Source organism: Berghia stephanieae, chromosome 1 (genome assembly GCF_034508935.2).
Source record: "Berghia stephanieae isolate SIO BIC M18660-M18661 chromosome 1, UCSD_Bste_1.3, whole genome shotgun sequence".
NCBI lineage: Eukaryota > Metazoa > Mollusca > Gastropoda > Nudibranchia > Aeolidiidae > Berghia > Berghia stephanieae.
This window is the reverse complement of record NC_088360.1, coordinates 87420433-87492521: the sequence shown is the minus strand read 5'-3', so window position 1 is coordinate 87492521 and position 72089 is coordinate 87420433. Positions and strand designations below refer to the sequence as shown.

Sequence of the window (72089 nt, the reverse complement as noted above, 5' to 3'; positions counted from 1 at the left end):
CCATTATAACAATGTTAAATCAAGCCCATAAAGGCGTTTGGTTATCAGACCTGCAGTTTGCAAACGTCGGGCAGCAACTTAAAAAAATAAAATCTGTAAATTGACCTCCCTGAACCTTTGGGAAGGCTAAGGACCTCACCAAATCTCCAGTTTAAAATTTAAAAAGTAATTGGAAAAAAGGAAATAAGGAGAAAAAAAAAAGGAAATAAGAAGGAGAAAAAAAAAAAGGAAAGACAGGAGAAAAAATGGAAAAAGGGGAGAGAAAAAAGGAAAAAAGAAGGAGAAATGGGCTGGTAAAATTTTATCGAGAAAATTCATCAAAATTATATGACCACTTAAGCGGAACTCACTAGGGACACCTTAACTAAAAAAAAAACAAACAAAATAATGTTGGACGTCTTTCACGGACGAGATTGAACCGTTGGTGAATCCCAGCCAACATATATCCTTTCTTTAAAAAATATAGCCTTGTGGAGAACATTGTGCTTATTTGAGTCAATAAAAAAAAAATTGATACGGCGCACAACTCTACTGAAAGATTTGAAAAATAGAAATGTATTTTTTACAGATAGATAAACAGATAACTTGATTTCCTTTTATAATTTAAAGTCAGTTTGAAAGTTCGTTAAGTCAAACAGATATCATAAAAAAATTACCGAAGACAATAACACTCGCATGGTCACACCCTCAACTCTATCTGTCCAGTAGAGTCCTTACTTCCGTTGTGTTGATTTAGCGGTGATCAGTCTTGTTATGTTGTAGTGTGTTCTCATTGCGTGTATGTTTATGTGTGTGCGTGTGTGTGTGTGTTTTGGAATGTGGTTGCGTGGAAGAAAATAAAAAAAAAAGGGGGGGGGGGTGTCCATCAAGTAGAGAAATTCCTGAGCAAGGGGGGTGGGGGTGTCCATCAAGTAGAGAAATTCCTGAGCAAGGGGGGGGGGGGGGGGGGGGGGGGGGTGTGTTTGCTAGGAACTGTCAGATTGGCATTTTTCAGCAAATCGTGGCATTCATAGTGATATAATTCACTTGATCACATGACGGTATTCGGATTTACAGAAATTTTAAACAAGTTTCACCGATTAACAACATCAACTAATATTACTGCTGATATTACTGTCGTTTTTATGCCATCGATGTGATAATTATTGCCCTGGGAAATATTTAGTTAAACGTTTCGGCAAACTGTCAATTGGTTCTGTCTAGCTTCTAGCCCGAACAAACCAAAAGTAGACAGATTCGGGGACTTGATATTTTTCGCGTCAGCTTCAGATTTTCATTTGACCTCACATAAGTTAAGTAAATGGGAGACATTCCGAAAGCTCCTACATCCCCAGTATTCATTCAATTTGTATTTTCACCGTTGATCTTTTGTCAGGCGTTTATTTATTCAATTTGTCATCATATATAAGCGTTTTAAAACTCTAGAACAAACCTTGATAGATTTGTGAAAGTTTAAAATTTCCTAATTTGACCATTGTTTTGATTCTCGGCCGCCATTTTAATTTGTGAATTATTGAAGGTAGTGCAAAGCACTCCCAAGTAAAGCGTGGTAAAGACTTGCGACTTATTGATATTGATATCTACTGAGTGATAAACTAAAATCATGCCGAATTAATAAAGCATGGCAGCGACGACAAGCACATCGATTAAAATGTGCATCTAATCGTAATCAAGCTAATCAAGAAAATGATTCTGGCAATATCGAATGAAAATAGTTCTTTCCTCGTGAAATTGCGGGCTTTTAACTAGTTTATATATATATATATATATATATATATATATATATATATATATATATATATATATATATATATATATATATATATATAATGTGTGTGTGTGTATAAATACATTGAAAAAAAAGACAAAAGATAGATTACGGTAACGAACAATTGCAGGTTTGCATTTTGCCAAAGCAGTCGTGAAACATTACATGATAGTCCAACATGTAAAATGAGACTTTAATTATTATCAAATCGCTTAAAAAACAAACAAACAACCCCCCCCCCCCCCAAAACCCCCCCCCCAAAAAAAAACACAAAAAACCCCCCCCAAAAAAACAAACAAACAAAAACAAATGGAGTTGAGACAGAATAGGTGGTAATGGGTACACATTCTTTTTAACAAAATCTTTGCTAGCACCATTCTTCGTTCTTCGGTCAAAGGTGCCTAGGAAACTATAAGACAGATAAAGGATTTTATTTTATAAATAAAAAAATGGGTGGTCCTAGCAGCAATTTCAGCATTTGCTCTGCCCGAGACCATCCAAAGCTGCACACACATTAGCACGGGGCGGTTACTGTATTAGAAGTATTACCCATTGTTTCCTCTGGAAAAAAATAGAGCAATACAGGGAATAAAATATTTTATTAGAAAAAAAAAAACAAAAAAAAAAAAACAACAAAAAAAAACAACTCCGGTTCTCATTCTACTGTTTCCCATAATATGATCAGTCAGGATCTAGTCATAATCGTCCCATTTCAGAATATAAGGACGGTAGCTTTATTATGGGGATAGAAGACATACCAGAAAAAAGAAGAAGAGGGGGGGGGGGGGGTGAGAGGGAGAGGAAGGGAGAGGGAAAGAGGAGCAGGCGTATCTCAATATCTTCGTTGACCAGAGTGTCATGTCTACTGATAATTAACAAGGATTCAATTTGAATAGCCGGACGAAAGGACACCATACTGCCAGCTATCGATCGACTCCCATGAGAGTTGTCCGGTAAAGGAATCATTACAATAAGTGCATACCCGACATCATCAGCAGCACTCAGTCGATTACTTCGAGCTTTCAGTCTGATGTCGAGAAAAGATTTTTCTATATCTCATTCACGGTGGAAAATAAAATAAATAAATAATATGCACCAGGCATGTTCTCCACCTGAGTGGGTAGGTTCGCGTTTCATTAAGTACACATACCTTAAATTAAATTACGCCCTTTTGCAACGGCACCATAAGATCCCGTCGCCAAGGCATTCCATGAAAGAATATAGATAATCCATCAAACAGGGTGTCTGATGTCAAAAGAAGTCACCCATAATGTCCAGTGTGAGCAAATTGGGGGTTAATAATCTTGCCCGAGGCAAATAACGAAAGTGCCTGAAGCGGGGCTCGAACCCGGGACCTTCCGGTTCACAGTGCAATGCATTAACCCCCACATACCTAGGTTTGGTTAATAACCCTTCACGGAATATATTCAATTCAATTTCAATACTACAAAGAGACAGAGTGAAAGGGGACGACAGCTTATATTACCTGATACAAGACATAACGTCACAATTGACGAGAAAAGCACATACACGAAAACCGACCACCTTGACAACCCGGGAACAGACATCACAGCAACCTCGATCGAGACAAACACAAACACCGAACACAGGAATACATATCATTCCCTACACTGGGATAGGGAAGCATTGGGGCCAAACATTTTGCTCTCGGGGGAAGGACAAGGGGGGGGGGGGAGTTCCAACAGGGAACAGAAGAACATTCCGAGAGTCAGATATATATATATGTCTGTCTTGCTAGTTCCACTAAAAAGTCCCATCTACACAAGAGCCTTGGATATTGCCAAGAAGGTTGCACTCAGAGATCAGAAAAGGCATATTATAATAAGACTACAAATCGCTCAATTTCCATTAAAGTTAGAACGTCAATGCTCCATCTTCATTAGTTTCAACTTTTGCTTGAATGTATTAAAAATAGGGTGAAGAGAATAAAAAAGTACGTTATCCTTCAACATTTCAAAAGACGGCACAAAGGATCGTAAAATTTTTTTGTTTGTCTGATTTTAAGGGTTTTACGGCGCTTGCAACGCATTTAGGTCATATCACCGCCAGTAAAAAGAAGAAAATGGAATAGTCAAAACATTCCAGATTTACAATCAAAGTACCCCAAAAAATGTAAGACCAAGGGGAATTTGTTCAAATAGGGAACAGATGTGGATTCCAAGAGCATACCATCAATGTACTTAGTTTGAGATCAACTGAAAGTCTCATCCAGACACCAGCACAGGATCCCACTTAGAGGAGCACACTCAAATGTTTACAGAATGCATAATAAAGAGATGATTTACAACAAAAGGAAAAAAAAAAATTTCCCAAAACTATAACTATACATTTTAACTGTTTCCCTCCCAGTCAATGACACCAGTCAGAGCTGGGGAAAAATGAGTAATCCCATTCCAAGACAGACAGAAAGCAACTGGAAAACAGATATAAGGAGATAGAAGACACAGCGGGACCTCCTGCCCACCAACGTAAAATGAAGTATGGTCCTCTCTGACTGCAATCACTTGTAAAAGTAAAATTCTATTTCACCATCCTGGGGGTTTTAATAGTAAGCACAACAATCGGAGGGAATTAGTCTCATGGAAAGGAGAAAGCAAAATGCACGAAACCCACAAATGGAATTGAATAATTCAAAAGCTATAAAAATATATTTTTTAAAGGAATGATGTCAATAACAAATAATTTCAATTAAAGACGATATCATTTCCCACAGACGCATACAGTAAATCTGTCTATCTTTCAGAAAAGGTCCTAACCAAGACTTGAGAAAGTAGCCTTATTCCAGCAAAAATTACACTACATTGAAGAAGGGAAAAGAAAAAAAAAGAAAAAAGAAACAGCAAAAGTTGATCTCCATGTTTCAAAAGGCTATATTGAACATCCCCTCACAGGGCAATATTAATGTATAAATCATTGATTCGATATAAAAACAAGTGTTTATTGTTAAAAAAGTATAATGAGCAACATAAATCACATTTTAAGAATTCGATTTTTTATGAACAGCATGTAGCTTTTGACTAAAGCAAATAATGAACGGGATCATTGGTGATAACCAAATAATTGGATTTACAAATCAATTTTTTTTAAAGCAAGCAGAGTAAGTACATTCCTTTGAAAAACCTTAACCAAGTTTCTAAATCATGCTTATGGAATCCCTTATAGAAGCACATTGCCTCCTGTTAACCCTCTTCCTTATCACTAATACTAACAGGTAATCTGTCAATTGACCAGTGCCCAATCAACAGAACAGTTTCCGCTTCAGAATTGAAATTATTCCATAATTAAACAATTATGAAGGTTTTTTTTAAATTTTAAAAAGGATTTTATGGGGCTTGCGACACGTTTAGGTCATATCAGCACCAGTGAAAAGGAAGTAAATGGGATAGTAAAAAGTTCTAGAATTATAGGATATATGGAGGATTTCAATGTTTTAAATTCTGGATTTACAAAAAAAAAAGATCTAAAATGTTATTTGATCTTCGGTATGCTGGAAGGTTATGACATCACACCTTATACATAAATATATAAATGGATTAAAAATAGATGTAAAAAAAGCTTTCCATTCATCTTAAATTTATAAATATTAAATAGATTAGAAATAAATACAGTCAAGAACGGATATATTGACATCGTCTGGACTGCGGAAAAATGTATCAGTCATTCTAAACAACGAAAGAAAAACAAATGAGAAAATGCTAGAAAATAACAGGGGAAGTCAATCTTGATCTTTAAAAGGGCCGATTTAAATATCTATGGCGGTTCACTTTATATGACTTTATAAGTCTAATATTGTGGTCCGTCTCTGAAGGCCAAGAATAAGTTTATCGACCCTTTCCTGAGCACTGGCAAGGTCCTCAAAGAAGGACGTGCCCTGATGAAGTTGCTGTGAAAAACAGTGGAAGGTCTAGATAGCTACTATAGTGGCTGGAAACTGGTCCCAATGGTACTTATCCTCATCTGACTCCACATCGGCAATGCAGTCTTCAAAAAATTAACTATAGTCGAGTGGTATCGAGACTGAGTACCAGTAATAGAGGCATTGACAATTCCCATAATATCGAGACCGATAAGCTGAGCATCGGCACTGCATTTTAGATAAGTTGAGAAATAGTTTTCTCAATTTTTCAGAGGTCTGTCTCATTTACCAACACTCAGTCTCAGTTCCAGACCAGGCTTGGTCTGGCAGCTTGTGAAGCCAGGTAGACAGTCTCATGTGTAGTGGGTGATGTAGGGAGCGTTTCTTCAACTTGTTAGGCTATTTGTTGAAAGCCATGTAGTATTGATATCGGGAATTACCATTACTGGTATCAGTGGCAAGATATGAAAGCACGGCCAGGGACTAGGCTTGACAGCTGAAATCATGATTCTGATCAATGAAGATTCACAGGATGTTATTTGACAGTTATCTTGGTTTTTCTTTGACTCTCTGCATTTTCATTGACTGCTGTGTTTTACTGCAGGATTTCTTGACCATTAAAATTTTAAAAGACAAATTATTGCCGGTTTCAATGCATGTCAATATAATTGTCATGTGGTAAAATTATTGTCGTTATAGGCCATAAATATTTACTAATGCTATATAGTGAAGAAAAACGGGACTTTGATGTCATGTCGATACAACCGTTGTCAATATATCCGCTCTGCACTGCAAATAATTAAAGATTTTTTAAAAGGCTCTAAAATCATCTTACTTAACTCTCTTGTGTTTTGCATAAATAGGCAATTGAGGAAATTTGTTAGTCTTTCATTCATATCGAACTCATGAGAGGTAAGATACTATTGCCACGGCATTCCGAGAGCAAATAATATAATTTATCGAGCAATGTCAACAGGAATCACTCTAGATAGTCTCGTCATCAAATTGGGAGTTCAAAATCTCACCCATGGAAATAAAATAATAACGAAATGCCAAAACAAACTAAATCATTCATTTAAGAAATTAAAAAAAATAAATAAATAAATAAATAAATCAATTATAATAATTAATAATAATAATAATAATAATAATAATAATAATGATAATAATAGTAATAATAATTATCATCATCATCTGTCAAATTGTACTTAAACGACAAACACATAAACAATTGAATGAATATTAAGAAGTGATATCTCAAGCACCATAGTTATGAATTATGACTTAGTAACAAATAAAAAAGGCCTTACAAAATACCCCTCTCTACCACCCCCCCCCCCCCTCCCTCCCTTCCCCACCATAAAAAGGTCTTTACAAAAACGATACAAAAACATTTTTAATAAAAGGGAATGATGACAAAAACGACGCATTCCAGATTGATTAAAGATAGAAGAGGTCGTTATGATCTCTTTGCAAAGCACCACATTTCAACTGTGAAAATTATACATTTATAAAAATTGAAACGAAATAAGCATAATTTGATCTCTTTGTTTCTTTGAGAGTCCATACAATGTAAAATATTACAATGTGGGAAGTTTGAGGCCAGCCACTTTCCTCGTATATCAAAGTAGACCATTAGGCCCATGGAACCTAAGTTAAACCCATTTTCTATAACATGAAATGGACAATAACAATTGCTTGCTACTCTTTTGATAGGACGCTAATCTATCGCAAAGTACTTTCTGCCAGATCTAATAGACCCAGCTATCCAATCATTGTTGGGTGGACAGGGGGGATCAGAAAAAATCTTGTCTCCACCCGGGATTGAACACTGTCCTTTGTTTGTAAAGCGAGTGCTTAAGCAACTGAGATATCGAGACCCCTGACTTATGTATAACGTAAATCATTTATCTTTGGTTGATTGTCTCCTTGCCATTTGTTGATCTCAAATACTAATTTTGATTAAGTAGCATGAATCCAACCAGGGATTAAGTGATAACCAGAGGCTTTCACTCTGCGTGCAGTCCAAGCCAGGTCATAAACGGACTGCTGTGTGGAAGGAGTTCGGGGAAAAAAATGAATTGGCATTGAACTCAAGAGCGTTCTTCACAAGGGTTCCCTAGCCAAAAGCAACATTTAATATGTAGGAATTGACACCTATTAGGCGATATTACAATTTTTCCAGACAGTGACAATGCTCGTTAATGGCCAGGTACTCATTTTACACCTGAGAACGGTGGAAGAATGTGAGCAAAGAGCCTTTTCCAAAGACTCAACTATGCACCACTCGGAGTGGGACTCGAATCTTGGACCTTCCTATTCAAAGGGGAGTGTCATACCACAAGACCATATTACCGCACACATGGAGACACAACAAGGTCCTTGAAGAACTTGCTTTAAAACTTACTGCAGCTCAAGGCAGTACTCCCACACCAAAAGCAGCAGCTCCATTCGTTAGAACTGCAGGAGGTACAAAGAAATGTTGGGTAAGGTAATGATACCAGTTGTGAAAAGAGGACTACTCAACGAATTCAGCTGCCGGGTGGTATCTATTGAATTAGCCTCACGGGAAGACCGCCCAAAAGTTATCAATAAAAAAAAATAGAATGAGACCAGTAATCATGTAAACAAGTTACAATAATCCAACTGACAGTGCCATATGAAAACAGAATGGATGGAGTTTACGTCTATAAAACATAGAAATATGCAGACCTGGCACAATATCTTAGATGGAACGGTTATAAAGTCAAAGTGTTTGCAGTTGAAGTTGGAGCATGAAAGTTTCTGGGAACATTGATTTATGAGCTCTTACACCAACTCAATATCACTGGCAGACGAAGAACAAAAGCAATTCCAACCCTTATAGAAACTGCATATAGGAGCTCTCACTGAATATGGGTAGGAAGTTATGAAAACAAACTCTATCAACAACATAAGGAATAAGTGATTTCATTACATCACCTACACCGATGACGTAGTGGATAAGAACACACACAAAATACACCAGAATAAGATCCAGATTCGAAGGGTGTGGATCAAGGCCCCGTGCTGACACTTTAATAAACGAAGAAAGGCACCTAAGCATCATAACCAAGTTGTGGTCCAGCCCCTTTAGAGTGTAAGAAGTTAAGGATTGAAACACTGGGGGTTTCTTCTCTGATGACTCTCTGCTTTAGTTCTACTTGATTTTCTAGTTACGTTATTATTATCATATCAAATAGGGAAAAATTAAGAGCTTTGGCAGGTAGTGCAGGGATACATATTTGATTGAAGACGATTTATCCCTTGAAAAGCCTCAAATTTTAAAATACTAGATAAAAATATTCAAATATCAAATTGTTGTCATAATATATTTGATTTTGTAATACTTGTCCTTGGTTCAAACAATATGAGCTTTTCTTGAGCAGTTCTATAAACTTGGAGCAACTCGTCCAGTTTTGGCCATGAATGCTGGGAATTAATAAAAAGATAACAAAATGAATACCAAACATGCTCTCATCAATACCTATTATATTGTCAATAATATAATTGAGTACTTGGAAGTTTAACAATTAGAGGACTTTCTTAATAGCTTTCAACTCTCTCCCTCTCCTTTCCTCTCTCTCTCCCCTCCCTCCCCCCCCCCCTTTCTCTCACTCACTAAATTACAATGTATCTAGTTGTTTCTTATATAGAGGTTCTTTGTCTTACGTAACCATAGTTTAGGATTTAAGATTTAATATTATTTGTTTACTTACAGAGAATAATGGGTAGAGTTTTTCCAAATCTTCAGAGTGTCTGCTTTTAAGCAAAATCACCAGGTAATATATAACAGAATGCTGTGAACAAAAAAAGAGTAAAATTAAGACTTTAGAAAGTAATAAATTAGTTTTATTAAGGTCAAATAATTGATACATCAATTTCCGTGGCTGAATTTGACTGAATTGATCTTTCAAGGTTTTGAGTGTTCAAATAAAAATCTTTAATTTTATGTCCATTTGAAGGAGCTGTAAGATTACAAAGAACAAAAACAAAATTAAACATCATAGAAAAAAAAAACACCATTCTCAGCTTTCATATAATATCACAGAATGGTTAGGTGAATCTCTTAAAAACAAGCAGGACAGGCCTGTAAATGGTTGGTGAAAAAATTGTCTGAACTTTTTGAACACGCGAAAATAGACACAACAGGACAAAAATATGGACACAACACAGATATGACACGTCAATTGACTAGTCAAATCATGTCACTTTCCCCTACTTATTTATAACGACGTCCTAATTTTATGGTACCAAAAAAAAATCCCAATTATTTGAGGGCCCAGGTCTGAGTTAGTAAAATGAAAGGAAGAGAACAATTCCTACCCTTTTGAATGATGCGTATCTTCGCTCCTGTTTGTGTTAAATGTTTACGCCGATTCTTTCGTTTATTTGGATTAATTCTTATAGAAGAAGAAGAAGAAGAAGAAGAAGAAGAAGAAGAAGAAGAAGAAGAAAGAAGAAGAAGAAGAAGAAGAAGAAGAAGAAGAAGAAGAAGAAGAAGAAGAAGAAGAAGAAGAAGAAGAAGAAAAGAAGAAGAAGAAGAAGAAGAAGAAGAAGAAGAAGAAAAAGAGGAGGTGGTGCGGTCGTGTGAGAGCTTTCGAAGAAGAATATATATTTCGAAGAAAAATAATTATTTCGCATTATTTTTTATCCGTCTCACATCCGGGCGGAACCAAAGAAATATAGAGACTGAGAAATAAGAACCGGAGATTTGCATGTGTGTCAGTAGCAAAATAGAGAGAAACCTTCCGGTCCGGTTCGACACATTTCTGTGCGTGCATTATTTCCTGACTAGGTGTGTGTGTGTGTGAAGACGACTTGCGCAAACTTCGCGACCCACTCTCGCTGGCTGTGGCACAGTAGCCAGGCAGTGAATACATCCAAGTCTAGCGGAGAGTGTAGATGGCATGATAATATCATAGCTAACAAATAGATGGCAAGTTTTGTTTTGTCTTTGATGCGCCAAATGAAAATTTTTGTTTTGTTTTTAAGTCGGCATTTGAAACGGAATAAAATCTATTTTTGTCGGGGAACGAAATAAAAGTCTTTTATTTTCTTTTTTATTGGTTCTGTTCTTTGACGTTACGAATTTTATTTTTACTATTATTATTTTTAAAAAAAATATTAGCACTTAAGAGCAAAATCGTACTGTCGGAAATCCGACAATAGACGGAAGATTTACAGGCCTGAAGCAGGATACTATAACTCTACAAATAATCTCTCATCATAATATTCTAAAATATCTTCTTCCTCTTTGAGGAAAAAAAAGAAAAAGAAAAACTACACATAAATCACCTTCGACTGGAGAATAAAAAAGAATAAACATCTGGCAGATGGACCACTTAAGTAAAAAGTTAAAAATAATAGAAACTGATACAATTATTCTGGAATTTTATTTCAAAACGAGTTAACGAATTTATGATTTTGCCATACCGTATAAAAATATGCACCTCTAATAAAAAAAAAACATAAAAAACCCCCCCAAAAACTAGAGCATTCAAATAGTGCAATATCCACTAAACATGCTCAAAGTGCTTAACAAGGGGTCCTTAGTCAACAGCAACATTTAAAATGAAGGACGCGACATGATGCTTGTTTTAGGCAATATTACAATTAATTTCCGATAGAGACAAAATTGTTCACGAACAGGTATTCATTATATACATGAGTATGGTGAGAGAATGGGACTGAAGAGCCTTTTCCAAGGACTCAACTATGCACCATTCAGAGCAGGACTCCAACCCTGGACTTTCTGGTTCAAAGGCGAGTGTCAAAGAGAGAAAAGGAGAAAAGGTATGTGAGGACAAACAGAAATAAAAAATTGACATACAGGAATAATCAAAGAAAAATTTGTTTATTAATTTTTACCATAGTTATGGCCTCATTGATGACAATGTCTTTGATGAGTGACACATGGATGAAATTTGTATTGACCCTTCCAAGGAAAAAGGACGTTTTCACTTGAATGCCAAGTGATGGGAGTATCAAAATGCTCTCTGTAAATAAAAAAGTTAAATAGTGAAAAAACTAAAAATAAAAAAGATGAATCAGTGAGAGCACTAATTCATTCTAATGAATCATTTTGATAACTTAATCAGTAGTATTAAAGAATGAAAATGTGAAACTTTAAAATTGGGATTTTCACACACACCCTAGGTCTGACTATGTGTCTCCCCACTATCCGAAAGCTCCTCTGATTTTTACAAGGACCTGTTTTACTATTTAGTGGCTACCCTAGATTTTTTGGAGTTAGATGGGTGGCTTTTGATTGGCTATAGCTTTTTGCCTCTGAACAAGCTTTTTTTTCAATTTATGGTAGGCTTTGATATGAGCCATGTTGATTTGAGCACTGCTAGACTTAATAATTAATACAATAGATTGTTAATCTATTTGTTTTGCCAAGACAGCAATCATGCTGTCTTTCAAATAACCAAAGTGGTCAGAGGTTCATCACACTGTTCTAGCAAACAAAATGAAAATGTCATTGTGTTATTGGTGATCTTCAGCTGAGATGATCATTCACATATTACGGCGGTTATGACGAGGATGACAGTTTCTTAGACTAATTCAAACCTGTTTCTGTTCTCGTAAGTGGGGCCCTAATGTTTAATGAAAATGTAAGACATGTCAATTATTATGTAAAAATAGTATATATATATATGGAATCTAATATATATGCAAAGCATTTACATTTTAATATTCTTATGTCTATGAAAAACCTACAAGGGCTTAATGACGTTTTTATCAACATGCAAATTCCATTCAATTATCCCCCTTACATACGCTAGATTTATAAAATATATTTTCAGAGAAAAGCAAAAAGGACATGCTGAAGGTACTGTAAAAATGACTTTTCGATATGGTTGGTATAAATATAACATTGTATAGCATATTGAGCTTGGTTAAAAAAACACACCAAAAAACCCTCTAAACGTTAAAATTTAACAACCATGAGCAGCAAAATATTTTCTTTATTTTTATGTGTTCAAAAGACCAGAAATCCTGAGATACATAAAATTGAGTACAATCTTAATTAGACAGGTAAACAATTACACTTATCATAAAAAGTGTGCATCATTAAACCATTAAAAAAACAACAAAAAACAAAAAACCTTATCTTTTTAACAACCATACGATGTTTAAATCTTAATGTAAACAAGAAATAAACTCACCTGAATATACTTTTAAATACAGCTTTATTATTAGGCTACAAGTCAGAACAAGGCAGAGTGATGTTAGAATTCTACTATCCTGTGGAAGAAAATGAATTGTTTAAATCTTTAATTTGATTTCATGAGTCATTCCAAATTTATGTCAAACAACGACATATCTTCACATTATTTCAAGTCCATTTACAAATAAAATAAAATATGACAAAATTTTTTTAAATAATTAAAATTGAAAGATGTTGTTTCAAGGCATTTGGGAAAGGGCTAGGTATTTGTCCTCTCAACTGTTAGCATTATGATCATGTAGTTATTTTTTCTCTCAACTGTTAGCATTATGATCATGTAGGTATTTGTTCTTTTCACTGTTAGCATTATGATCATGTAGATATTTGTTCTCTCCATTGTTAGCATTATGATCATGTAGGTATTTTTCTCTCAACTGTTAGCATTATAATCGTGTAGGTATTTGTTCTCTCAACTGTTAGCATTATGATCATGTAGGTATTTGTTCTCTCAACTGTTAGCATTATGATCATGTAGGTATTTGTTCTCTCAACTGTTAGCATTATGATCATGTGGGTATTTTTCTCTCAACTGTTAGCATTATGATCATGTAGGTATTTGTTCTTTTCACTGTTAGCATTATGATCATGTAGATATTTGTTCTCTCCATTGTTAGCATTATGATCATGTAGGTATTTTTCTCTCAACTGTTAGCATTATAATCGTGTAGGTATTTGTTCTCTCAACTGTTAGCATTATGATCATGTAGGTATTTGTTCTCTCAACTGTTAGCATTATGATCATGTAGGTATTTGTTCTCTCAACTGTTAGCATTATGATCATGTGGGTATTTTTCTCTCAACTGTTAGCATTATGATCATGTAGGTATTTGTTCTTTCAACTGTTAGCATTTTGATCATTGTTCTCTCAACTGTTAGCATTATGATCATTGTTCTCTCAACTGTTAGCATTATGATCATTGTTCTCTCAACTGTTAGCATTATGATCATGTCCTTCATGATAAATGGAAATTTTTCTGTCAACCAGAAAAAAACGAACTCTAGACAGGTGATTGAATGCCTTGACATTTGAGAGCCCATTTTAGGAGTCCCATATCAAACTTTCACCCACACTGTCTGCAAGGTATAATGTCAGATTCAGGACATGCTACCTTGTGAAGAGTCAGGCTGGACAATGCTGTTTAGTCCAAGTGAATAGGGTATTGTCATTAGTAGTATAATAAATGGTAAATCAGCACTGATAGGCCAATATAGCACTGGCCCTGTAGGAAAAAGAAAAAGAAAACTCCCACAGACATAGAGATAAGACACATGAGGATTATTGCCATTTTATCAAGCCAGGTAAACTGGCTAAGAAGGTGACCTGGCCAACATTCCTTCTAAGCTGCTTTTACAAACAATTGCAGCTTGTGTTCTGAACCAATGAGGACCAATCCTAGACATAGCCCTGCCTCCAGAGTACAAGTTTGTTGCAAAGATCATTAAATGCAGAAAGCTTCTCATCTATACTAGGGGAAAGACAATTTCATTTCACCTTACGAAATTCCATTAGCAAATATGAGAAAAAATGGTGTCCCTAAGTTTTGGTACCAATGTTGTTTAATGTCAAACACTTTTTCTTGAGGCTAAGATACAGTAATGACTGAATTCTCGCTCAATAGAGTAAGCAATGGAATTATCTCAAAAATAAAAACCAAGAGCAGATTTGTACGATAGCTCAGTTGGTAGAGCACTCACTTCATACACAAAGGGACTGAGATAGATCCCGGGTGGTCTAGATTTTCACCCAATTACCTGTCCACTCAGCAGTGATCGGGTAGTTGGATCTGTTAGATCTGGTTGAAAGTACTTTGCGATAGACTAGTGTTCAATCCCTAGGGTAGCAAGTAATTGCTATTGTCTGTTTCAAGCTATAGAAACACGGATAAAATCTTGTCTCCATGGCTCTGAAGGACTACTTACTTAAATCTTACATTGGCAAGTAGTATCTAAAAATGACCAAAACGGTGTTGCCTGGAAAATAAAGAAAAGCAAGTCTTTTGAAGAATCTAGGGGGATCTAATTGAAGCACTTAACAAGCCCCTCACAGAGTGTCCACCCTGACACTGTATTTTTCTTCAGTGGAATACTGCATCCCTATCTTGAATAGAAGCAGGGACTTCAGGAAGGCTGATGATGTCAAACTCTGTAAATCGATGCTCTTAGTGTCCGGAATGCTACCAGTAACACCCAAAGAGAAACAGAGAGAAAGAATGGCAGCAATTCAGCCCAATAACTGGGGTTTTAATAAAATAGACATGATAAGCATATTTCTTCTAAGATGCCCAATGGACAGTGTCAGAAGTATATAATAAAGCAAAGTAAAATCCCAGCGGCCTTTGTACTGACTGTTTCCCGGACTTCAGACGATGATGAAATCATGAGTTGACAGAAGAACAAGGTTCCTGATTGTTTCCTCTGAACAGGAAGAGAAATAACTTGAATCCTGTATCAGTGAAAGGAGACATAAGGTGACTGCCAACAAACTAGTTTCGGGACCTGTTCTAACTGGCATTAGTTTAATAAAGAATGGCCTTGACCACTTGCACTTGTTGCGGAATGGTCCTGCAAACGGTCAAAGTGTCACAATTTTGCATAGCAATGATGTTGGTGGAAGGTTTTAGGATGGTTAATGAGTGAGGAAAAGATTGTGTGGATTGATTGGGTAGATCGCCAAATTAAAAAAATATTCGTTGTAGCCTACAGCACAGCCAAATAGAAGAGAGAATTTCACTTGGGATCTACTTAACCCACGGATCAAATAACTTTAAAATTTCAACCTAAATGACAATTTGCAAAAAGATTCATCAATTCCGAATTGATTTATTCATGGAAAACAAAATGTCTTTTTTTTTTTCTTTTTCTTCAACTCATCATGGGAAGATGAAGAATCGAAAGTGGACAAACGAAGAAAAAAGTGGTTGGCTTGATAAAATCATCATGTTGTGCAGACAGGATATCAAAAGTTTTTTTTGCGTTTGTCAGCCATATAATTTCGATTGCAGATACTACATGACTTGGTGAAATCTGAAATTAATTATTATTATCATTATCTTTTCTTTACCATTTTGTGAAGTCCCAACGAGAATGCCGAAGTAAGAAGGGTAATGAGCAACACGGCAAAGGAAGCTGGGCTTTTCAGCGGTTTGTGATGGTAGATAAATTCACTTCCATTTATCCCATAATTACAATGCTGAATTGAGGACATTGTTTATAATTCTTTCAATATTAAATCAAACGATCTATTTCACTTCAACCCATTTGTTGACTCCGAAATGTTCCATGTTTACTCTACTTCTACTTTCTTTCCAATTGCCAGGGGAAAACACTACAAAATATATAAGCATCAACTGTTTTTCTCATTTAGCTCCCTTCCTCTTTCGCGCACAGTTACATTGCATATAGCAGAATGAAAAGTACCAACTATATATATATATATATATATATATATATATATATATATATATATATATATATATATATATATATATATAGAGAGAGAGAGAGAGAGAGAGAGAGAGGCTAAAACTTATTTATTTTATCTGAGTTTCAGGATAAAGGTCATCCAGCGGGAGTAGTCTTTACTAACCTCTCTTACAATAGAGAGGAAGAGTCTCTTACAATAGAGAGGAAGAGTCGTGACATCGCACCGTCTCCTTCTCCGGTTCCAAAATCAGTGGAAGCATGTATTAACCAGTCATTGGGAGGACTAATAATGAATATGTTACATATTGAATCATCTTCTTCTCGTATGCCTTTGTATCTGGAGTTCCGTTTCGAATATAAAGGTACTAGTTTCTTGAATCATGGGGTGGTATATTTTAGTAGCAGGATGTATAGGCAGATTCTAAGGATTAAGGGACGTACAAGAGCGAGATTGGACGATCTTTATAGACAACCAGCATATATTTAGACTAGAAAATAAGATGCCGTCAGTCTGAAACTAAAAGATCAATTACACAAGGTAAATATTCCGTTCTCCGTCAGAGTGGTTTTACACTTCCAATAAATATGAACCAGGTTTTGACATCACACTTTTGTTCACTACTCCCGTTCGTAACTGCCCCCCTCCCCCGGCGTCTGACATAAGCTCATGAAAATGTGCACGGCTTTACGCTACAGCTGAATGACGCTCCTTGTGTTTGCAACTTGTAGGTCGATGTTCGAGTCTATCTGTGGTCATGGGAGGTATGTAAAGTTTATTCCTTGGGTATAAAAAAAAAGGCTCTTCCTGCTCTGATGTAAAATGAGAACCTGACTGGTAAAAGGGTTGTCTCGATCGAAACTAAAATTTAATGGTGCTTTTCCAGTTGCATAATATCATCTCCCAAAACTCTTAACCATACGCCACGAAGTTTTTATTCTATGCTGTCTTCTGACACTTTCCTACTCATTTCATTTCTTGTTATTCTTAACTATACATTTGACCGTTTCCCTCCTAGCTAGGGTATCCGACCAGGGCTAGGACAAAACCAAGTAATCTCACCCCAAGACAAAGACAGAAAGCATGTTGGAAAACAGATTAGGAGGGTAAAAGACACAGTAAGTGCCTCCCTGTTTTTGTTTTTGTTTTTAAGGGTTTTACGGCGCTTGCAACACATTTAGGTTATATCAGCGCCAGTAAAAAGGAAGAAAATGGGCTAGTAAAAAGTTCTAGAATTACAATTAAAGCACCCAAGAAAAAGTAAGACATCGGGGAATTGAGAACAAATAGGGATCAGATGTAGATTCCAAGAGCATACCACCAATGTACTTAGTTTGAAATCACCTACAAGTCTCATCCAGACACAAGCACAAAATCCAACAAAGAGGAACACACTCAAATGCTTACATTATACATTCAAAATAAAAATAATAATACATAACAGAGAGATGATTTACAAGGAAAAAAATATCATCTCCCAAAACAATAACTATGCATTTGACTGTTTCCCTCCCAGCTAGGATTCGAGGCCCTGCCCACTATTGGAGGTCAGGAACCCCACCCAGAAAGTGGTAAGTTTTCAATTAGCACATTTTAAAAATACAATGGAGGTTATTTTACAGGTGACACCTTCATGTAAAAGGTCAGTCTGACAAATATTTCCCTCATCTAACGGGTCTATTTCTAATCCTTAATCTGTAATGTGATAAGTCGGAAACACAACGATTTGAAACGAACAGAAAAGAAACAATTTGGGTTTGAATTAAATTTCTTTATTCTTTTTATGGAGGAGATTATGATTATAAATGAAATATTAATCAACGCATGAAAATATTTCTCCTCGATACTACAAATATACAATCTTCATACGCCAGGAAAAAAATCACAGAAAATGAATAATGAATGAACAATTATCACACAAAAAATATACATATACACAAGATAGTCTCCATCAAAATGCATGCATATTTGGGTAAATCAGGCAAGAAAGAAAAAAAAAAGGACCCCACCCCTGCTCTCTCTCTTTCCGTGATAAACACACACACACACACACAAACATATGCCCACGCTTCAGGGTTAGAAGAATCATGGGCATGATATCAGTTTTACATAATAGGGATATACTGAAAAGGTTACCAGTAAATACATACAAAAATTATTGACAATAAAATATTTTTGATAGACGATTTACAATACTAAAAAAATATAGATATATCATTATCGTGAAAAAATACACCAATCTCACTGTCAACCTCGCAGTAAAAGATTCAAATGAAGGTGGTAGACAAAACCAAATGGCCTCATTCCATGAGATGGGCACAACACTTCATAGACGTTTTTTTTTATTTTTATGTTTTTAATTTTAAGGGTTTTACGGCGCTTGCAACACATTAAGGTCATATCAGCGCCAGCAAAAAGGAAGAAAATGGGACAGTAAAAAGTTCTAGAATTACAAATAAAGCACCCAAGAAAAGGTAAGACAAAGGGGAATTGGTTCAAATAGGAAACAGATGTAGATTCCAAGAGCACACTATCAAAGTACTTAGTTTGAGATCACCTAAAAGTCTCATCCAGACACAAGCACAGGTCTCCACTAAAAGGAATACACTCAAATGTTTTACAAATCATATAAACATAATGCAGTGCATAACAGAGAGGTGATTTACAAGGAAAAAACAATAACTATACATTTGACTGTTTCCTTCTCAACCAGGGCATCCGGCCAGGACCAGGACAAAACCAAGTGCATAATCTCATTCCAAGAAAAAAGACAGAAAGCAAGTTGGAAAACAGATATAGGGGGGTAGAAAAATCAGTAAGTACCTCCCTGCCCACTGTGGGAGATCAGGAATCCCACCCAGCCATGTCTCTTTGTAATGATTAGACTATTCTGGTAAGCTGTGTAAAGAATAAGTGGCAACATGCTGGTTGTTTGTTCGTCAAAAATATCTCCTTGATCTTTATATACAATATTATTTTCCTATGTCATAAAAATTCAATAAGCATTGGACTGGTAAAACAATTTACGTGGTGCACAATTTGCTGATTTAGTAGAGACTTAAATAAAAAGATATATTGTTGTTAAGAGGAAAGGACTTTTCCTGGTCTTTCTCTATTTGTGATTTCACCCTGTATATATCTACACCAGACAAAATATTATGTTTTTTTTTCCTAATAAAAAAAAATGCTTACTGGACCAAATAATTTCATGACCATAAAAAATATAATTAATGGTCTAGCCAAAGTATGCAAAGAACCCCATCCATCCCCCTCCCCCCTAAAAAGTAAAAAAAAACAAACAAAAAAACAAACCAAACAAACATAAAAACAATAATAAACTACAAGAATTAAAACCAAACACAAGAAAACAAAAAACAAACAAACACATGGTTGGGCTGGCTCCATGTCCAGCTCTAGGGTAATTTAAAGTGCTTAAAAAAAATAAATTCCCGAACAATCCACCCTGTGAGACATTGCTTAATCACCTGTCCTAACACGAATAAACGTTTGTTCAAATAAGCGATGCATTTTGACAGAGACTACATGGCCCAAAATAAAAATAATATCAATCATGCCATTGAATGCCTTATTTTTTACCTTACACACAATGATGCTTAAATAGCCATGGTTTCAAAACAAAACAAAATAAAAAACCCAACAAAACAAAAAAAAAAAAAAATACAAACCAGTAACAGTAATGATCCATACTGCTCTATAACATTATGAAATGAAAAAACAAAACAAAAAAACAAAAACGTAATTGTGATGTATGTGTATATTAATAGATATTATATTTATATATAACTTCCAAAATGATGAAACAAAAAACGAAATGAAATTAATGTAATATTCACAAGGAAATGTTTCAATGGATATAACCATAATATGACAAGTTATATATATATAAATATATATATATATATTTTTTAAAAAACCAACAAATACAACAGATGAGTGCATATTTATTATCATCTGTTTGTAATCATAGCTTGGAGTTCAGTTCTATTCAATGTAGATATTTGAATGAAAATTATAAATTTATGGGAGTTTCTCCCTTCTCACCTGAGTGCGACAAAAAAGAGGATACGAAAGCAATTTTTCCAGCTTGATTTGCACAACGGGCCATTATGAAATATGAGAACAAGTGGAACAATTTAAATAATGAATGTGACTTCAAACACAAATTCCACATTATGGCTTGCTGCACTACCTTTATCATGACTTTATAAATGAAATATTTTATTACACTTTACTAAAGTACTTGAAAGAGTGAGGATGAAATTGATAGAAAACTAGAAATGAATAGAGGGAATAATAAAATAAACTTCATAACAACCAGTTGCACGATATTAGCAACACAGACACCCTCTAAATGTATCATCATAATATTGTGAAAGTAAATTTGTCTGTACGACATATATAAAGCAGAAGTGGACCCTTCACCCATTGTTAGCTTGCAAGGTAAACAAAGTCTTTAAAACTTAAAAGTACAAAATGCAAACCCGGGTTGATAGTGTGCAGCAGACATAATGGGCTCCATGATGAAACATTTTTTGAAAAGGCTTAAAAAAAAAAAAAGATGCTTGGTTCTTATCATAGATGTATTAACACAAGTGCAGAAGTGGATAATTTTTTTAAAAAGTCCAACTACGCTAACAACACTTTTCAAAGCCATAATAGTGCCAAGATAAAAGATCATTTCCTACTCAAAAAAAAACAACAAAAGAGCTTTTATGTAGCGCAATATCCACTAAACATCCTCAAAGCACTTTACAAGGGGTTCCTGGCCAACAGCAACATTTAACATGTAGGACGGGACATGATGCCTGTTAGGCAATATTATAATTTTTTCAGACAAAGACAACGCTGTTAACGGCCAGGTACTCATTTTACACCTGAGTGCAGTGAGAGAAAGTGAGTAAAGAGTCTTTTCCACTCAAACCCAGGACCTTCCGATCCGAAAGCGAGTGTCATACCACTTGCGCAGGATATGGACAATCAACCCTTAAGGCTTTGTTGGTGATTGTAACACTCTTGGGTCACCAGAGAAAAAGCGAGACAAAGGAGAATAGTTCAGGAAAAAGACCATTACATCCAGGCTAGACTCTTCCCATCTGATTTTGTTTTGAGGCGCTTGTTACGCTTCAAGTCATTTCAAAGCCAGTCAAAAGTTAGATGATAGAAGAAAAGTTGTAGACCCGAAGTTAAATGTGCAAAAGAATAAGTAAGACAAAGGGGACTGCTTCAAATAGGGAACAGAAAATTTCATGAGCAACCTATCACTATACTTAGTTTGACATACAACCAACCAAAGGATCTCACTATGAAGGGTACACTGAAATGCTTACAAAATTACAATATACTAAAAACTGAAAACAATTATAGTCCATAACAAGGAGCTGATTTACAAGGAAAAAAATATCTCTCTTTCTCCAAAAAAAAAAAAAGAAAAAAAAAGAGAAACTATATCTGCCTCCCTCTCAGCCAAAGATCCCTGCTAGAATCAGGAAAAAAACAAACCCAATGAAAAATGTCAATCAAGAACAAGGACGAGAGCAAGAAGGCAAGGGAAAACCGATAAAGGGGTATACAAGACACAGCGATAGTGATCTCACCCTTCACCCACCAAGGACCCGTCTGATTTGTCTTAGATAACCCAACGTCTCACACAAATGCAGAATTGGGATCTATACTGAAAGAGAGACACTTAGATGGTTTTCAGGACACACACATACACGCACACACACACACACACACACAGATAATTTACATTTATAGATGCATCCACCCACATAAAATTTCAAAAGAATTCTCACAGGCACCATTTTCATTTACAACCATGGCAAGGCCATTCCATCTCATTTGAAAACAAGGACCCACATGAAAATGTGACAACAGATATTGAAGTGTAGAAATAGAAGACTCAAAACAACTCTACATGTAGCACCCAAAAACGGCATGCCTTTAAACGTTTATCTGACAGATACGAGGGCATATATCTATTAGATCAACGTCTGCAGTTCTTTACAAATTACCTTTAAGAAGTGTAATTGTTAAGCATTTCTAGAATCATATATCAAATTTCTCAAAGCCTATCTCTTGCTTCTCATGCAAAAAGGGAATGCACCAATCAAACCTTCCAAATGAAAGGAAAATATAATGATTTACAAGTAAAAAAATATCATCTCTCCCTTTCTCTCTCAAAAAAAAAAAAAAAAAAAAAAAAAAAAAAAAAAAAAAAAGAAAAAAGAAAAAAAAAAGAAAAAAAAAAGAAAAAAGAAAAAAAGAACTAAACATTTAACTGCCTCCCTCTCAGCTAAAGATCTTTACAAATGACCTTTAGGAAGTGTCATTTGTTAATCATTTCTAGAATCATATCTCAAAATATCAAAGCCCTTCCCTTGCTTCTCAAAATAAAACGAACCAATCAAACCTCCCAAATGAGAGATGATAAGATTGAAATATATAAAGACCCCCCCCCTCCCCCCTCGTCCTCGCAATAGAGAAAAAAGAATACAGCTGATATTACTAAAAAAGATATACTACTTTAGTTTAATAATCACAAGTCTGTCAAAAAATATATGTACATACATACAGACCAGAGTAGGTATTTTTTTAGGGATCAGGGTCAGAAAAACAAAGGAAAAATAACTACACACATTCCACAGAACCTGACCCAGATAAAAGTGGAACTTAGAAAATAAGATACGATAGACATAGAACATAAAAATATTACATGACAGAAGTTTCAACCAATAAATGGTGATGACAAGATGTAAAGATGTAATAATGAAATAAATAAAACATTTAAACAGTAAGATAAAATGAACACAATGAGAATTTCATATAAAAAATTATAAGTGAAATATGAATCATAACATTTATCGAAAACAAAATCAAATAATGACAAGTAAAAATTAAAAAATCAATATAATAATAAACTACAGACGATTATAGAGAGAATAGCCAAGGCTTTCATCACAAAAAAACTCATTTACAACTAGTGGCAAGAATCTGAACTTTTAATTCTTATACTATCCAGACCCATACTATAAAATATATTGACGTCATTATCTAGTCCTTTTGTACAATTTGTGACATTTCATGAATTTTTAAAATACAAGAAATGACAATATATCCTTGTCCTAAGTTGAAAACTGAGTATCACACTCCTGATTAAATGTTGGGTTAATTTTAAGAATTATCTTCATGGAACAGAGCATGAGTAATTACTTCTTCAAATTGCATTTGCATGAAACACATTTGTGAATATATATGAAAACGATTCTACACTGTCTGATGAGTGTATGACACGATTCCAATTTTTGACAAACTAAAAAAAAAGCATTTGAGTTTACATATATATATATTCAACACAAGACTGTACCTAAAGGATGTGTTCATATCAATCAACACAAAAGACACTAGTTCTAAGTTATTTTGAAAAACGATGAAAGGATTTTGTTTTCATTAGTGTATTCTTGGAATAAAGTCTGAAAATTAATCCAAGAACTCAAGGTCTGGCACCAACAGAATAGCAAAATAGATTTTCAAGAGTTTGAGAAAGTGAGGACACAGTATCTGTTTTGTCCACACTTTTTTTTGACAAATTAAAAAACAATTACAGCCACATATTATTATATTATTTTGTCGACAAACTTTCATTATTTAACCAAGAGAAATTATGAAAAATAAATCTTTCCATAGTTTTTGAAATTATCCGTTTTGGTGTCTTTTTGAGTCAAATGTTACAAAAACGACATTTTGGCTTGTCTAATATATATATATATATATATATATATATATATATAAAGAAGGATATCATCAATTTTGATAAAACTTACAAAATTTTCTAGAAGATTTCAAAGTTCGGAATGTTTCAAAGCATTTTTATTTTTTAAGCCATCCAATGTGACCTGGATCCTCTCTTTCATCTTTCATCAAACTGACACCACCAAATAATCTCTGTACAGTTTGCTATTTTTCTCTTTGTTTTTATGTGTTTTACAGCACTTGCGATATTTTAAGGTCGATTCAGTGCTGGGAACAGGAAAAGGATGTCATCAAAACATTATGGATAATTCAGGGGATTGAGGAGTCAGAAAGAGATGACCCATCCCAGTCACTTATCTGTCCATGAACCTTTACAAACTTATGATCACATTATCTACTGAGCTAGGCTGTAGTTATGACGTTGAAATAATAATTTTATAAAAATGATATTAAGGTTGTAAATAACCATGCTAAACCATGCTATTTTAAAGCTAATAAAATCTGAAACGTAATGCCCTTGGAGTTAAACTTAAACAGATTAAAAAAAGGAAAGAAAGAAAGAAAGAGAGAGAGAGAGAGAGAGAGAGAGAGAGAGAGAGAGAGAGAGAGAGAGAGAGAGAGAAAGAGAGAGAGAGAGAGAGAGAGAGAGACAAAAAATGAGAAAGAATGCAAGATAAAAATTATGAGAGACAACAAGGCGATTATAGATAAGGATTGAGGTGCACATATTTGAGGACTGATAACCAAATGCAATTATGGGCTTTTTAAAACGTTGTAATGGACAATAATTTGCATTGGTATGAAAGGACTTCCATTGCAACAATGAACGAGTCAATAACAATTTGAGTTATCAGACATGCAAATCGATCACGACCTTTCAAATTTTTTGTGTGTTTTTACGGCGTGAGTGACACTTTTAGGTCATTTCAGTGATAGTAAAAAGGAACATGATGGGGGGAAAAGTTGTAGATGTGAAGTTAAAGGTACCAAAGAAAAAAATCAGACAAAGGAAACTTATAAGACTTCGCTAGAGGAAAGAAAAATCAAATCAACAAAAAAAAAAAAAAACAGAAACAAAAAGAAAGAAAAATAATTAAAGATTGTACAACGTAGAACACTAAATTGCCATATAACAACACATCACTATAAATTTTCAATTCTGTTCTCAATCAACCAAACACAGCATTGAAACAACAAGAGTCCAAAGGGACATTTAAATGGTGGTGCAAATCTTAAGAAAACAATAATATATTGAATTCACCCAATTTTCTTAGCCAATAATGTTTGCTTCAGAGATTGATGATTTAAACAACCATCTGAACAATATGATGAAAAAAAAACCGATCATCTTATAATCATTTCAGATGCATAATCTTAATACAAAAGGATTTGTGAACAATCTTATCTCATATTTTTAAAAATACAACACATTTCATCAGTGTAAAAGAACTGTTCTGCTCCTTTTCATGAATTAAAAAGTGGCACAAATTTTTAAAATGCATGAAACCATTTCAATTTATCACATAATTACATATCAACTATGAAAAAACAAAACAAAACTTTAAAACCCCCCAAAAAAACAAAACAAAACAAGAAAGCCTTATGCTTCAAATTGCTTAACTGGTAGAAAGGAATTTTCGTGAAAAGATCCACACGATAAAATGTGAAAGACTTTATGACACTCAATAAATAGTTTCAGTGTCTTGAAAATTCCACTTCAGTTCAAAGGAACTGGAAACAATGTCTTAATTCAAAAAAATTATGTGGAGCCTGCACAGAATGGTATTAAGCACAAGACAAGTGCTATTTTTATTATCAGTCTGATTTCTTTGTTGTGCTGCTCTCTATATAACAGACACACACTTTTCCAAGAGACTTGATGACAGCATCAAATTTCAAAACATATAATATTTAATAAATACTACATCACTTGCTTGCCCATGGCACGAGCCAAAGAATTTAAACAATTCCCTTCTGACAATATTAGTGGCCTGAATCAACAGGCTTAAAAGTACTGATCCAAAAGGGGTTAAAAAAAAAAAAAAATGAAATATACCCCTGATACTCAAGTCTCTTCCACTCCCCTTGAACTTAATTGTGAAATCAGTCATATCTCTTGCAATCAAGCACACATTCAGTCTACAACCATAATAATCCAAATGCCTTTCTTTTTTTTTTTCTTTCTTATATCACAATAAAACACCACGCATACTCTTTCTCCGAATGTCACACCTATCTTTTTCTTACAATCACAATACTTAATGTTTTGCGATAAGCAGTATTGAATATAATACATGATATTAACAATGCAAATTACATTCATATCAACATTCCAATGCAAATATACAAGTCTTTGAATGCATTAGATGATGTGACACATTTAAATAATCTACATATGATGAAAATATCTTCCAATATAAACAAAAAAAGGCAGCCATGAAGAAGACGAATCGGAAGGAGGTTGTGGCAAAAATAAAATTCAAGCACTGCACGACTAGAGACCAATGTCAGTTGACCCGAAGAGTGTGAGACTCCATGGGGCCCGCAGAGTCGTAAAGGGTATCCGTGTCCGGAGTAGGCTCCCCTTGCAATTGACAATGCTTACTCAGGGTTCCAGCACCACAGTCACAAAAGAAGCGATCATGACGTATAAATTCTACTTCATGACCGGCATGGCATGTGTTGATGCAATTCACGCAGATGGCGTTCCTTTCTGTTGTATTGCATGTTCTACACCTGAGTTTAAAATGAAAGAAGAAATAAAGTGAAAATTATGTGAAGAAAACACATATTTACAAAACTTATCTTAACCTGTATGTGAACAGTTCATTCTTTAGATTGATAGACTACAATGCAACATACATAGGGGGATGTAAAAAAAAATCCAACAAAAAAGACAATAAATATATTTGTTATTTTACAAAATCATGAGAAAATCTGGCACAAAAGGCAAATGACCATTTTGAGATACGAGCAATTTAAGTGGGGAAAAAAAAAAAGACTTTTTGAAATATGCAGACCTGCACAAGTGATAACCCTCTACCCTGTCCCAGATCACTGGAGTAATGGGACATATCAAAATGGTAAATTTTGCCTTGGCAAAAAAGTAACTAAAAAGAGGGAAAAAAAGGTGTCAAAATCATCTTTATTTTTATCAATTTTTCTTGTAAATCATAATATATCCTAATCAAATAACATTGCTATTTTAACAGTATTGCTGTAATATTTAAACACACACACACACAGGGAGAGAGAGAGAGAGAGAGAGAGAGAGAGAGAGAGAGAGAGAGAGAGAGAGAGAGAGAGAGAGAGAGAGAGAGAGAGAGAGAGAGAGAGAGTGTTTTTTTTTGTCTATATGTTAGTTCAATACATACCTGAAAAATTTGTGCATGGGAAAGCTTGTGTAGCTAGAAATTTTATACAAACATTGTCCTGAACTAACAGCCCTGTCTACCATGTTATGGTTACCGAATATCACATTGTCTGTGGATTGGAATCATTCATCAAGTCAGTAAAAAAAAAAAAATCACTCAAATACAATGACAATTGTTGATAATTATTATATCCAAGTCAAAGTAAAATAAAAAACAAACAACAGACTAGATATAAATTAAAACTAACAAACCCTGACAGGTACTTTACTTTCCAACCGGTATAGGTAACAGTATATACCAAAATTTTGTTTTGGCAGATTAGATTTCATTATTTGTTGTTGAATTGAGTTGTCTTGGGAAAAATAGTTATTTGATTGAAGTTAACATGAATTACATCTTTTTAAATAAGTAAACAGAAACAATTAAAAAAAATAAATAAATAAAAAAATAAAATTAAAAGCTTAAGTTAACATTTTATATCACAAATATAATATCAAAAGATACAAAAAAATACCTTTCGTTATTGGTACAACTCCAGTTGCAAGACATAAACCACCAAATTTGTTATTGAATATCTTATTCTCCTCCAAAGTAGCACAAGCATTGTTGGTAATCTCAACCCCAGCTGCTTGACCATCATATATTCTATTGCGCCGTAATATCGGGTGTGACTGAGTGCTGATAAGCACACCGGCTTGAGCATTTCTGAATATTTCATTATTTTCCAAAAGGCCTGGGAAAATTATTGAAAAAAAAATAAAAATTTGATAAACATTTAATTTCAGATGGAAAATGAGAAAATAGAATTTAAGATTGGCACTTCTGAAAATTTGATGCTAAACTTTATTTTATGCTTTGGACACTATATTTGCACATACTGTAAATTAAATGTCTCTACTTTAGGAACACTCCCCCCCCCCCTCCTATATAAAAAATACAAATAAAAATCAACATAAGTGTTTTTGAGATCCATTTAAAGAGAATCCACTTAAAAGCACATAATTCCCAACAATGATAAAAAGTTTCCAATTCAGTTATATCATGACTATATTATTTTGAAAAATCCAGCAGATACCAACCGTTCATATACAGTGAAAATACAAATGAATACCTTTAAAATTTATTTAGGACTGAAAAAAAAAAAATCAAGAAGAAAATGGGCCTACCTTTACCACCATTGAATATACAAATGCCCCCATCTCTTCCATCATGTATTTTGTTGTGTCTGAGAACCGGGTTGGAATCCGTCTTGATCCAGATTCCTGCCATTGCATTATCAAAGATTTCATTGCTTTCTATCATCCCAAGGCCTCCATTGTACACCAAAATGCCTCCGTTCTGTCCACCCCAGATCTTATTTTTCCTTATAAAAGGGTTGCTGCCAGTTCTGTAAATACAATAATAAGAGTCAATAAAGAAACACAAATTATGAAAAGTCCTTTTACATCTTTCACAGACAAAAATAAAAATATTTGGTAACATAAGTAACAGCAAAATTGTCTAGTGAAAAAAAATAAATAAAAAGAGAACTTGGGATATATCAGTGCCTGTAAAAAAGGAAGAACATGGGATAGTCAAATGTTCAAGAATAACAATTAAAGCACCAAAGAAAAGATAAGACAAAGGGGAATTGGTTCAAATAGGAAACAGATGAAGATTCCAAGAACACTATCAATGTACTTAGTTTGAGATCACCTAAAAGTCTCATCCAGACACAAGCACAGGTCCCCACCAGGAGGAATTGACTCAAATTTTTACAAATCATATGTTAAAAAAAATAACAGTACATAAGAGAGAGAGAGAGAGAGAGAGAGAGAGAGAGAGAGAGAGAGAGAGAGAGAGAGAGAGAGAGAGAGAGAGAGAGAGAGAGGGGAGAGAGAGAGAGAGGGAGAGAGAGAGAGAGAGAGGAGAGAGAGAGGGAGAGAGAGAGAGAGAGAGAGAGAGAGAGAGAGAGGGAGAAAAGAGAGAGAGAGAGAGAGAGAGAGAGAGAGAGAGAGAGAGAGAGAGAGAGAGAGAGAGAGAGAGAGAGAGAGAGAGAGAGAGAGAGATGATTTACAAGGGAAAAAAATCATCTTCCAAAACTATAACTATATATTCGACTGTTTCTCTCTCAGCCAAGGACTCCAGCCAGGGTCAGGACAAAATCAAGTAATCTCATTCCAAGACAAAGACAGAAAGCAATTGGAAAACAGATACAGGGGGATAGAAGACACAACAAGTACCTCCCTGCCCACTACAGGAGCCACCACTTCTTCCCTAATATTGTCAGTCGCTTATTATTTAAGAGCAATTCCACTACATCTTTCTCTCTACCAAGTGCTAAATCAGTATTCTCTTGAAAAGCAAGCGGATGCTACATTAACATAATCTAAGACACCTTGAAAAAGCAATTAATTTTTTGGACAAAGCATTGCAAATTAGAAATTCATTATCTGATGTAACTTACCTGATTTGAACTCCAGAGTATAAGTGATTGAAAATATCATTGTCCTCCAGCACACCATGACCATTGTCATAGAAATAAACACCAACCTAGAAATGAGAAAAATACATTAAATTATTTAGAGAATGAAAATAATACCAACGACAACAGTAATAATAACAACAACAACAACAATTCTTTGAATAATGAGGTACTTGGTGAAGTTTTGAAGGGTAAGATGTTCAGTGAGATTTTAAAGGAATATCATAATGACAAACACACAATACTTAATACCTAATATGAATGGACAACAACATATTTTTAAAGATTTATAATAATATGCATGATGAACTTAAGAGAATCAAAGAGTCACTAAAGCTTTTAAGTACAGGCAAACTGATGTTATGACTGGGGCTACTATGCAATTATAAAATTCAAAGATTATAGGAAATAACAAATACCTGCTTGCCACTGTGTATTCTGTTTCTCCGTAGGACAGGTGTACTTCCTGTTGTAATCCAAACACCTGCTAATGTATTTGAGTAAACCTCATTCTCTTCTATTAGACCTTTTCCTTTTTCATGCTTTAGAAAAAGAGGGGGGGGGGGGGGGAATGACAATGAAAAATAAATATGACACAATATAAGCAAACAACAGATTCTTTTACATTAAAGAATACAAATAATTGACAAGGTGTAAAGAGCAACATGTCTCCTGATGGATAAAATGCAGGATATTGTTGATCTCTTCAGTTGAAAGTGTAAATAGGTTTCAAATTTAAACTTGCAACTCTTAACCTATATCAAGACTTTATTCAAATGGCTTATCTAATCATTCTTATTGTTCAGAGCAACTTACCACATAAATGCCTCCATGTTGACCATGATGAATTTTATTGTGCCTAACTATTGGATTACTGTTTGTTCTAATCTGTATTCCGGCTAAAGCATTTCCTGAAAGAGAACATAATTTTTGATTTTGATCACAATGCAAAATGAGAAAAAGTTTTTATTGAAAGAAAAAAAAAGAAAAAAAAAAAAGGTAAATATACATTTTAAATCAATACAGGACTGGCAGAGATTGGAAATTGCAGACTGAGAAAACAAAAATTGAATTAATTAAAACAAGAAAAAAAAATGTGATAAATTTATTTAAATGAAAACATCTAATTTGAAAACAAATTGACAGACGTGCCAACCACTGACTATTTTGAGACTTTATTTTTACGTATTTTGACCCCCCCCCCCCCCCCCCCCCAAAAAAAAAGTATTTTCATCTCAAGAAGCATGAAGCAATTGCCAATATACCAATAAACATCATGACTAAGGAAATGGATCGGATGAGCAAAGAGCAGTAGGGCATGAATAGCACTTTACAATTCAAGACCTGCTCTGTTTTTATTGTCAAAAGTAAACGATTTGTCAAATACAAGAAAGCCCAATAATTTCAACAGGTTAAGCCACTATTTGCTCAATCCTATTTTTGTTACATATTTTGGACACATGCTGGTTGACGAGCCTGCATTATAAGAGTACAACTAAAAATCAATTCTCAGTTCTGACATAAATCATCATATTCGCCCCAAATGAACATACTGTTATTAGTGAAAATTGAAAACTTTCTGTTAAAGTAGGAAAATGACCATTTAACCATACATCTTTGAAAAAGTAATGATAAGCTGACATACCATAAATATTGTTGTGTTCTATTAATCCCCTGCCATCCCCAAATATGTAGACACCTCCTTGCTGACCATTGTAAATTTCATTTTTCCTGTAATGTAATAATCATGAAACATTCAAATAAAGTTGGTACATGATTGAATTATTTTTAGAAGACGTCACAGAAATATGAAATGAGGAATCAAAAGAAAATCAGCTACACAAAAAAAACTCAATACAATAAATAAACTAAGCTGGTACCAAAAATATGATACTCACTATCTGACTTGAAATTGAATAAATTGAGAAATTAAAGCTGAAATAGGTGAAATTATTCAGCTTAACTGCTCGACACACACAAACAGGTTGAAAAATAAAGTTATTATTTCTTTGTTTTTGTTTTCAAACCAGGAAAGGGTAAAATAGTAACAGGGTGATTCTCCTTAAAGCAATGCGGACATGCCTTCTCTCAATTTCAAATTTCAGGGACATTTAATGGATAAAACCTGTGCAATAATAATGACTTAAAAGACAGTCAATCATCTGATATCAAGAGCATAATATGGTTACAATGGTGCCAGATTTAATTACAAGTAGTTACTAATCTGCTTGCATGGAAAGTAGTGGTGATAGGAATGATGATGTGATAGTGGCAGTTGTTGAAGTAGTGGTTGGAGAGATGATGATGTGGTGGTGGTTGTTGTAGAAGTGGTGTTAGAGATGACGATGTGGTGGTGCTTGTTGTTGCAGTAATGGTAGTAGGAATAATGATGTGGTGGTGGTGGTCGTTGTAGAAGTGGTGATAGAGATACATGTAAATAATGTAAGTAATAGTACAAAATATACCTAATGGTGGGATCACTGTTAGAAGTGATCCAAACCCCAGCAAAATTGTTGGAGTGAATCTTGTTTTCAATGAACTGCCCACGACCATTCTCATGAACATAAATGCCTCCTGTTTGCCCATGGTGCACTTCACAGTGAATGACTGTTGGGTTGGCACCTGCCTTCACTTCAAAACCAGCAATTCGGTTGTCATGAATATCACAGTTGTCAAAGTAACCCTGAAAATTAAAACATATAAATTTCATTCAAGATGTACACTAAAAGATCAATTCAAATGTCTTCCAAGTTCAATTAAACAAATATGTCCAACGCTGTCACCATTCTAATGTCTTAATTTAGTTGACACCAAATCACCCACAGTCACTTCATCATTTAATATATCTTTTTGTTGGGTTCAGCAATAACTGATTTGGAACAGATATGTTGATAGCTTTAGTGGTTTTATTTGAAATCTTTCCATGAAAGCATTTACTCTTAAAAAAAAAATCATAATGATCTCACTGCACTGCATGAATCCTATTATCTATCCACCTGATATTTATTTCCTTCATAGCAACAATGAAGAATCCATTAAGCAAAATTTCCAGGGGTGTTGCTGTTAAAGATAAGACAAAAAACAGTTTGTTTTGATTTCTTTGAAACTCAGCTTTTATATTTGGCTGACATTTCTTCTGTTAAGTCAAATAATTTCGAAAAGAAACTGTACTGACCAAAACATTGATAATCCAATGATAGAACCAACCAATATACTGATTAAAAAGTGAAGAAGAAAATGAAAGAAAAGAAAAATCATATGATGACTATGTCAAGTATTCAAGACTTACAAGGCCATTGTCAAAAGTGAAGACTCCAACATCCCTTCCATGGTGAATATGATTGTTTCTCATGATAGGATTGGCACCATTCTTCACCCAAATACCTGCTAATGCATTGCCACTTATTTCATTGTTTTCATATACACCCTGCACAAAGAAAAAAAAAAAGTAATATTTTAATGTATAACAGATACACACTTGCTACTGACAGCTAACATAAAAATCTGTGTATTTTCGGTTCAGTAAAAAATCTGAATTTGAAGAAGAAAAAAAAAATCAGTATAAACCAACAATGTAAGATTTTTACCCTCATCTATATGATGTGTCATTTTAAAATACTTTAGAATTGGTGAATTCGAATTTGAAAATAGAATTGTGGTTCAATTTGGACATATATCCATTTCTAAGTTGAAAAAAAACAAAACACATATTCACAAATTTTTATCCAAAATTTAACTTTAAACTAAGAATATGAAGTCAAAATCTCATTGCGATCAAATCTGACTCCACAAAGAGATGTATGTGCTGAATTAGCTTGGATAAGTGGCAGGTCTCTAAATGTTATCAGCTATTTGGTTCCAAATTTCACATTTCTGATTACACCGTCAAGTACAGTTAGTCATCAAAATAGTTCATAAATTTGGACACAAAAACCCGATTCAATAACAGCAAAAATAAATACAAACAAACCTCAACACAGACAACAAAGCAAAAATTAAAAACAATGAATCAACTGGCTATTGAATGGAAGAAAGAATAACATATTGAAACTCACCTCTGCTTTGTCTGTAACATATAGGCCGACATTTTCACAGTCTCGTATAATGCAATTCATGATTTGAGGATCTGCACATTCCCCTGACACACATACAGCAGCACCAACTGAAAAGTAAAATAATTGGTGGAAAATAACTTTCAAACCTCTAGGATTTCATTCTATGATCTTTTTTTATTTCATTCATAGCTAACATAATATCAAAATATTGACAACAAATAAAAAGAATGAAAAATCATTACTAGCTGTATTTTCAAGACATGCTGCAATCTTTCTCAATGATTGAGTAACCTTTTCTGACGATGGCGTTCCTCTGTTTTACTTTAAAGAAAATGTCACAAAATTTGCTTGCATTGTATAAAAGAAAAAGATATTGTGGTTTATCAAGAAAATAATCCCCTCCTGTCTCTCATATATTAAAAAATAAAAAGAAAAAAAGGAAATTACATATTTGACTGCCTCCCTCCCAGGTAAGGATCTCCCTATTGGAACAACAACAAAAAAGAACTGAGCAATCTCAACCCAGGACAAAAAAAGAGAGTAGCATGTTCAGAGAAAACAGATATAGGGTGATAAAAGACACAGCCAAGAGTGATCTCTCTGTCCAAAATGGGAGGTCAGTAGATCCTTCCCAATCCCTATTTTGAGAACACACTTTAATAATATTCATAAAATTCTCTTCATTTTTCTCATTAATCTTAAGAAATTTACTTTGAGCTTCTTATATAAATATCGCAATATCTACTGAATGTGCTCAAAGCGCTTTACAATTTTCAAATAATCCAGATATGGCCAACCCTTCATAATCCAAAAGTGGAATCAGAACACCAGAAAATAGGAATTTGAGACCAAAAAAAAAATAGGAATCTTTTAACAATGGATAATTCTGTATCAAAATTACCACCAACTTTTCCACCAAACACCAAAAGATAGGTAATGGAATGGGGAAGGGGGAAAGGAGTTTATTTAATTTTCCTACTTTGCACCCTTTTGGCAATCATTGAAGAAAAAAAATAAAATTATCATTATCTTTGAAAATCGGAATTTTAGAGACAATGGCAGAATAAAGTGGAAAAGGAAGAGTGAAAATAGGAATGATTCCGCCAAAAGTGGAAGGGTTGGCAGGTATGAATAATCCATACATGTAAGCAGAGCAAGGATGTCAATGGAAAAGAAAAAAATTGATGATGTTACCTGCATGATTTATATCTAGAACTCACACATAATATTATGACAATTTGATGTATGCCCTTTTAGTACATTTGATATGACACTTTAAAAACAAACAAAAAACAACAAGAACATCTACATTGTGCATCAATCATTCTGTTCATTTTATTATAAATGTATAAATTCCTCCGTAAGGTGCTTAAAATCAACATGAAATTGGAAAATTCAAAAGAAAAGGCAGTGAAATATTCACAAGGCCAATAATTTAATTTTCAAAATTTGAATAAGGACATACCAACTGACAGACTTTTTACTTTACAATGATCGATAATAGGTTGTGTATTTTCAGCTACTTCCAGGGCATAATGGCGATGGTGAGGCACAGCTGATGTACTGTCAGGTGAAAACTGAAAGACAAAGAATTTACATGTTTTTCAAGCAAGTCCTTTTTATTTTATGTATAAAATTCGAATTCCAATTTATACAGGTCAACAACCTGAACATTTTATTGATAAGCTACTGAAAATATATGAGCATGACAATATTTTTAAGCAAAGACAAAATTGTTGAAAGTACCACAGCAAATTTTAATGATTAATAATTTTTCCAATGTCAAATTGCCAACATTGGATAACAATTTTGTGCAACATGACACCTTAAACATGTAATATGTTTGTAAATTCACCTATTTCAAAGAAACAAATTTAAACATTGATATTTATCTTGAACATGTACGACCAAAATAAGATAGGATTGTATTTTTCTCTCGCTCATTAAGGAAAAGAAAAAAAAAGTTGGTAGTTAGAAATAATAAGAGATAATTTCTATCTTTAAATCCAGACCTAAAATTAAATTTATTAAACAAATAAAAATAGCAAATTAAATTTAAAATACTTCTGTTGACTCAAGACTCTTGTTCAAGCAGAATTTAAAAAATAAACTTACTTTCAATGTGACATAACCCAAGTAAGCTCGTTTTGCACCTTCCACAAACATAATGGTGGATTCTGTTTCTCTTTCAATAATGACATGGTCCATCACATTTCCTGGGGCTAAAAACAAAAGAAAAATTGTAAAAAACAATGAAATGTTCACTTACTGACATCATGGTCAATGTTCTAAATGTTTATTGATTCAACAAAGTGGGTATAATCTGGGTTAAATGAGTTAAAAACATCTGGGCAACAACCATTCAGAAAGAGGAGAGAGAAGCTGTGTGGCTATGTGGTCTTGTGGTATGACAATCGCTTTCCAATCAGAAGGTCCTGGGTTCGAGCCTCGCTCGGCGCATAGTTGAGTCCCTGGAAAAGACTCTTTATTCACATTCTCTCATCGTACTCCGTGCGGCTCTGTGGTCTCGTGGTATGACACTCGCTTTCGGATCGCTTTTTTTTTTAGTTTGAGCCTCGCTCGGCGCTTAGTTGATTAATTGGAAAAGGCTCTTTATTCACATTCTCTCACCGTACCCATGTGTTAAATGAGTACCTGGCCATCAACAGCGCTGTCTCTGTTTGAAAAAAATTGTAATATCGCCTAACAGGCGTCAAGTCTCGTTCTAAGTTACGTGTTGCTGTTGGTCAAGGACCCTTTGTAAAGTGCTTTGAGCAAATTCAGTGAATGAATTTAATAAGCCAGAATTGTGAAGCTACTGATAAATGAACACAATAGTTAAAGCTAAAATTTAAAAAAAAAAATACAACATACAGGAAAATCACATTATTTTATATTTGCTATACTTCTAACTTTTTATTTCCTCTTCTCTTTCAATTCTCCACTTACCAGCACCAATTAATGATACAGGTGAATCTATCAACAGGAATTCTCCTTGATAAACACCAGAATGAATAAATATCAGAGCATCTTCAATTTCTTCAGTATCTACAAAGTTGTAAGCAGACTCTATCGTATCATATCTCTGAAATAGAAAAACAAAAACAAACCCACATCTTTACCATAGCTGAGAGAGCAATTTATTATACTTTATTGATAGTAATGACACAGATATATAAAAGAATATGACTTAAGAGCTGATTTGAATCTAACTATCAAATTGCTGCTGCAAACGTTAAAAGAAATTTGAGGACTTTACGGATTTAAAAAAGACTATCTTATGTCTTAAGATAGGAAAACGAAATATACAGACGTCACTTAACCACATCCCTACCAACTATAGGAAAATCGTCACATTCGTTTTGATACAACCGCCATTTTTATCATACTGATTATTTTTTGTAAATAACAAATACTGAAGAAAGATTTTTGTTAGAGTTAATATTTGGGAGAACTTAATGCCGTGCCGTGCAGCTTGTTTTGCTGAACAAAATTATGTATATCACGTACTCATTCCTTTTGAGTTAGAGTTTAATTCAATTTTTATGTTGGATGGCTATGACGCTTCAGGGAACATCCGGAAAATAGTCAATAGAGAGAGTTAAATACATTAACTGTGTTAAGGGATATGGTAATTCTTTAAAACATGACCAAAATTCTTATTTAAAAAAAGAAAAAAAGAAAAGAAAATTAAAATGAAACTTACAATAACATTGCGACCTCTCAACCGTTTCCCTCTGGTATTTTCACAGTGAGGGGTACCATCTTTGGATACATGTATACCTCGATACTGTTTGTTGGGAATTAAGAAAAAAAAAGCTTTGTTAATAAATTGAAAATATTTCAGTCATTTTTGCATGCTTTTTATCAAACAATCTTGTATATTTCAAAATTGAGAATTTACTCAATGCTATGTGAAGTGAATATTTATAAAATACAAAACTTACCAGTTGTTTAAAACTTTCTTTCCAAGGGTTGTCATAGTTTGGGTCGTCTGGTGACACAAATTTAAATACCCTTGGTTCTGGATTCAGTAGAGGAGAATCATACTCAAATACTTCCTGGTAAAGCACCTTCCTGTGAATCAAATATATAAGAAATGAATGAATTATTTCACTTTTGTATATTTATTTCACCATCCATAAGTCAAGAATATAATATTAGACGGTACATGGGTGATGGGTGGTAAAAGCAGAAAACTCACCAAAGTTCATGGTCATTGGTTATTGACCTGAATCTCTGACACACTTGAGCTGCATTGCAAAGATCCAATTCTTTCAAGAAGGAGAAAATATAAAACATAACCTCATCTGGTAAATCATGCTGAAGATAGCGAGCTGCGACACGACCTGTGAATTGTATTAACAGAAAAAAAATGAGAGAAAATGAACAATTCATTAAATATTGTCAAAATCATGATTCTAATTTAAAATTTTTATTTCAGTAATCACATTTTGAACTAGACAAATGTTAACACTTTCAGAATTTCCAACACTTATAAGTCTTTTCAGTACTGTGTTTAATAATCACAAAAAAAAAATAAAATAAAAAAGTGAGACAATTAAATTTTTTTTTTAAAGAGTAGTAAAAGTTAATATTTAACACAATATTTTTACAAGATAGAAATTTAAAAATTGACCACGTTCACTAAGGTACTGCTCAGAAATTCAAAAAAATAATATCTAAAATGCCTAAAAGATAATATTGCTTTCTTACTTGTATCACGAATATTAAATAGAAATGATTTTAAGAGTTTGCTACGCTTTAATATAATTTCATCTTTATAAAATGGAAGATAATGGGATGGCAAAAAGATCATAGATCTAGAGTTTAGACTTGTTTATAAAAACACCAAAGAAAATGTAACACAAGGGAATTAGTTTTAAAAAAAACAACAGAAGCAGATTCTAAAAGCAATTTATCATCGTGTCTTGTGAAATCACCTGAGTCTTAATCAATCATCATAGGCAGAGGAATCTCACTGGGAGGGGTACAGACGTGAAAAGCTAATAAAACACAAATATATTGATAGTAACAGGGAGATGATTTACAAGGGGTATACAACATCTCCCGAAAACACTTGAATGGCTCCCTCCTGGCGAGGATCTCCACCAGGTTTAGGATACAAAGAAATCTCATTTTAGGACAAGGGTAGAAAGCAACATGGAAGGGTAAAGTATGGGAATAGAAGGCACAATAAGAGTGATATCCCAGGCTCCCTTACGAAAATATAACATTAATCCTCAAAAATGTGGCATCAGCCTGGAAAAGGACTTATTTCAATTTTAAGCAATAATTACATACCTTGAGGCTGAAGTGCAGGATTAGAGCAGGTCTTTTTTCTTTTCTTTCTTGACGGTTCATACAATTCGTCTGTGACTGAAATTTGTGAACTAGGCGATCCTTCCAAACTTAGCGATCTTCTTCTTCGAAGGTAATACCTACTAGAATTTCCACACGATAATCCTAACGACCCAGTTGAAGAGCAATCTGTAAGCAGACAAAGAATGCACATAATAACAATGAATATATATATATATATATATATATATATATAATATATATATATATATATATATATATATATATATATATATATATATATCTAGTGCATTTGCAAGATTATACCAAGCTCAATACCTTTTAACAAAGCTAAATTCATCCCTTATATTATGCAAAATTGAATTTCTGCATTAAAAGCAAAAGTTGAGATGCCCCTTTAACTATGTGGGATATTACCTTTCACTCCTTCATTGACTGCATACTTACATCTCATACATTTGCTAAAACCAATTTATGAATTATCATTTCCTCTTATAAAAATCTGACCACTGCATTATTTCCCTGACCAATCCCACCTTCAAAAAAGAATCTGACCACAACCATGTTTTTTTTTTTTTTTTAGGGTTTTACGGCGCCTGCAATACATTTAGGTCATATCAGCGCCAGTAAAAAGGAAGAAAATTAGATAGTTATAATATTCTAGATGTACAATTAAAAAGACTTGAGGAAAAAGTAAGACAAAGAGGAATGGTACAAATAAGGAACAGATGTAGATTCCAAGAGCATACTATCAGTGTACTTAGTTTGAGATCATCAAAAAGTCTCACCCAGACACCAGCATAAGAACTCATGAAGAGGAACACACTCAAATGTTTACAAATCATATTTTAAAAATGAAAAAGTAACAACATAACAGAGAGATGATTTACAAGGAAAAAAATATCATCTCCCAAAACTATAACTGTACATTCGACTGTTTCCCTCTCAGCCAAGGACTCTGGCCAGGGTCAGGACAAACAGGACAAAACGAAATAATCTCATTCCAAGACAAATCAGAAAGCAATTGGAAAACAAACAGATACAGGGGGATAGAAGACACAAGAAGTACCTCCCTGCCAACTATGGGAGTACGGGAACTGACCACAACCAGACTTTCCAGCTTCCCTGAACACCCTAACAATGATATGACCAGAACTACAACAGCACTCATAAAATATGCACTCAATAATTTCAAAATGAAAGTCTTTTTAACTGTCAGATTCATCAAAATTCAAGATTGACGGCGAATAAAACTAACTTAATTTTTGACTCTTTAGTTTTTGCTTTGATCTTGCTGTATCCCCTGTGCCACCCACTGTGCATCTTCCCCTGTCGCCCATTCCACTCCCCTGATCACAGGCAAATCACTGATAACAGGGAACTTCACCTGTCACAAGTGATTAATTACCTGCACCTTCATCTGTTGAAACAAGGGGAGGTAAGCGAGGTCCGAAAACAAGGGTGATATTGTCAAAAAATTCATAAGAAATGCACTCCTTACATCATTTAATACTGGAAACCTATGTGTCACACACAATTTCTTCTTATTTTTTTTTAATATTTTAAATTTCTGTCGTAATTATATATATTTTTGTGAAGTGCCAATTGGATTATAAAGCAGATAAGAATATTTCAAATTAGTGAGTGAAATTGTTCTGTCCACCGTATATCATTGATTAAAATATTTTTTAAACATGTTTTGTCACCATGAGGGTCATATTATCTTACACCCTAAAATAATTCAATAAATTTGCAATTAGTATGTCCAAGAAGTACGCTTAATTCACACGAAATAAAAAAGTTATGATTATTTATAATCTGGGCAATCCGTTGTGTGAAATAACATTATTATTTTTGGTTGAGTGATTTTATTTTTTTATATTAATTTTATTTGTGGTACTGAAATAATTTTTTGGGTACTTCAGACAAGGATGGAACATTCTCTTGAAACTCATGTAACAAAACTAAATAATCTATGTAGACTTTGTGGCAAAAGATATTTGAAAAGAGGAGGTGGGAGAAGCAATTTAAAAAGATAAAGAAAAAATTGCATGACATGAAAGAATGTAAATAAAGTATCATCGGACCAGTTAGAAAAGCAATACAACATGTTTTAGATCAGAATAAAATTGTCAGACAAGCATTTCACGGTGGCCACTTTATTGCCAATCACTGCCACAAATACATAAAGAAAGTAATCTACAGACACCTTACAAAGACAGCTATACATGCAGTTAGTACAAACACCCAAAGAGACACCCTAATCACGAAAATAATTCAACTTGAGATCAAATATAATACTTTAAATGACAGCTACAGAGATGTACATAAATTAGTATCCCATTCAAATCCCATGTCATCAGAAGAAATTAAAAGAGCAGAGGAAGCCGTCGCAAGGTATTTGCAGAATTACAGAGAAGCATTCCCTCACTCAATTACCCCCAAATTACATATATTGGAAATGCACTGCATTTACTGGTTGAAGCGATATAAGATAGGGTTAGGATTCCATGGCGAGCAAGGTGGTCAACTGCTCCATTCTAGCATAGGGAAGATTGAAAAAAGAGCAGGAGGACTTCGAAGTGAAAAAGCAAAATTGTCTTTCACAATGGAAACATCATTGCTTCAAGTTGAACCAGACGTCAGTACTTCATAAAGGCCCCTAATAATAATCCTACATATTAGAATGATATCTCTCCTTTCTGGTTGGTGTTGAAAATAGATGAGATACTATTGTTAAACTTGTTTATTTGTTTTCATAATGGTGTTGCATGCATAGTGATTAGACATGAAACTTTGTTAGTTGTGATGTGTGAAAATAGAAGAGAGAGTGATAGAAATATTTCTTAGTAAATTTATTACTGACAATGTGACCGGGAACGTGACAGACTATAGAATTTATATTATTAATTAATGAAATATGTCATCAAGTGAATCTTATTCATAAGGAATGATTGGATATCAGTTTTATAAGACACACACTAACACGTACCTTCCAGTCATCACTGTGACTGGCTAATTTGTGGACAGGATACTGGTGGATTTGATAAGGAGTTACCACAATATCAAGACCTCTCACAGGACTGCCAGGTCTGAACAGGCCATAAAACTTACATACACTTTTTCCTCATTCTCTTCTGCTTCTGATTATCCCAAAATTATTTGCCTGTACGGTGACTTATGCTATTTATTCACATGTTTCTTACCAATTATAGTTATGATCTTGCATTGAATTATAGTACAACTCATGGAGAGTGCCGTTGTAAAACCATTCGGTTCATAGCCATACAAATGGTATGACAATATTCTTTACATTATGAAGAACAAGAATATATGAATAAGAAAAAGTTACGTCAACGGATTATTGAGCAACGATTATTTGAAAATATCAATAAAATGCAGAATCGGAGAGAAAAAAATACAGGTAGCGAAAATGCCGATGCCAGTAGCATGATGAGTCATCGACCTGTCACAACTTGATTAATTACCCTCCCACCAGTGGAGCGCTGGCTCAAACTAAAAGTTCGAGTTTTAGTCGCCGTAGATTGTTGTTGAAACATTTCATTAACTTTTGGATAATGTGCAAATGCGAATATGATAGAGAAGTTTACCTCAAAAAGGCATTTTCTCAAAAAAGGCAAGGACCAAATTTTTCACCCACACTTGCATCAGATTATTTTTGATGCAATACGGTAACACAATCCAACTTGTTATGATAGACACCAGTATTGATGGACAATTAAATTGATTCTAAGCTAGTCTGTTTTTGTCCTGTGAATGACAAACACTTGTCCAACAAGGACACGGACAGGTATTTAATCTACAAACAATGCTGGAAACCCATATCCATGCAAATGTGTACAATGGAGAGCCAAAATGAGTAAGATTTTTGAGTAAGATTTTGAAAAAAATAAGTACAATCCTGAAAAAGCATAACATGCTCTAATTCGGATGACCATACTAACAATATCATGATTGATATTTAAATTAATGAATAAACTGACTCTTCATAGACGACATAGTATCGAATTCAAAAATCAATGTATTAATCAGATATGACCCAACCTGCTATTTTATTGAATTCTCAACATGAACGTCTGGGTCATATGACAAATCAAAGTGTTAAAGTAAACTAAAAGTGTATGACCAGTAAAAAGGAAGAAAATGGACCAGTCAAAAGATTATAGATTTACAATTAAAGAAGCCAATAAAAAGTATGTACAAACAGGGAACAGATGCAAATACCAAGAGCATACTGTCAGTTATCTCAACAACGTTTATTAGACAATGACATTTCACGTTTTAATGAAAAACAAACGACACCTTACTCTACCTCTAACAATGAGAGACAAATCTAACTGCACAAAACAATCAACGAATATGCCCAGCATAACGGTTGCATAAGTAAGCAACAGATTAAAATTGCACACATTCGTCTCAATAAACAAACAAACGATTTGGTTGTGACACCCTTGAACAAATAAAGCATCACTGCACCATTGCACCAATGGTCAGTTTACAAATCCTAGCATCATGGCCATTGATCCATAACAATAAATGTGACGATGGCAGTAGATGAAACTGACAAGGGATAAGGGTAAATCTATTGTTCACATGTCTGTGATAACTATGAGGAACCTCAACAGGGGATACAGGTAAATTGATTGTTAACACCCCTGTGATGAATGACACAACCACACACCCAATTGACTGTCCCATTAGACTAATTTGCATTCATGGGTCAATGATATTAATCCTGCAAAGGCAGGTGCTCAGAAAAAAAAATCCTGCAACTACCAATAAGAGGAAAAAACAAAAGTGCGGTTAATTATATAAATGCCGTTTTTTTTTGTCATTTTCGAATTCCGGCCAGACAAAAAAAAACCCGGCGAGACCTCTTTTTCAAAAATAAAAATCCGGCCATGCCGGATTTTTCCGGCGAACTTTCACCCATGTTTGCATTTTATAAACCATCGTTTTAAATAATTGAAGACAACAAAAAAGCTCTTTTATGGGGAAAGCCATTGTCAAATTTCATCCCCATTAAGCAACTGGGAATTGGAAAGGGTATGACTTTTAATAAATACATACTCAAAAAATTCAATTCCCAAGGAATCGTACCAATAAAGCGGGGTCCCCAATACCAGCTTGGACGGTATTGAAAATTAGAGGGCGATTGGAAAGTTACATGTGAAAATCGTTAAACCTTAAAACATTTTTATTGTAACTCAGTCAAACTTACACCAAAGTTCCACACACTCTTTAATTACTTTTCAATGTGGTATTAGTATGCTCTCCCTAAAGAAAGTTCTATGAAGCAGAGCCAAACAGCCATTTATTTCTTTCACGAGGGCTTCATCTGTATTAAACTTCAAGCCTCCAAGGTGGCTTTATTTTAAGGGACTGGCGAGATGATGGTCAAACAGAGTGAGCTAAAGACTATGGGGTGGGTGGGTAATAGTTCCCAATCGTAATATAGACGGATGCCTTCTAGTCAAGGAATTTCGTTTAGATTCGGGGGTTATACAGTGTACTCATGTCTTACCCCCAGTTATAGGAAAACTATTGTCACATCCCTTGGATTTTCCCGTGGCCCCTACCATGTAAGCCACTGCAGTTTGTTAATCGCTTGTGAATTTTGATGAGGTGTTTGGTAGGCCATCCTGAAGAAACCTTTAAAAATCCAATTTCATGCACAGTGGTTGGTAAAATATCTAGGATTGTAGCAATTTTTCTTTGATTTAAATGCATCTATCCATATCAGGTCATCAATGCTGTAAATGTTTTCATTATGGGCGGCAGTTTAAAGTCTGACTGAGCATGGGTTGTCTTAAAGTCTAGTATGGCCTCCCTTTAAGCACATAGCACAATCTCCATATGTGGAAACACATCTATTAACTTCAGTTTAATTTTTTTCATTTGCGTGAAGAAATCTTACCATTCCTCTGGCCTGTATATTTAAATAATTTTCAATGGGGGTCCCATCTTCTTTTGGTTATATGAAAATGAGACATTCAATGGCATTGCTCAGACTTGATGCAGAGATTGTACTTGCACATCGTTGACAGACTTTTAAAATATTGATTAGGTCCAAAGTTAGGATATTTTTCACATTAGTTTCCAAATTCTCACAGTTTGAAAGTACAGTCCACTCTGGATAATCGCAATTTTCAGTTAATTGCAAAATTTCCCAAGAAACGGAATTAATTCTATATAAAAGTCACTGGTTAATTGCAACAAACCTTGGTTGATCGTAACAAATATTCGACCTAAAAAAAACGGCAGATTTTTTAAAAAAACAACATAACCTCAAGATAAATGTTATCATGGGTGAAATGAATTTGCAGTATGGGTTTGTGAGGTCATCCATGGCCATCAGACAAGAGGCAAGGGGGTGGGCATAGTCTAGACAACAGGTAGAGAATGACAGTTGTAAGGAGAGATTGAGTGATATCCTTTGTTTTGGGATTGACAACTGTGCAATGCAACTAATAGGTTTGGTGAGAGCTTATTGTCTCTCACCATGGCTAATCTCTTAGATCTTCCAAATGTTGAGAACAAAATAGTGAAAGTTGAAGAGGATGCTGATGATGATGAAACTGAACTGTTGTTTAATAAAAAAAATCTAGACCTCGTGAAAAATCCCCATCGTCTCATTCATGAAGACATTTGCTTCCATCATTGGAAAAAATTGAACAAAACGTTTATAAACATCTGACCTCAGCAAGAAAACAGATGACCCTTGAACTTGATGCCTTCTTATTCTTAGAGAGAGGAGGGATGTCAAACAAAAAGAAAAATGATGAAATTTACAACCATACATAGAAAAAATAAACAAAAACAAATAAAACGAACAATTTTTTTAAATGGGACCATGGAAAGTCCCAAGCCCGTGTAAACTCAGAGGGAAAATATTGCAATAGTGGATAGGAAACTCATCTTTGGTTAATCGCAAGATTTTTGCAGATCCCAAGGTGTTGTGATTATCCAGAGTGGACTGTATAATATACAAATATGAAGACTGAAACTAAAATAAGAGAACAGATCCTTCACAGATAATTACAGTTCCCATTAAGAAAATAAAAAATATAATTTACGAAAAGTTCATAGGGTGAAAATTCTTTCAGCAAGCTCAAAATTGGAACTTCTGGAAAACCTGAAAAATTTCAGAATGTCCAGAAAAGTGGCATCCTTGATAAATTGACGAATTAAGCAAGGAGCACATAAACAGCAAACGGGGGTTGTTATTAATTGACGGTGGTTTCTTTAATACTTCAAAATGGGAATTGAAACTCATGTTTTACTAATTTTTACTGTATTTGTTTTTATTGACTCTATGAATCCTTGATTTGGCTATGAATTATTATTATTATTATTATCATTATTATTATTATTTTTTTTTCACTTAAAATTAATAAATCTATATTGTAAAGTGCCCAGAGCTTGTGTTTTACACGAGAATGAGCGCTGTATAAATGTGTATTATTATTATTATTATCATTATGTTTTAAGAGAGAGAAAAAAGATTGACATGATGAAAGAAGTGGAACGTCCAATTATTCTAGAGCAAGGGGAAGGTGGAGGCATGCTCCATCAGGAAAATTATCAATATGCAAAATAAGGCACTCTAGGCATAATTTGGGTCCATTCATTATAAAAGCTCATTTGAAAGTCAATTTTATTCCTATATAGAATCTTGAAAATGATGTTTCAATTCCTTACAAAATATTGATGAGGATGTTCTGGCTGAAAACAATGAAAGAATGGACAATATCCAACCAAAACATTTAATTCTTCAAGGAACTCATAGCAAAATGAGAAGTTAAAATATGGAAAACAGCATCTCAGAAGATGAAGTAGAGGCATCCAAGCCAGTGCCAACTGTCACCGGAGACTTAACACTGACATACGTTCAGAAGAGAAATCCTGATTCAGGTTTAAGACTGTCTCTCAAGTTGGAGGGTAACTTAAATTTTGATACAATATAAATTATAAATATGAAGCAACCATTTTCTTGTCGAAACGAGAGAATGGTGTTTTTTAAATGTATAGCAGAACAGCACTAGAAACACCCCTTTGATGAAAAACCTATGCTTCGCATAGACTAAATTAAAATTTTAATTTCTGAATATTAAATTCAAGTAAATCAGTGTGTACTATTTTCACTTTCACATGATATTCAGTTGCTGTTGACATCAGATATTTATAAAAATACTTGTCATGATCATGACATTAAAGAATGATTTGAAATGAAAGCAATTTCAATAATTTAGAAGGGTACTTCCACATTAATTATATAATTATAATGAGTGAGTAAGATAGAAAAGGTACTTAAACTTACTTCCACTCCTTTACTACTGTCTCACTTTCTAGGATAAAAAGCGAGTTACAAATACAAATGACCTACATTGCACTTAAGAATCAAAGAATTAATATTTATGGAAATTCATTCATTATAGCTGACCTCACTAGCTCCTAATCAACATTAAGTCTAAAACTAAAACCTAGAGTTAAAGATAGTAAGGAGTTGTGCATCTTCCGATTCCGATTTTTAGACCAAATGCCTTGAGACTGGATTCAAATTAAAGTTAGCTCTATTCTTTACACTTCCCAAATGACAGCAATGTGGCGGTCAGCAGTACATCGGACTGTTTGCTGGCCCTGTGTAGTGTCTGTGAGTTTGATGTTAGTGTTCATGTGTATTATTTTGACTGTTTAGTTACTCCATTCATCATGACTAATGCCAAAAAGTCAAAGGCCTAGTCTCATTAAGTCTTGTTTTAAAAGCTACAAAAACAAAAGAACTAAGAAATTTGTGTTCGTTGCTTGTGCTGGATGGCATTAAACATAAGATGAAAAATAATAAATGATAAAAATGACGTGAACATTGTCACTAATCACATCATCATAATCATAATATTATTAGACGGCTCAAAATACTAAGAAGAGTATGATTATGAAGTGAGAGTCAGGGGGGCGATAACGATATAAGATCTTACCTGAATTTCTATGGTGTAAATTAAACGACTTTGACTCAGATTTGGACTTCCTACGATTTCTTGTCTTCAAGCGAGTCGTTCTTGTAGACCTTGAAGACATTTTGTGAAAGAGGTGTACACAAAGAAAAATAAAAACAAACTAATCTAAGAGATGGTCTAATGAGACGCCATATTGGATTATCAGTAAAATACAATATCGAATAAGAAAAGCCAGTTGAAGTCACGTGCCATAAAGTAACCAATGGATGCATATTTTTAGTTTATCTTAGAAAACATGGCGGCGAACATTGTCAACATTGAAGAAAACGAAAGCAAGTTGGTTATTTGATGATGATAATTGGCCAACTTAATTTTATACGTTAAAATTTTTCTTCTCAATACATTTAGCACAGAAAACAAGACAAACATGTTTCACAAATCTTCAAAGGTTCCTTATGAGTTGTCAAAGGAGAATGGTAATTTAGTGATGCAGGTCAGTACAAGTACAAGTCAAGTATCCCACCAGCCAGTCTCTCTCACTCTCTCCTCTCTATCTATCTCCCTAGCCTAGATAAATAAAATCTCGATCCTTACTTTGATTGATAAATGAAATGTCTTGCACATGATTGCATTTAATTGATCTTAACTTCATACTATCACAAGCGGCACCAAGGCTGGACATAAAAAGCTTAAAACCAATCCATTGATCATCAATTAGAGCTGAGATGATTCATCCATGGTCATGATTCATACGATAGTACGGTCAACAGGAGGATTGGCCTTCCGAAAGCTCCTCGGTCTAGCGCCTCTTTCAATTGTATTTCACCGTGGATCTTTTGTCAGTCGTTTATATATTTAATTTGTCAATATATAGTAGCATTTTAAAAAGGAAGCCGCTATTTTCTTCGTACGGTGTAAAATAGCCTGACAAACTATTTTCACCTACGGTGATAATAGCCTGACAGTGTGTGGGAGACTTTTTTCACCGTACAGTAATATTTCGGTGGACGATTTTCATCGTATGGTGATAATAGTGTGGGAGACTTTTCACCGTACGGTAATATCTTGGTGGACGATTTTCACCGTACGGTGATAATAGTAATAGTGTGGGAGACTATTTTCACCGTAAGGTAATATCTTTGTGGACAATTTTCACCGTAAATATCTGACACACTATTCACCGTACAGTGATAACTAATATCAACATAAACATCTCAGGAGTTGAAAAGTTGCTGAAAAACGTTGATCCATCTAAGGCGTCAGGTCCAGATAACATCCCCAACACAGTACTAAAGGAGTGTGCTGAGAGTTTGGCCCCCTCATTATGCATAATTTTCCAAAAATCGGTTGACACCGGGATGCTCCCTAATGACTGGCTGAAGGCAAACATCGCACCTGTATTAAAAAAAGGCAACAAAAATAAAGCAGAGAACTACCGTCCAACTCACTGACGTCTGTAGTATCCAAACTATTAGAACATATAATCTGTAAGAACATGATGAACCACTTTGAGAACAATGACATCCTAACTGACCTGAACCACGGGTTTCGCAAAGGATACTCATGTGAAAGCCAACTCCTAATAACTATAAACGACCTGTTGAGACTCCAGAATGCCAACACTCAGGCAGACATCAGCATCCTCGACTTTTCCAAAGCATTTGATACTGTGCCCCACCAAAAACTCCTGCAGAGACTAGAAAATTACGGAATTCGTGGCTCTTTACATACATGGCTTTGTAATTTCCTCACAAAACGTACCATGAAAGTAGTCCTAGACGGCACGTCATCGGATGAATGCCCAGTCATATCAGGAGTACCACAGGGAACGGTGCTAGGACTCATACTATTTCTTTGTTTCATCAATGACCTACCTCTACGAGTAAAATCTCAGATTAGGTTGTTCGCCGATGACTGTCTAATATACCGACCAAGAAAATCTGCAAATGATCAAAAATTGCTACAAGAGGACGTGAATAGTCTCGAACAGTGGGCTAATGATTGGGGAATGAAATTTAACGCAAACAAATGCTACATCCTCAGCACAGCTAAAAAGTACAATGAGACCTACAAGTTAAACAACACCGTCCTGAAACAAGTCGACGATAACCCATACCTTGGCATCACCTTCTCAAAGGACTTGAAATGGGGGAAACACATTAACAAAATAACCCAAAAGGCAAGCTGCACCCTCGCGTTTCTCCGCCGAAATCTTAGCCACGCCCCAACGTCATGCAAACAAAACGCCTAAGAAAAAAGATTGCTAATTTAATGAGGTTTTTTAGTTCTGGGAGTAAGGGATTTTCAGTCTCTGGGAGTGACCCTGAGTTTTTATCATTGTAGATTGTCAGTGTGTTGTTTGAAATATAAATAGATTCATTTTCTATTTTAATCATGGTGACTAGACATCATGTTACACTTGTGGTTTTATGATCATGGACAATGAAGCGAACAGCACACCTCAATTTCAATCATTAGATTTTTTTGGGGGAGTCATGACATTAGGTCCTACCTACACAATTACGGCATACTCCAGGAGTTGTCTCACAAGTGTTGTAATAAGCTTTTTGACTTCATTTCCCTCGGGCAAGAACTGAGTTTTTAAAAATAAATGTAGTCTTCTTTTTGTCACTCATTATCATTGTTGTCCTAATAATGATGGTGATGAAAACAAGTGATAAATCTTTTAAAGAATTATTTTTCTTTCATAAAAAAGGTCTTTGAATTGGCAGATGAAGGAAGAAAAAAGTTCTTGAATTATGAAGACCTCAAAGTTGCTATCCTGGCTTTATTTGGGTACAAGCCTTCCAAGGTAAATATCTATTCCTCAAAATTTTATTTTTTTATGAACATACATTATTCAAAGAGACTATAAGTAATACTTGTTCCCATCAGAACTAAGCATGTAGTGAATTAACTACATTCTGGATCAATGATATTTGGTTTAATCACAAAATGTAGGGCAGCAGTAATAACAAGAATACTTAAGTATTTTGTTGTGAAGAAAACTTTTGTTTACTAGGTGTTGGATGCACCGTAGGAAAAAAATACATTCATTTATAATACTGTCTTGTGGTGTTTTCATATCTGCAACTTGAGCAAGCCTATTTAACTGGCATAATTAGCCAGTTTTTGATTTTTGTTTTCATTTATTTGTTATAAGTTTTCACTAATAATTTCAGGACGAGGTTTGTCAAATGCTACAATCGTATGGGCAAAGCACAGCATTGAATTCAGGTAATCTTGGACTAAGTTTTTGTTAGTTTCCTCTGTTGGGCGTCAGTTTTATCAATTGGTTATGTCATTATTGCTATTAGATTGTTTATAAGTTATCTGATTTGAAAATTTGTGGCATGAAAGCCTATTCATTACATAAGTTATTTACAGTGCAACCTCTCTATCATGACAATCATTGAATCGACATTCCCTCAATAGCGACATGGCGGTCAGATCCCGATTTTGTTTCCTATAAATTGTTAGTAATAAAAAAATTCTCTATAGTGACATATTTTTTGCAAAAACCCTGAATATCGGCATTGAAATTCCTGGTCGTATGAAACTGCTAGCTGATCTACCAATGAAATTTGTTCTCATAGCCAATGAGAAAGTTTTATTTCCAGCCAATTAATGATATCCCATACTTGTACAACACATAGCCAATGAAAACATTTACGCTATGACCAATGATATCTCATACTCACACGACATGTTAGCCAATGAGAATGCTTGCTTTTCAACCAATGATTGCTCTTGATAGGCCATACACTGGACTGATGGGTGTATTAAGCATTATCAATTGATCTTTTTTCAATAATTAATTATTCATTATCTCTACATTTCACACAAGAAACAAGAAGATGTCTACTACTACCCCAAACAAGTTAAAAAGATTGACATGAAAAGTCACCATTGTGTGTAAATATTTTTTAAAAAACCAGAAAAAAAATTAGTGTAAAACATCCCCCCCCCCCCCAAATACAAACACATTTTAATGTGGCCATATGCAATTGCATACATTCCTGTCTCAAGCCCGGATAAACTAAAATGAAATTTCAAGTTTCTGTCTTTCTACTCCCCCCCCCCCCCCCCCTCGACCTTTTTTTTTTTTTTTTCATTTTTTTTTTTTCAACCTCTCTGGAACAACATTTTTTATAGGTCCTGACGATATCCGATATCGTTATAGAGAGGTTGAACTGTATTTATATTGAAAGTTGTCTTTACTAATTGTTAAGAATAGATGAAATTTATGCTGGTTACTAGTTCTGCATTTTAATCGTGCACTCAGTGCAACATGTATTGAAAATGACAAATATAAATGTGTCTTGGTTCATGATAATGAACATCTGAATAAAATATCAATGGCTATTATGCAGAAATATGAAGCTGTTATGATTAAAAATTGAAAATAAAAGGAAATAAAAATTTATATATCTACCAAGATGTCCACAATAGTATGTAGTATTTGTATTTGGTTTCATGGAAATGACTTTTTATATTCATTTTGAATCTTTATTTGAAAAGGTCTGACAAGATCTCAGTTTGAAAAGGCTGTGATATCAAAATTTGCGGCTGTTGATGAAGACGAGGAAATAAGAAACACATTTACAGCTTTTGATGTCAATTGTAAGTAACTTTTCCTCTCCCTCCCCCAACAACTCTATCCTCCAAAAAAAACAAAACAACCCTCCCCCCCCACCAAAATAAACAAACAAACAAAACAACAAAACGAGAAACACACCTCAACAACCATGTCACCTTTTTTTTATAAAAGCATTTCTTCTTTTCTACACTGCATTCCTTCACAATATAAAGAAAACATATATCTAGTAAATATGGCTTGTAAGTTAAACAATACACAAATATACAACGTTTCAGCCCCTGGCCTTCCTAAGGTGACAAGACAAATCATGCAGATGATGAGAGAGAAAAAAAAAGAATTTACATTTATGTCAATAGTCCTTCAGAGCCATTAGGCTCATAGAATGGGATTTAATCCTGGTATCTCTAGCGTGAAATGGACAATAACAATTGCTTGCTACCCTTGGATAGGACATTAATCTATCGCAAAGTTCTCTCCACCAGATCTAAAGATCCAGCTACCCATCGCTGTTAGGTGGATGAGGGGGGGGAGGGGGGGAGTGGTCAGAAAAAATCTCAACTTCAAATGAAATTGATCTCGGTCCCCTTACATTTGAAGTGAGTGCTCTACCAGTCAGCAACCCCTTACAATTATATAATGAACTCAAATTACGAAGGGAAATGAGGATTGGGGGGGGGGGGGGGGCTGAGAAAGAGTAAGGTGAATGTTTGTGTGCAAGGAAAGGAGAGAGAGTGCCTCTGTTGGTGGGTGTGTGTGAGAGAAATCTTAGAGAAGGTGGGTTGGAAGGAGAGATGTTTCAAGGGTTCTGCAAATACTTGGAGGAAAAAGATATACACAATTTTTAACAAGGCGATTTAAGCCTATAAAAGAGATAGAAAGATAAGGAATTATTGTAATAAATAAAACAATCACTAAGCTTAGAATTTGTAAGAGTAATTGTAAGATTTAAATAGGCAGCTTTCTTGCTATAGTAAGACATTTCGACACAATCTTAGAGGTAATAACTGACCACCCTTCACTTTTAAAATAATGAGCGTAATTGGCTAAATAACAAATTTGACATGTACAGGGATAAAGTGGATATCTTCCAAATAATAGCATACTGAGTCAATGTTAACATATATCACAACTTCTTGTCATGTATTCATAGCAAACATTGTGTAAAAGAAAGAAGTGTTTATATTATAGGCGACCTGTAAATCATACTATTATTAAGTATTGGAGTATAATTTATACTTGACTCATTCAACCCTGACATTGACTATCTCTCTTGGTATGCACAAACCTTAGTTCACTAACAACACAGATATTATCGGTATGGACTTTTCCATTGAAATAATCTAACAAAAAGCCATTCTAAATTCACATACTATAGTCCTCAAGAAAGGTGAGCTATACTCTCTTCATGTTGGGGATTTTATGACACATGATTATTTTGGCTGTGATTACTTTTTTTACCCATCATTTTTTACATTTTTTTGTTAAGATTTATATGCAGATTATTAAAGCTGCTGCTTTTTATTTTTACATAAAAGTCGATAATGAATATAGTTATGTACTTATCAATTATAATTTTTTTTGGTTGAAAAACTGGGTATATTTTAGTTGAATATTTTTAGAAGTCCTAAAAACTGCTAGTGGAGAGCAGACAACACTCAAATAGAGGGCAAGAGTTAAGTGAGTTAACAGTTGTATATCAGATCTGTTTTTGTCTACGCAGTGAAAAAGAATCACATACAGTGTTTTCAAATTTTATGTTGGTGGTATATCAAATTGTTCTTTTCTTTTTGTTGATATATTTTGTATACAGCATGCCAGTATATCATTGTTCGTAATTTTATGTAGAGATAAAATTAAGTTCCAGACAAGAAACAGGCAATAAGCAAGGATTTTTATTTTTTAATTTTTATAAAGTGCAATATCCAGTAAACATGCTCAAAGCGCTTTACAAGGGGTCCCTGGCCAATGCAATACTTAACAGTAGGACGGGGCATAATGCCCTTTAGGTAATATTACAATTTTTTCAGACAGAGACAACGCTGTTAATGGCCAGGTACTCATTTTACTCCCGAGTACATGAGAGAATGTGAGTAAAAAGCCTTTACCAAGGACTCAACAATGCGCCGAGCAAGGAAGGCTGTGTGGGATGTGGAGCAGTATAATATAGTTTCTCTATAGATAATTTCTTCTTGACTTTCAACTGTCTTGGTGTCGGGGTGTGTTACAACAATCTTGGTTGGGTCATAAAAATATGTTATATATTAATGTCATTGCCATGGCAGATGTGTAGAAGATACATTTTGTGTTACATGTAGCTAACATTGATTTCAAAAAGGTTGTTGCACCCCAGTTTAATCTGCTTCTTCATGATCTCTTGTCACAAAATCCACAGGCAGGGGTTTCTTAACATTAGAAGATACTAAGAAAATGTTTGGTCAAGTTTGTCCTCGTCTACCAGCTGATCGTGTTGAGCTTGCTTTCAGGTAAGTTATTACTTTTATATAGCACTATTTAGAAGTTCAGCAAGCCCTAATCTTCTGCCAACTCATCTCCTTTTCTTTAAGATGGGCGCTGGTAATGGTGTGTTTGAGCTTTCTACCTGATTGAACTGTTATTAGTCTTTTATTCAGAACATCGGGTCCTGTTGTTTTCAGTTATTTTTATTTAACTGGTATCTCCCATTGGCAAGAGCAACCATGATTTTGTCTTTTTCTTTCAAAAGTGTAGAGTTCTAGATGATATTCCGTGATTTCTGCACATTTGATTCTTTGTCTTTTCCCTCTTTTTCACTGCTTGAATGGTCTTCACTTTTGTCTCTAGATAGAAACATTTTTATTTTTCATGAGTGAAGTTAAAGTTATAAAAATGAGCGAACAGTAAAATCACTAAAATTAGATGTTTTGGTCAGTTAATTGCACCTCATTGTATTTATTTTCCAACAATAGTCTACGCGTTTTTATATTTCACTTTCTAAACTGCATTACACAGTTCCTCTCCGAGGCGGAATCAAAGCCCTCTTTTCACTTAATTAATTGCGCGCCTTTTAGAAATATCTATTGTTCTATTTTAATTGGTGCTTCCTTACAAAGGAGCATACTATTTCCTGCCCATCAAGGTTTTGTTTATTCGTCTTAACAACGCCACTACCACATTATCTCTTTCATATGTAGTGTTTCATTCATCCTGTTTTGTTGATAAAGGGGAAACCTGAAACGTCCATTTTATCTGTTTTCGTAATTAAATTGAAGCTTACATTCAATTTCAAATTATTATTTATTTCTTCGAGCTTCGAGCAGCAACATTTACATTACCGAGTTTCACTGTGCAGTATTCATGAGACTATTTTATTTGTCTGAACAGGCAGGTCTATTGACATGAATGCAAGGACTTTAAAATGGCTACTAAGAAAAGAAATTGTGATACATTTTTTCAAATAGCTCCCAACACCAAAAATAAATCAATTCAATATGCTTAGTGTAGTAAGAAGTGTTACTTGCTTATACTTATATGCTTCATTGTTGTTTCTTTTTCTTCAGAGAAATAGATCGTGATGGTGATGGAAGAGTAAGTTACAAAGATTTTGATTTCATGATGAAATTCAACAACTTTTCTTGATGTCCCTAACACTGAAGTCATCTGATGAATGATGGTGAAGTCAAGGTCAAGCAAAAGTCACATGCCAACCATATCATAATTTCCCTGCTTTGTTAGCAGGTGGTGAATCAAGCTCTTGAGTCTAATAAATACGCGTGATGGAATTGGAAATTTGCTTATCACTGCTCATAATCACGCATGCATTTGATTTAAATGCCATGTAAAGGGCCCAGTATTAATTTCACCAAATTCTAGTAACTGATCTCTATTACCTTTGAAGTCAAGGATAATTTTGCAATTAATATTTACCAACTATTGTTGATTTGTAATCATCTGAATTTAGTTGAGATTTTAAATACGGTAACACATTAACAAAGAAGTGGCAGAAATATTTTGTATTGTTTATCTTTCTGTAAATGTGTTAGCACAGTTATGGGGGTATTTTCTGCTATGTACAGGCCTGTAAGTTTTCAGCCCATCGGCTGACCTCAGGCTTTTAACTCTCTCCTTACCAACCGTTTTCAGGATTTTACCCAAAACTTCACTCCCAACTAACACAAAAATATATTTTTTGTCACTCAAACACAATAGCAGTAAATTCTTGCAATACCTGGCAAAACATGCTCTACAACACACCGTTCATTTTCTTTAAATTTTATGATGTACAAAAGAAATTTGAATAGGAAAAATGTTGGTTGTCTCGTAACGAATGTGACGATTTTCCTGTAGTTGGTAAGGAGAGGGTTAAACAATTTTCGGTTTTCAGTGTTTCAACTGTCAACATTAGACCCTTTATTCATGGAAACTCCAAAGCCTAATAATAAATTGTAATCCACAATTAGAGAAGTCTAATTTTTAGACTATCTGGAAAATCAAAAAATGAAATGAGTTATTTCTACCTATGGGTTTTACTGATGGTGAGCCATCATGAAACTGCAACTACTTTCGTCATCCAAGGTCACATGTCATGGATCTGAAATTCGCTCTCCAATCGCTGTCTATCTTTGTTCCTCGGAGCGGAGACCAAATTTCAGCCTAAAGAAAAATTTCATTGCGAATCATGCATTTACTCAATGTACAAAGTCGTCTCGCTTTTTTTCTTTTTTGATGGCGTTATGGTTATGGTTTCCCTGTCCGAGATGTTCTATTACAGTAATTTGAAATGGGCTGTTGTTTTCATGTTGTATTGTTACGGATTACCTATCAACATATTGTTTTTAATGTCAGATACTTACGTCGATCGCAGTGCTGATATAAAGGCAATAGACGCATTTGTTGATTTTTATTATCTTCAAGCAATTAACATCATATCTCTGTAATACATAATAATTATGAACATAATGACTGAAAATTTTCATTTTGGAAAATAGGCATTTACAGACCTGTATGTAAAGCAATCCCCTTTACCTGATTTAGATGATGCTTGTGTTTGTTTGAATAGTTATTTTATTGTGATATTATAATTTTTCAAATTTGTAAAAAATATCAATTTTATTTTGATAATTGATAGATAGTCATTATTTTTGTGGAATAAGATAATAGGCTTATCTAGTAGTTTGTAGCCTTACAGTACAGTAATTTCTGGCATTAAATTCAATCTATATTTTTTTAACCAAATGAAAGCCACCCTTTCTTTAAGGTGAGATCTACACAAAAATCATATAGCCTACCGTGTTTTGGAATATGTAAGCCATACAAAGCTGTGAATAAAGAAATTCGATCTCACTTTTTCTATAGTTATTTTCTTTAACTCTTGAAATCACCCGTTGAGAGCAAGACAAGGGGGATGATGAGGGGATAATTAAAACATGAACAGAAGTAAATGGTATCTATGAGTCAAGAGGTACAAAATGCCACCAAGATGGATACACTAATAATATATGATTACAGAGGAAACTAAACTATATAGGAATTGAAAGACCACAAGAGAATCTGTGTTTTATCATATCTCCGTTCAATCAGACATCAAAAATTAAAGGGAAATAATATCAGTAAGTGAATGAACGCTCACTATCTTTTTGTTCACGACTGAAGTAATGGGTCCTTTGTTATATTTGTGCCTCTCTGTATTTCTAAAGCAGGAATTAAGTGCTATTGCATTGCCAATTAAAGGCATTTACAAGTGCAAGGGCACATTTGAACGGTGTATGAAGTCAAGAAGAAAATGTGTATCTGTAGTCTATACCACAGGAAACAATTCCTTTCAATCATGGGATATTGTGGAGGAAGAAAACCCAAATTTGGAGATTTCAGTAAATCAAGCCTTTGAAGGCTCCAAAAGCAATCTTTACCCCCTGTCTGTTTTGAAACAGTTCACTCTGACACTATTTTGTAGAAATAGAAGTACTGCTGTTGAATGATAAGAAAGCTAGAAAAGTCAAGATGTGGGACGGGCGAAAGATTGTTTTGTTTATTTTTAAGGGTTTTACGGCGCTTGCAACACATTTATGTTATATCAGCACCAGTAGGACCAGGACAAAACTAAGTAATCTCATTCCAAGACAAAGACAGAAAGCAATTGGAAAACAGGTATAGGGGTATAGAAGACACAGCAAGTAGGCTACCTCCCTGCCCACTATGGGAGGTCGGGAACCCCACCCAGGAAAAATAATAAGCCATCTCAATCCAGAACAAAGACAGGGAGCAACACAAGGGGAAAACAGATCTAGATAAAACAGATAAAAGATAGCAAGTGACCTGCCCACCCTTGGAGGTCAGAAGACCCCACCAAATAAGCAGGGATGGTGAAGCCGAGGTGATGGGAGAGATGCAAGGGATTGTGATTGGGTACCGGATTCATAGGTAATGACTTTATGTGCCGAGTGTGTAATCAACAATGCAACATGCTGACTTTGTCATCTTGTATATGGTTATTGAATGAAACAAGACCCACTAATCCAATAATTAATAACTGTGTACTAGTGACAAACCAACTTACTTTTGACACAGAGCAAGATAAAGAGGGGGGAGGGGTAATCATTATAATGGGACCTTACTTAAACCACCTACATTTATTCTTTGTAAAATACCCAACACGGAAATCTCTAACAAATAGGCCTGGTCCCGACTTGTTCGGGATTTTGGTGCTGCTTTGTGTAGGTAGTCCGAAACTTAAACTAGTCACAGTCACTCATTTTCAATTCTTGGATCGTCCTAAACAGTCTTCTAAAGCCTTAAGGCGTATGGAGTTGCTTTCTGTGTCATTAAGAGATTGGTGTTTTTTGGATTGGATGCTAGTCTATCGCAAAGTACTTTCCACTAGATCTGACAAATCCAGCTACCCAATCACTGTACCTGGGGTCAATATCAGTCCTTTTGCTTGTGAAGTAAGTGCTCCATCAACTGAGTTATCAAGACTCCCTGGGTCACCCAAGCACCAGGAAAGATGAGATGAGATTTTAAAAAAAAACAGTACAAGTACAAAAGTAGATCACTGAGTGAAGAAATCATTTTTTCACCAGTTAGTTTGAAACAAAAATTGTTTTTGTTTTGTTTTTAAGGGTTTTACGGTGCTTGCAACAGACTTAGGTTATATCAACGCCAATAGTAAAAAAATGGGATAGGCAAAATCTAGAATTACAATTAAGGCAACCAAGAAAAGGTAAAACAAAGGGGAACTGGGAACAAATAGGGATCAGATGAAGATTCCAAGAGCATACCACCAATGTACTTCAGGGGTGAGAATGACTGGTCACAAAAAAGGAGGAAATTTTTCATCGTGAAGATCATGACCCATCCATGCGATCATAATCTATAAATTTGAATTTCACTCAAATTTACTGAGATGCGATCCAAAATTTGTCTTGCAGCAATTTCTGACACAATTCGGTGGAATTTCAAAAGTTAAAAGTGTAATTACAACATTTGGTGGTTGTAGTAGGGATGATGATGTGGTGGTGGTTGTAGTAATAGCAGTGGTAGTAGTGTGGATGATTGTGTGGTGGTGGTTGTAGTAGCTATGGTAGGAATGATGACGTGGTGGTAGTTGTAGTAGTAGTGGTGGTAGGGATGATGTTGTGGTGGTTGTAGTAGTAATGGTGGTAGGGATGACGGTTGTAGTAATGATTGTGTGGTGGTGGTTGTAGTAGCTGTGGTAGGAATGATGACGTGGTGGTAGTTGTAGTAGTAGTGGTGGTAGGGATGATGATGTGGTGGTGGTTGTAGTAGTGGTAGTAGGGTTGATGATGTGGTGGTGGTTCTAGTAGTAGAGGTGGTAGGGATGATGGTGTGGTGGTGGTTGTAGTAGTAGTGATGGTGTGATGGTGGTGGTAGGGATGATGATGTAGTGGTGGTTGAAGTAGTGGTAGTAGGGTTGATGATGTGGTGGTGGTTGTAGTAGTAGCTGTGGTAGGAATGATGATGTGGTGGTAGTTGTGGTAGTGGTGCTAGGGATGATGGTGTGGTGGTGGTGGTGGTAGGGGTGATGTGGTAGGGATGATGATGTGGTGGTGATTGTAGTAGTAGTGGTGGTGGGGATGATGATATGATGGTGGTTGTAGGGTTGATGATGTGGTGGTAGTTGTAGTAGTAGTGGTGGTAGGAATGATGTGGTGCTATTTGTAGTAGTAGTGGTGGTAGGGATGATGATGTGGTGGTGATTGTAATAGTAGTGGTGGTAGAGATGTTGATGTAGTGATTTTGGTGACTGTTTTTCTATTCAGTGATGATAATAGCAATTTGTCAAAAAGGAGGAAAATTTCTCGGGCTATCGATCAAACACAAGCAAAGAAACCTAATAGTAGTTATTTAGCTTATAAATACAACCCAAGAATCTCTCAAATTTAAAGCCATAGAATAGTCCAAAGGTAAAAAGAAAAAAGATTAAACTAAGCCAATCACCATTGCTTTGTTCTAATATATCATCTCTATATACCAGATGATTTAATGTGGTTACGAAAGAAAGAAAGAAAGAGAGAGAGAGAGAGGGGGGGGGGGGGGGGGGGAGGAGGAAAGACTTCTTTACCAGAATAACTTATGTATGGACCTTTTGAATTCTATATCCAAAAAAAAAAAGAAGAAGAAAAGAGAAATAGAAAGAAAGGCAAAGGGAAAAAAAAAGAGAGAGAGAGAGGAGAGAGATTAAAAAGGCAATAGGTACCTACAACAGGGGGAAAAAACCCCCAGACCCATTTGTCCCTCCCCTTCCCCTTCAACCATCAACTAACTAATCAAAGAACACTACTGGTCTTCTGTGTCAATTGTGACATCTGGTGCCATACTGTCTGGCCCAACGTCATAAAAACGGGACCGTCACCAAATTTCACGAGACTGAGCACAGGTGTCAAAATATAACACAAGACATAATGGTGATTTTGTAGGTTTGAGGAAAATGTTTGACACGGCAAATTTGAAAAAGGAGGAAATGTGATGGGATGGGCGGAGATAAACTACCATTTAGGCGGAAGATTCTCAGCCCTGGTACTTAGCTCAAACTGCATTCAGAGAACTACACACCGTTTGGAACAGGACGAACATCATTAATGAAATTAAAGGAATACGGCTTACGCCTTTACGAAGCAATAGTGCTTCCAAACCAAAAAAGGATTTGGACATCCTGGACTCCCTTCATCGCAAACAATTGAGTTATTGAAGTACATTGGCCAGACAAAATCAGCAATGAGGATGTATATGACATGCAGTGTACAACCAGTCAGTACGCGTATAAAGAAACAAAGATGGAAACTGTTCGGACACGTGCTCTGACGAGATGAAAATATTCCAGCACAAACCGCAGTGGATAATTACTTCAAACAAGGAGACAAATGCAGAGGGCGTACACCAACTTCACTACTTCCAACAACATTGAATCAAGATCTCAAAAAAATATCACATAAATTAAGAAACAACAACTGAAGAACTGATTTCAACAACACAAGGAAACATCCAACTGCCTCAGCACCTTAACACACATGACATCCTAAAGCTAAGAACATTTGCACTAGACAGAGATTTATGGAGGCAAATTACTAACTGGATAATAGAAACAGACTGACAAACTCGAAGTGACGCACACATTCACATCAAGCGCTCGTAGAGACTGCGCAGCCATTCATTCAATTGGAAAACATATAACTGTCATCTGCATTTTTTGCCAAAATAACCCCAAAAATTTGCCGACAAGAACTAAGCGTTTCAGTAAAAATTAACACGCGATACAGAAAAAAATATATATAAAAGACAATTTATGACATTTAAGGAGGCTACATTTATTAATTAAGTGAATAGCGTTGTTACAAAAATTTAAAAAGGATCATTATCCGTAGAGAGTAGCTTCCCTTGGTTTGGGCCCAGGCAAACCTGCAACATTTCTCAAGTTTCGCACTTTTTTTTTCTCGTTATTTTGTTTTTCCCCCAAAATTTGCCAATTTTGCCACGATTTGCAAATTTTGGGAATTTTGCCAAAATTTGCGGATCGCCCTGATATTTGCAGCCGCAAAAAATGCAGATGACAGATATAGGGGGATAGAAGACACAGTAAGTGCCACCCTATGGGAGGCCAGCAACCCCACCCGTGAAACAAAAATCATCATCTACCTTTTGTAAAAACATGTTTTTATATTATTAAGTAAGGGTTTTACGGCACTTGCAACTCATTAAGGTCATATCAGCGCCAGTAAAAAGAAAGAAAATGGGATAGTAAAAAGTTCTAGAATTACACTAAAAGTCTAATACTGACACAAGCACAGGTCCCCACTAAGAGGAATACACAAATCATATACAATATAAAGAAAACATAATTCAGTGCATAGCAGAGAAATGATTACAAGAAAAAAAAATATAATCTCCCAAAATTAACTATACATTTGACTGTTTCCCTCTCAGCCAGGACCAGGACAAAACCAAGTAATCTCATTCCAAGATCAAGACAGAAAGCAAGTTGGAAAACAGATATAGGGGGATAGAAGATGCAGTAAGTACCTCCCTGCCTACTATGGGAGGTCAGGAACCCCACCCAGTTATGTAAAAACAAAACAAACTCCGCATGTAACGCCACTTCCATAATCTTAATCTTAAACAGACACAGCAAATCAGTAACAGCACAAGAGATCTCATTCAGTTCATACATTTATTCAATATTTGACTTTCGAATCACATTGCATTTCCTCAATATTACTTTTGAATCACATTGGATACAATTTGCATTTGCATAATTCCTTATTGTTTGTGTCAGCCAAAGGCTGAAACTTCGTTTGCTTTGTGTTGTTCCCTTATTTATGAGTCATATTTACTCCCTTTATCTTTCCATTTTATTAACTCATTTAGGCACCTCTAGTTTTATTTGACTGCCCTTGGGTATACTTTCGAGTGATTTCAGGGCCAGTAAAAAGGAAGATGAAGAAATGGATAAAAGATAATAGATTTGTTCTCTCACTGGAGATAGAACGAGGCTAGTTCAAAGAAAGAACAAAAGTAGAGCAGTCCATCTATATGTCTGGGATGAGATCACTAAAAGTCCCACCTTGGCAATAACACATGATTCCACCAAGAGATTTTTTTTTTTTTTTTTTTGTTTGTTGCTTTAGGTCTCTTCCAACACAATTGAGGTTATATGAGAGACCGCTGAAACAAAAAAACAAGCAATCTAACAAAAATAGTACAAATGTAAATCAAAATCATAACCTAAAGATATCATAAGCTAAATTATAAATAACCAAGAACAAACAGGCAGAAGATTTACAGAAAAAAAAAATATCCCCTGTCAAAAATAAAATCACAAACCAAAGAAGCAGGATAGGCTAGTAAAGAGAAGAAGAAACGACATCACTATCGGATCGTACACCCATGCGAACATCATAGGTATATGATTCAAGGGTGATGCTCCCATCCAACCACCCGCCCACCAAGAGAAGTACTCTCAGATGGTCACAAAGGGCGTGTAAATCATACAAATTTACTAAAGAGAGATGATTTACAATTACAAGGGGAAAAAAATTATAATTTCTCACAAAAAGATAAATGCACCTGTCTCCCGCCATCAAAAGATGTCAACTCAGCACAGATGGTGAATCAAATTATTTAAGTATGTTTGTTTTTAATGTTTTTAAGGGTTTTATGGCGCTTGCAACACATTTAGGTTATATCAGCGCCAGTAAAAAGGAAGAAAAGGGGATAGTCGAAAGTTCTAGAATTACAATTAAAGCACCCAAAAGAGAGTAAGAAGACAAAGGGGAACTGGGAACAAATAGGGATCATATGTAGATTCCAAGAGCATACCATCAATGTACTTAGTCTGATATCACCTATAAGTCTCACCCAGACACAAGCACAAGATCCAACAAAGAGGAATACGCTCAAATGCCTACATTTCATTATACATTAAAAATAACAAATATAATAATACATAACAGAGAGATGATGTACAAGGAAAAAAAATATCATCTCCCAAAACAATAACTATGCATTTGACTGTTTCCCTCCCAGCCAGGGTCGGGACAAAACTAGGTAATCCCATACCAAGACAAAGACAGAAAGCATGTTGGAAAACAGATATAAGGGGATAGAAGACACAGTAAGTACCTCCCTGCCCACTGTGGAGGTAGGGAACCCCACCCGATTATTTAAGTAGAGGAAGGATAATAAAAGATAAATGGGAAAAGAGGAGATAACAAGGCTATCCTGGATACCGAAGAAAAATAATCCATGCCCAAGGGCAGCGTTCTGCCCTAGGGAATTCCACCCATCATCATCTGGATAATGTGCTCTATAGTACAACGGTTTTTCAACAGTGTTCAAATTCAACCCTGACCGGGCAAGGTACAATTATACTCCAACCCAACCAGGCAACATATCCTCAGATTTTAAGCAGAACACTAACAGTGACGTGACTCTGGTTTCAACAAAGGTATAACCAGATAAATAATGGAAAGACATTTCAACAGAACAAATGAATGAAATGAAAAATATCAACCTTACCATTAAATTACAGACATTAAATACTCTCCAATACGACTTTTCATAGAAATAGATATATATATTTAAAAAAATGAAAAACATAAGGCTTGTGCGATGCAAGTTGTGAAGATGGTGGCTTGCTTTGTACACTGTACACCTCCTCTTTCAGTCCACTCCCCCCCCCCCCCCTTCAGTGTTCACATACAAAAACTAATCCTTTAAAAATAATAACGTTAAATGGTCAATGACCTACACAGTAAGATACTTCATGTAACAAAAAGTAAATGCTATGGGTAAAAATTTAAGCAAATAGGAATAATGACCATATTTCAAATAATTATAACACATTCGACTTTTAACTTGAAAATAAAAAACGATCTATGAGTTAAACAATTCAAAAAATAAAAATATTTTATTTCAGTCTTACTTGTATATGTTATTTACAGATGGATTAAGAGGACAAAGAATTTTGTGTTTAAATAATGAACATAGCAAAAATAAAACATGATATTAAAAAAGTTTCATTTATCCAATAAATTAAAAATGCTTCCTCCTCGTTTAACAGGGGGCGGAGCTTGACTGGAATTTGTGGACAGGCGAGGTTTTTTAGAAACTTGGGGGGTGCTGCCACTTGGGATGGAATGAGCTTTCCTCTTTGGTGGTTGTATAGGCTGTGGCTGTAAAGTATAAAAATAATAAAATTATTAAAAGACATATAGCTAGAGGTCGCAATTTACAATTTTTTTATGATTGATTCTATTGATCATAACAAAGAAGGTAAAAGCCTTGGGCATATCTATGCTGGCAGTTCATATTTCGTTATAGTTTGTTTGCTATTGACTTTGTAATTATATTGAAATACTTTTTAAAAACAAAACACAGACATGTGCTTGTTATTTTTGCCAATTCATTACATGTGCTCCATTGCATAATAAAATCCACTGTACTGAAAGCCTGTTAAAAATGATTTCACATCAGTAAAACAGGATAAAACTTAAAAATCAGAACTTTCTTCCAAAGGCAAGAAGCACTAAAGCCTTTTACTATTATTCTTTAATAAATCTGGTTTTGTTATGGTAATAAGACATCAAGAACTCCCAAGTCCATATAATTAAGTGGAATAAACACATACAAGCAGCGCCCTGTTTATAATTTCAATAGTTTTGTAGAATACTATCAAGAAATGTGTTTTGACAGAATTTGTTGGCATAAATATTAGAAATGCACCTTTTCTGTTTTCTATTGCCAAAATATTTGCCAATGACAATATTAAAGAAATCGAATTTCAACAGTGAAAAATATGCTAAAACTAGAAAATGTCAATATTCGAACAGCAAACATTTTAATTCCCAAGTCACATGTGACTTCCCAAACCATGAAAAATAACACTTTATTTATCAAAAAAGGAAAATAAATAAAAAAGTTATGGGTTTTAAAGTTTCATTTTATGATGATTTTTGAAGAAAAATAAATCTTGTTTAGGGAAAGAAAAAAAATAGGCTTTGTTTACATAGCTTTGCGCTGAAACAAGCTAGCAGGGCCAATTTCTTATATTGTAATCTTTAAAGGCTGCAAATTTTAATGGTATAAGTAAAGTTTTTCACCAATAACTTAAATTCAAGACAGAAAAGTTGTTCAAATAGGCCTAATTTTTGAATGATTTGTGAAAAAACACAGATCTTGTATAGGGGAGGAAAAAAATAGGCTTTGTTTACAGAGATGGCACTATGTGCTGAAACAAGCTATCAGGCTCAACCTTCAAAAGCTGCTGATTTTAATGGTATACGTTTCTCACCAATAACTTCAAGAGAAAGAGACTTTTCAAAGGGACCTCATTTCTGATGATTTGTGAATAAACATTCACCTGCTGAACAGCAGTAGTTTGGGATACCTACTAACACGCATACTTTTATTGTCTCTGTAATTATTTAAACTAAATATCACTAAATAATCAAGAAAAACTTCAAGGTTTATCCTTGTCAGGATTTATTTAATTTACGACTATTAAAAAAATATGGGAAAATCCTAAGGTAAAAAATGGGAAATAATAGCTCTTGTACTGTTTTGTCAACTCGCATTTAACTCTCTCGAGGTCATATGCATGGAAAATCAAACAAATTTATTCAATTTCAATGAGGGTGAACTCGAGAGATTTAATGAGACCTTTTATTCTGAAAACAAACCATAAAATCTTCGCATTATATCCACGGTTGACAACTGTAACTCATTGGTATATAGAAAAGCTCTAACTAATGGCCAAAACTTTGGAACCCAATAAATAAGACTCCCATTTAATTTGTGAATCATGTGCTTCAATTGGATTGGTTTTGGTACTCCTGTGTGAACCAAGAAGCAAGGAATGCACCTAAAATTATTTAAGTGAAAGATGGTTTAACACCTCGATAAAATAAATGAAAAAAACAGACCCATACCAATTTAAGATAAAAGATACATGTATAAATGTAAATGATCATTAAAAAAAACCCAACAAAAATCGGTCTCTTCTATACTTTCACATTTCCTTTAAGCAAATAAGAATATGAAAGAAAATATTTTAAAATTTATCCTACGTTTTATAAATTCAATATACCTACCATACTTTCATGTTTTTCAACATTTTCTTCTTCCTGATTTTCCTTCGACTGGAAAACAAATGATCGTGAATTTTGTTTTGAATTTCCACCCAAGGCAGTCTTGGCAATATGAGCAAACTGGACAAGGGCAGCCTTTCCCCTTGACAAGAATGATCCCTTCTTCTTCATCTGAAAAAGGGAATTGATGAAGTTCTATTTGAGAATTTAGATTTCCTCAGAATATATCAATAAAGAGAAGACATTACAAAAATAAAGTAAAATACATTGACAATCTTTTGCAAATGGCACTGCTGCATGAAAAATAGATTATTCCATAACATTTCGACCACTTCAGTCATTATCTCAACACCAGAGCTGCAAACCCACAATTCCCATAAAACATTGTTTTTGTTTTTAAGGGTTTTACGGCGCTTGCAACACATTTAGGTTATATCAGCGCCAGTAAAAAGGAAGAAAATGGGATAGTAAAAAGTTCTAGAATTACAATTAAAGCACCCAAGAAAAAGTAAGACAAAGGGGAATTGAGAACAAATAGGGATCAGATGTAGATTCCAAGAGCATACCAACAATGTACTTAGTTTGAAATCACCTACAAGTCTCATCCAGACACAAGCACAAAATCCAACAAAGAGGAACACACTCAAATGCTTACATTATACATTCAAAATAAAAAAATAATACATAACAGAGAGATGATTTAGAAGGTAAAATTATCATCTCCCAAAACAATAACTATGCATTTGACTGTTTCCCTCCCAGCTAGGATTCCGGCCAGTGCCAGGACAAAACCAAGTAATCTCATTCCGAGACAAAGACAGAAAGCATGTTGGATAACAGATATAAGGGGATAGAAGACACAGTATGTACCTCCCTGCCCGCTATGGGAGGTCAGGATCCCCACCCAGCCATAAAACATGATATGACCTTTTTAAAGATAGGATTTTTATTCTTAGAATAGGAATTTTTCCTAAGCACAAAAATTGATTACCAATCTGGTTCAATAAAACAAAAATACATAATATCTGCAAGTCTTTATACTGAAGTCCAATAGCAATATGCCATAAACAATACTAAATTATACTAATTATAACTATCAATTAGTAATAATAGTTATATTACATCGGATAACATCACACAATCATCAAGAAAAAAATAAGTTGAATATTAGATGCATAAATTATGAGTTTATCCAGACAATAAATGGACATGCAACAAATTACATACAACCTTCTTTATCACCCTCAAATCAACAATAAAATGTAATTGCACAATGTAACAAGGAAAGGATTGTCTAAAAAATAAAAATAACCAAAAGAAAAAAATGATATCAAAAACAACGATTTATGGAGCTGATGACTTCAGGCCTGCAAACTTGGGCATACAATTATGGAAATTCAAGGGGCAATATTTTTGACCATGATTGAATCATATGAACATTGACAGCAACAAAAACCCAACCCCCCCTCCCAAAAAATTTGCTTTAAGCACAATTCGGTTGCAAGCACTCTCTGATTCATTTCTGAGAATCGTGCTTAAAAACAGAGACCATGTATTACAGGTTCCATATACTTACAGAGGGTTGTTTGTTCATTGGTGGATTTTGTTGGATTGTTGGTGTTTTTTGAAGACTAGATGTTGAATCTATGGAAAAAAAAAATATAGGAAACAAAGTTATAAGAGCATTGGGTTGTAATATAAATGAAAAAAAAATTCGTGAATTAAATGAGATTTAAAAAAAAAAAGAAAAAAAAAAGATATTTCTAAATAGTGCACTAAAAGCGGCATCCAACATGTACGATGAGACAAACTGCCTTAAACAGTGATATATATTCAGGCCTATACATTGTTCAAACTCAAACTATCAAAGGGGACGACCAAGACTTGCAAGAATTCTTAAAAATGAATTCTGTACCTTAACTCAAGCAATTCAATTTGTTGAGCTTGTCAAAATTAAAAAGAAAAACTCATTGACACGCCTTTGTTGGAATACAAATAAAAAGTCAAAAATAATTTTTTACTGATATATCATTCTACACTATATTACATTAACGCTTCCCAGCGCAAGCTTGCAGTACCAAATAGGTTGTTTGTTTTTGTTTTTAAGAGGTTTACAGCGCTTGCAGCACATTTAGATAATTTCAGTGCAGTAAAAAGGAAGAAAATGGGATAGTCCAAAAAGTTATAGAATTACAATTGAAAGCACAAAAGAAAAAGTAAGACAAAGGGCAGGGGTGAGAATGACTGGTCACAAAAAAGGAGGAAATTTTTCATCGTGAAGAAAATGACCCATCCATGCGACCATAACCTATAAATTTGAATTTCACTAAAATTCACTGAGATGCGATCCAAAATTTGTCTCGCAGCAATTTCTAACACGACTCGGTGGAATTTAAAAAGTTGAAAAGTATAATTACAACATTTGGTGGTTGTAGTAAGGATGATGATGTAGTGGTGGTTGTAGTAGTAGTAGTGGTCGTATGGATGATTGTGTGGTGGTGGTTGTAGTAGCTGTGGTAGGAATGATGATGTGGTGGTAGTTGTAGTGGTAGTGGTGGTAGGGATGATGTTGTGCTGGTTGTAGTGTTAGTGGTGGTAGGGATGATGATGTGGTGGTGGTTGTAGTGGAATAATTTATGTATTGACCTTATGAATTCTATATTTTAAAATAGAAGAAAAGAGAAATAAAAAGAAAGGCAAAGGGAAAGAGGGAGAGAGAGAGAGAGAGAGAGAGAGAGAGAGAGAGAGAGAGAGAGAGAGAGAGAGAGAGAGAGAGAGAGAGAGAGAGAGAGAGAGAGAGAGAGAGAGAGAGAGGGGGAGAGATTAAAAAGGCAACAGGTACCGACAACAGAGAAAAAAAATCCAGACCCATTTGTCTCTCCCCTTCTCCTTCAACCATCAACTAGCTAATAAAAGAACACCACTGGTCGTCTGTGTCAACTGTGACATCTGGTGCCATTCTGTCTGGCCCGACGTCATAAAAACGGAACCGTCACCAAATTTCACGAGGCTGAACACAGGTGTCAAAATATGACATAAGACATAAAAGGAGGAAATGTGACGGGGATGGGCGGAGGCAAGCTACCATTTAGGCGGAAGATTCTCAGCCCTGAAAGGGGAATGGTTCAAATAGGGAACAGATGAAAATTCCAAGAGCCCACTATCAGTGTACTCAGTTTGAGATCAATAAAAAGTCTCATCCAGACACAAGCACGGGTCTCCACTAAGAGGAACACACTCAAATGTTTACAATTCATGATATACATTCAAAACAAAAAAAATTAAAAGTACATTGAGAGATGATTTACAAGGAAAAGATATCACTACATATTTGACTGCTTCCCTCTCAGCCAAAGACTCTGGCAATGGTCAGGACAAAACCACGTAACTCCACGTGGCCTGGAAAACGACAAGATCTGAAGTGATATCGCACATCCCCTATAATTTATGATGTGTGAAAGTGTCTCCATTGTCATTGATTTACATTAGTCGTAAATCAAAAATATGATGGGAAAAGTATAGAATGTCGACAAAGAGCATGCAGTTATGAAGACTTATTACATAAGGAGACACGATGGCTGAGTGATGTAAACTCTCCCTAATGGATTATATCACTTCGGATGGCCTGGTGAATGATGAAGATTCGCTGTGTGTACATTCTCACTAACGTTATGATATGACTTGTCTCATGGCCTTGTGAACGACGAAAATTCACCATATAGTAACACACAATTAGCCTTAGTAATAATGTTATGGCACTATTGCACGTCCCCTTTAAATTATGTGTGAAAGTGCATTTCCATTGCCACTGATTTACACTGGTTGTAAAAATATCCGATGGGAAAAGTAGAAAATGGTCGAAGCAGAGCACAGAGTTATCTGAACCTCAAGTTAGGCAGACACGTTATATTGAAAAAAATTCTGTCACTCAGGAATAACGTGCAGTAATGCGATGCATGCAGAAAAGCGATGACTACTGTATTGAGTGTAATAGATAAGTCTTAACTATCCACCCAAGAACAAAATGTTTATGGAACAACAATCATTCCAACTCGCATTACAATACATTGGTGATGGCACTGAGGAATTGGATAGGTGATGACGATCTTGTTACAAAATTGAGTG

The 72089-nt window shown here is 34.7% G+C and overlaps 4 protein-coding genes across 4 annotated transcripts in view; 1 reads left to right on the top strand and 3 right to left on the bottom strand.

Annotated features, from left to right (window-relative positions):
- Positions 1–6981: 6981 nt before the first annotated feature.
- On the bottom strand, positions 6982–16191 carry LOC144960438 (phosphatidylinositol N-acetylglucosaminyltransferase subunit H-like). The gene is made up of 5 exons (XM_078893523.1): positions 15962–16191; positions 12839–12917; positions 11535–11662; positions 9383–9463; positions 6982–9095 (listed from the first exon to the last, which is right to left on the bottom strand). Exons 1-5 carry the CDS (start codon positions 16103–16105, stop codon positions 8988–8990), a joined length of 540 nt encoding a protein of 179 aa, XP_078749649.1. The 5' UTR covers positions 16106–16191; the 3' UTR covers positions 6982–8987.
- Positions 16192–26258: 10067 nt separating this feature from the next.
- Positions 26259–48530, bottom strand: LOC144960422 (F-box only protein 11-like). The gene is made up of 19 exons (XM_078893507.1): positions 48309–48530; positions 39292–39477; positions 38192–38336; positions 37935–38064; positions 37694–37777; positions 36937–37072; positions 36103–36209; positions 35453–35564; positions 33988–34094; positions 33222–33359; positions 32398–32615; positions 31578–31663; positions 30749–30843; positions 30352–30474; positions 29915–30000; positions 28635–28855; positions 27983–28201; positions 27469–27577; positions 26259–26830 (listed from the first exon to the last, which is right to left on the bottom strand). Exons 1-19 carry the CDS (start codon positions 48406–48408, stop codon positions 26602–26604), a joined length of 2631 nt encoding a protein of 876 aa, XP_078749633.1. The 5' UTR covers positions 48409–48530; the 3' UTR covers positions 26259–26601.
- A 21-nt stretch (positions 48531–48551) lies between these two features.
- LOC144960429 (EF-hand calcium-binding domain-containing protein 11-like) lies at positions 48552–58206 on the top strand. The gene is made up of 6 exons (XM_078893513.1): positions 48552–48780; positions 51004–51099; positions 51470–51524; positions 52809–52910; positions 55280–55370; positions 56424–58206. Exons 1-6 carry the CDS (start codon positions 48715–48717, stop codon positions 56500–56502), a joined length of 489 nt encoding a protein of 162 aa, XP_078749639.1. The 5' UTR covers positions 48552–48714; the 3' UTR covers positions 56503–58206.
- Positions 58207–63528: 5322 nt separating this feature from the next.
- LOC144960415 (uncharacterized) overlaps positions 63529–72089 on the bottom strand; it is a 33253-nt gene continuing 24692 nt past the window's right edge. Inside the window, exons 23-25 of the mRNA XM_078893499.1 lie at positions 69541–69608; positions 67968–68135; positions 63529–66050 (exon numbers count right to left, since the gene is read on the bottom strand). Coding sequence (XP_078749625.1) covers positions 65895–66050; positions 67968–68135; positions 69541–69608 — 392 coding nt within the window. The 3' untranslated portion in view covers positions 63529–65894. The remainder of the gene's footprint in view (positions 66051–67967; positions 68136–69540; positions 69609–72089) is intronic.

Bases quoted from the DNA above. Each gene is read 5' to 3' on its own strand.
- LOC144960429 (XM_078893513.1), top strand. From the start codon at position 48,715: ATGTTTCACAAATCTTCAAAGGTTCCTTATGAGTTGTCAAAGGAGAAT. The intron at 48,781-51,003 runs GTCAGTACAAGT...TTCATAAAAAAG, and splicing joins ATGGTAATTTAGTGATGCAG to GTCTTTGAATTGGCAGATGA. The intron at 55,371-56,423 runs GTAAGTTATTAC...CTTTTTCTTCAG, and splicing joins CGTGTTGAGCTTGCTTTCAG to AGAAATAGATCGTGATGGTG.
- LOC144960438 (XM_078893523.1), bottom strand. From the start codon at position 16,105: ATGTCCTCAATTCAGCATTGTAATTATGGGATAAATGGAAGTGAATTT. The intron at 11,663-12,838 runs GTGAGTTTATTT...TTTTATTTACAG, and splicing joins GTATTTAAAAGTATATTCAG to AGAGCATTTTGATACTCCCA. The intron at 9,096-9,382 runs GTAAGTAAACAA...ATTAATTCCCAG, and splicing joins AACTCTACCCATTATTCTCT to CATTCATGGCCAAAACTGGA.
- LOC144960422 (XM_078893507.1), bottom strand. From the start codon at position 48,408: ATGTCTTCAAGGTCTACAAGAACGACTCGCTTGAAGACAAGAAATCGT. The intron at 37,778-37,934 runs GTAAGTTTTGTA...CCCAACAAACAG, and splicing joins AAGAAAGTTTTAAACAACTG to TATCGAGGTATACATGTATC. The intron at 30,475-30,748 runs GTAAGTTGCTCT...CTTTTTCTAAAG, and splicing joins AACATGGAGGCATTTATGTG to CATGAAAAAGGAAAAGGTCT.